The sequence below is a fragment of the Cucurbita pepo genome, chromosome LG09, assembly GCF_002806865.2.
Source record: "Cucurbita pepo subsp. pepo cultivar mu-cu-16 chromosome LG09, ASM280686v2, whole genome shotgun sequence".
NCBI lineage: Eukaryota > Viridiplantae > Streptophyta > Magnoliopsida > Cucurbitales > Cucurbitaceae > Cucurbita > Cucurbita pepo.
The window spans coordinates 6,134,419-6,203,196 of NC_036646.1; the positions used below are offsets into that span (position 1 = coordinate 6,134,419).

General features: G+C 37.2%; 8 protein-coding genes and 5 non-coding genes across 16 annotated transcripts in view; 10 read left to right on the top strand and 3 right to left on the bottom strand.

The window, feature by feature from the left end:
- Positions 1–2,839: 2,839 nt before the first annotated feature.
- Positions 2,840–5,287, top strand: LOC111801593 (probable zinc transporter 10). The gene is made up of 3 exons (XM_023685624.1): positions 2,840–3,497; positions 3,589–3,738; positions 4,903–5,287. The coding sequence occupies exons 1-3, from the start codon at positions 2,925–2,927 to the stop codon at positions 5,206–5,208; spliced, it is 1,029 nt and encodes a 342-aa protein (XP_023541392.1). The 5' UTR covers positions 2,840–2,924; the 3' UTR covers positions 5,209–5,287.
- A 5,142-nt stretch (positions 5,288–10,429) lies between these two features.
- Positions 10,430–13,918, top strand: LOC111801894 (probable E3 ubiquitin-protein ligase ARI10). Its single transcript, XM_023686113.1, has 5 exons — positions 10,430–10,616; positions 10,701–10,751; positions 11,111–11,672; positions 11,768–12,525; positions 13,274–13,918. Exons 3-5 carry the CDS (start codon positions 11,295–11,297, stop codon positions 13,656–13,658), a joined length of 1,521 nt encoding a protein of 506 aa, XP_023541881.1. The 5' UTR covers positions 10,430–10,616; positions 10,701–10,751; positions 11,111–11,294; the 3' UTR covers positions 13,659–13,918.
- Positions 13,919–14,357: 439 nt separating this feature from the next.
- LOC111802702 (O-fucosyltransferase 23-like) lies at positions 14,358–16,712 on the bottom strand. Its single transcript, XM_023687166.1, has one exon. The coding sequence runs from the start codon at positions 15,912–15,914 to the stop codon at positions 14,598–14,600; it is 1,317 nt and encodes a 438-aa protein (XP_023542934.1). The 5' UTR covers positions 15,915–16,712; the 3' UTR covers positions 14,358–14,597.
- Positions 16,713–22,079: 5,367 nt separating this feature from the next.
- Positions 22,080–25,222, top strand: LOC111802377 (ras-related protein RABF2b). Its single transcript, XM_023686717.1, has 7 exons — positions 22,080–22,324; positions 23,103–23,180; positions 23,272–23,439; positions 23,904–23,952; positions 24,085–24,158; positions 24,341–24,434; positions 24,738–25,222. Exons 1-7 carry the CDS (start codon positions 22,286–22,288, stop codon positions 24,833–24,835), a joined length of 600 nt encoding a protein of 199 aa, XP_023542485.1. The 5' UTR covers positions 22,080–22,285; the 3' UTR covers positions 24,836–25,222.
- A 2,649-nt stretch (positions 25,223–27,871) lies between these two features.
- LOC111802750 (transmembrane protein 56) lies at positions 27,872–32,961 on the bottom strand. Of its 2 annotated transcripts, none has more exons than XM_023687232.1 (9): positions 32,558–32,961; positions 30,799–31,022; positions 30,615–30,703; positions 30,384–30,522; positions 29,548–29,622; positions 29,353–29,474; positions 29,205–29,280; positions 28,405–28,464; positions 27,872–28,267 (listed from the first exon to the last, which is right to left on the bottom strand). In XM_023687232.1, the coding sequence occupies exons 2-9, from the start codon at positions 30,934–30,936 to the stop codon at positions 28,139–28,141; spliced, it is 828 nt and encodes a 275-aa protein (XP_023543000.1). In that variant the 5' UTR covers positions 30,937–31,022; positions 32,558–32,961; the 3' UTR covers positions 27,872–28,138. The 2 variants fall into 2 exon arrangements, with proteins under 2 accessions (XP_023543000.1, XP_023543001.1); XM_023687233.1 differs by lacking the exon at positions 32,558–32,961 and adding an exon at positions 32,426–32,526.
- A 958-nt stretch (positions 32,962–33,919) lies between these two features.
- Positions 33,920–33,992, top strand: TRNAR-UCU. Its single transcript has one exon. It is a non-coding gene; the product is annotated as a tRNA-Arg (tRNA).
- A 505-nt stretch (positions 33,993–34,497) lies between these two features.
- TRNAR-UCU lies at positions 34,498–34,570 on the top strand. Its single transcript has one exon. It is a non-coding gene; the product is annotated as a tRNA-Arg (tRNA).
- Positions 34,571–34,866: 296 nt separating this feature from the next.
- On the top strand, positions 34,867–34,939 carry TRNAR-UCU. Its single transcript has one exon. It is a non-coding gene; the product is annotated as a tRNA-Arg (tRNA).
- A 247-nt stretch (positions 34,940–35,186) lies between these two features.
- On the top strand, positions 35,187–35,259 carry TRNAR-UCU. Its single transcript has one exon. It is a non-coding gene; the product is annotated as a tRNA-Arg (tRNA).
- Positions 35,260–41,221: 5,962 nt separating this feature from the next.
- Positions 41,222–41,294, top strand: TRNAR-UCU. The gene has a single exon. It is a non-coding gene; the product is annotated as a tRNA-Arg (tRNA).
- Positions 41,295–43,069: 1,775 nt separating this feature from the next.
- Positions 43,070–46,356, bottom strand: LOC111802636 (regulatory protein NPR3-like). The gene is made up of 4 exons (XM_023687067.1): positions 45,261–46,356; positions 43,888–44,611; positions 43,610–43,795; positions 43,070–43,477 (listed from the first exon to the last, which is right to left on the bottom strand). Exons 1-4 carry the CDS (start codon positions 45,801–45,803, stop codon positions 43,206–43,208), a joined length of 1,725 nt encoding a protein of 574 aa, XP_023542835.1. The 5' UTR covers positions 45,804–46,356; the 3' UTR covers positions 43,070–43,205.
- An 8,602-nt stretch (positions 46,357–54,958) lies between these two features.
- Positions 54,959–58,805, top strand: LOC111802366 (putative E3 ubiquitin-protein ligase LIN). Its single transcript, XM_023686699.1, has 7 exons — positions 54,959–56,093; positions 56,199–56,298; positions 56,400–57,367; positions 57,448–57,595; positions 57,713–57,961; positions 58,057–58,366; positions 58,442–58,805. Exons 1-7 carry the CDS (start codon positions 55,060–55,062, stop codon positions 58,588–58,590), a joined length of 2,958 nt encoding a protein of 985 aa, XP_023542467.1. The 5' UTR covers positions 54,959–55,059; the 3' UTR covers positions 58,591–58,805.
- Positions 58,806–63,622: 4,817 nt separating this feature from the next.
- The window catches only part of LOC111802675 (protein ROOT HAIR DEFECTIVE 3 homolog 2-like), a 13,642-nt gene continuing 8,486 nt past the window's right edge, over positions 63,623–68,778 (top strand). The window contains exons 1-11 of one of the 3 annotated variants that reach the window (XM_023687123.1): positions 63,623–63,809; positions 63,910–64,087; positions 65,223–65,289; positions 65,453–65,555; positions 65,883–65,953; positions 66,819–66,882; positions 66,965–67,030; positions 67,118–67,165; positions 67,646–67,708; positions 67,806–67,862; positions 68,050–68,208. In XM_023687123.1, coding sequence (XP_023542891.1) covers positions 63,937–64,087; positions 65,223–65,289; positions 65,453–65,555; positions 65,883–65,953; positions 66,819–66,882; positions 66,965–67,030; positions 67,118–67,165; positions 67,646–67,708; positions 67,806–67,862; positions 68,050–68,208 — 849 coding nt within the window. In that variant the 5' untranslated portion in view covers positions 63,623–63,809; positions 63,910–63,936. The other 2 variants (XM_023687124.1, XM_023687122.1) reach the window with 2 other exon arrangements.

Here is a 68,778-nt window from a genome sequence, read left to right on the forward strand (position 1 = left end):
TTTTTTTTTTTTTTTTTTTTTTTTTTTTTCTTTTCAATATTTGTAATTTAAAATTGTTTATTTACAAATATTTTATAGGAGTTTGATTGAGTGTTATTTTATTTGTTTTTTAATATTAAAATTTTAAAAATAGAGATTAAATTATCCACAGCCAACGGATATTGTCCTCGATCTCACAATTCACCTCTCTCTAGAGCCCAGCATCCACGCTGGCACTCGAGCCTTTCTCCAATCGATGTGGGACCCTGACCAAATCCACGCCCCTTTAGAACCCAACATCTTTACTAGCACACCGCCTTATGTTTACTCCTTTTGGGGAACAGCCTCCTTGTTGACACATCGTTGGTGTCTGGCTCTGATACCATTTGTAACACCTCAAGCCCACCGCTAGCAAATATTGTCCTCTTTGAGCTTTCCCTTTCAAAGTTTCCCTCAATGATTTTAAAACGCGTGTGCTAGGGAGAGGTTTCTACACCCTTATAAAGAGTATTTCGTTCTCCTCCTCAACCCGATATGAGATCTCACACAACCTTTGAATGCTTAAATCTTCAAAATGTTTGTTTTTGTAATGTCTCAAGCCCGAGATTCAGAACATGATTTTGAAATCTGGATTTGATACCTGATAACATCAGTATTCCCCTTCACACGTGATGACTTCAGCATTCCCCTACATCTTATACAATATAATTACATTACCTACCACTTATATTATGATAATTTAAAGAGTTCATAATATTCAAAATTTCAAGATGAAAAAGAAAATAAAATTGGGCCTAAATTAATTTCATTTTCTAAGAAAGAAAAAGGGGTGAGACTAGATTTGTAAAAAGAAATTAAGAACAAATAATTTGCTAGAAGTCACTTTCTAGCTTGTTAATAGGAGAAAAAATTCTCATATCTTTCCAACTTGACAAATAGATATCAAATCTTTCCAACTTGCATGCCTTGGCCTTTGCCTATGGCTACCCACAAGCTTCCACATGCCCTTGTTCTTCGTACACACCTATCTATGTGCTTCTCCAAATGCAAACCCTAATTTTTTTATTTGCTAATAGAATGGATGCAAAACAAGAACAAAAAAAATATCTAAATGCCCTTAATCATAAATAATTATAGAAAGGGATTGGCGAAGAAAAAAGATAAAAGCACAAGAAAAAGTGTGATGGGATTGAAATTTATTTGAAGTTAGAATAATATTCCTTATAGTGTGAAACTTTAGAAAAAAAAATATATCCATCTTTTATAATTGGTTATCGTGTGATAACTTTGAATTAAAGACGTTGATAATGCGACTTAAGTATTCGAAACGGAGAAGAATTGATATCGAATACTCGAGAATTGAGTTAAAGAAAACGTGCATCCATTGTAAAAAAAATATAGACTCTGTCAAAAATATGATATTTAGTCATGAATTATAATTTATCATATATAATAAATTTGACCATTCATTATAGGCAAATATCTTCATTAAGTTTTGCGGTAGGTATCATATTTGTCATATTATTATAGGTAGATATATTTGTATCTATTTATTATTATTTTCATATCTTTTGTAATTTATTTGATTCTCTAAATGATTATAGATATAGAACTTTCACCATCATCTAGGTGTTATCGTTTTAACAAATATTCTCATGGTATGAGAGCCCTCTCGGTTTAGAAATTCCGATTCTTTATTTTTAATGGCTTCTGAATCCTTTACTCATCTTCTTCTCCACCACCATTACTGGCTTTGACGATTTTCAATGGTATGAGAGACTTCTCGGACGATGCAGGGGCTTTGACGATTGATTACCCTTCGGCTCCACCCTTTTGGCCTCCAAATCACCCTTCGTCATACTCTGTACATACAACCTCGCCTTTTCCAACACAATCGGTTTTCCCTTAACCAACCTAGTCTCTTTCATTTTCTTCTCAATCGCGGCTCTTCATCCTTCACAAAAACCCTAACCTCAAGATCCTCATCAGCGTTCTTATCGGAAATATATAGAATCTCGACAAGCTCGTCGACCTTCTGCAGCGATTTACCTTTGAAATTCGAGCACCGCACCGGCCTCCTCCCCAACCAAGTTGCCGCTGGCCTCCTCGCCAAAATTGGCTCCTTCGCCCACTATGGCGAATTGTACGGCTTCAACACCACTCCAGGGGCATGACTCCCTCTCCGTCCATTGGAACTTCACCACCTGCTATGGCGCCAACTACTTCTCCACCAGCTCCGCCTACTGCTCCGTTGTCTGCCTCCACTCCTGGCAATGGTGGTTCTATGAACAAAACCACTGTCTCTAGATCTATCATTATGGCTCTTCAGCCACTCATGATGGTCTCTTTATTAGTCAATTAAAATATGCTCGAGATTCTTATTGTCCTTATCGATAGCAAACCAATCCACAAGGCGTAGACCTCACTCCATCTCCGCCCCTCTCTTTCTTTCTTGGTCTAAAATAAACCCCAGAGCCTGCATTCTCAAGTATTCGATATTGATTCGAAGAATATTTGTTAAAATCACCACACCTAAATGGGTAAAAGTTTTCTATTTATAATCATTTACAGAATCAAATAAACAGCCCGTCAAAAAAATTTGTTCTTCAATTATATTTCTCTCCATTTTTCAAAAAAAAAAAAAAAAAAAAAAAAAAAAAAAAAAAANAATGAACTAAAACTTTGTTTATAATTCTTTTGTTAATCAATTGAACTTATGAATGGGGCCATTGAGATGTAGTTGAATTAAAAAGAAAGATAGCATATGATAGCAACAAGATTAGAAACGTTTTATTTAAAATACCCTTTGGAGGGTTGATGAGAGAATCTCCTTCTTGGAATTTGCATATAAATAATAACCTCTCTTTCTGCAATTTCCACAACTCAAGGAAATTGAGATATCAACATAGAGAAAAGGGTAAGAAACTCAAACCCAATTCAAGTCAATGGCATCCACTTCACTTTTCAAGTTCTTCTCCATCTCCTTCTTTCTCTTTTCTCTTCTCACAACCCAAGCTGTTTCACAATCTAATGAATGTGAAACAACAACCAATGCATGCACCAATAAAGAAAAGGCGTTACGACTCAAAATCATCGCCATTTTCTCGATCCTCATTGCGAGTGTGATCGGCGTTTGTTTACCTCTCTTCACTCGATCGATCCCGTCGTTGCACCCTGATAGAAACATGTTCATCATCCTCAAAGCCTTCGCGGCTGGCATCATTCTCGCCACTGGTTTCATGCATGTTCTACCTGATTCCTTCGACATGCTTTGGTCGAATTGTTTGAAAGAGAATCCATGGCATAAGTTTCCCTTTTCGGGTTTCGTTGCCATGATGTCGGCGATCCTTACGCTCATGGTCGATTCCATGGCTACGAGTTTGTATACCAAGAAACATACCGAGGTTATGCCTGAGAATTCTCAAGGAGGAGATCAAGAGTTGCCTATAATTATTACTAGTGACAACAAAGAAATTAGTTCTGGTTCTCAACTATTACGTTACCGGGTGATTGCCATGGTGAACATTTTCTTTCCCTTTCATTTCATTTTTCTTTTAATCACGAGGCTGTAGATTTGAATCTTCATCTCCATTCAAAACGTCTTATTAGGTTTTGGAATTGGGAATCGTGGTTCACTCGGTTGTGATTGGTCTATCACTTGGAGCCACAAACGACACATGCACAATCAAGGGCCTAGTGGCTGCTCTTTGTTTCCATCAAATGTTTGAAGGGATGGGTCTTGGTGGCTGCATTCTTCAGGTGATTAGCTACTACTTGTTTAACCCTTGTTTTATAAATTACTAGCTTTTGTGGTCTCAATGTGATCGATTATTGGCCATATCATTTTTCGATAGTTTTTTATGTCGTGTTTCCATGATTATCATTAATGTTCAAAGTCGATGCCCTTGTGAACCATTAGTTGACGAAAACGTCCCTCATAGGGTCATTATCGGGTCATTATCTAAATGATGACTTTTTTTCCATCCATTTATATGGTGATTATATTGACTAAAGGAGACAAATCAAAGCAAAGATCAATTGATCATGACTTATATTCATGATAGTCATTTTAGTTTTAATTTGGTTCACATATTTTTCAAAATTGATTATGAGAGATTGTATTTATATTATTTCCTTCTTATTTTAGTTTTAATTTGGTTCACGTATTTTAAAAAAAAAAAAGATTTTTGTGGCTATTTGTAATGACCTAAGCCTACCACCAGTAGATATGGATTTTTCCGTATCGAGTTTTTCCTCAAAGTTTTTAAAACGTGTCTATTAGATTGAGGTTTCCACACCCTTATAAGAAAAATGTTTTGTTCCTCTCTCCAACCGATGTGAGATCTCACAATCCACCCCTTTGAGGCCAGCATTCTTGCTGGTAGTCGTTCCCCTCTCCAATCGATATGGGATCTCACAATAAACCCTCCTTTGAGGCCCAGAGTCACTGGCACTCGTTCTTCTCTCTAATGGATGTGTGATCACACAATTCACCCCTCTTCATGGCCCAACATCCTCGCTGACACAATGTCGGTGTCTGCCTCTAGTACCATTTCTAACCACTCAAGCCCACCGCTAGAAGATATTATTCTCTTTGGGCTTTCCCTTTCAGATTTCCTTTCAAAGTTTTTAAAACCCGTCTTTTAATGAGAAGTTTTCAAACCCTTAAAATAATGTTTCGTTTCCCTCTCCAATCAAGTGGAATTTCACACTATCCTTCTTAATTTCAATAAAATAAAAGGACAAGCTACATTTATCTCATTATCATACTCCGTTTTTCGAAATACTTTGATTTCTATATTATTTTCAATCCTAAACGACTCGTTATCAACCAACCGAGCCAAACTAACGCAATCCCAAAACCCTAGTAACCCTAAATTTCGACTCTAACTCGATTAGGATGGGAAAAAAAAAACATTGCAGGCAGAATATAAATGGATGAAGAAGGCAATAATGGCATTTTTCTTCTCGGTGACAACCCCATTTGGGATAGCCCTAGGAATAGGGTTGTCAAAGACATACAAAGAAAACAGCCCTAGTGCCTTAATCACTGTGGGGTTACTCAATGCTTCTTCAGCTGGCCTCCTCATCTACATGGCTTTGGTGGATCTTCTTTCAGCTGACTTTATGGGCCCAAAGTTGCAGGGCAGCATCAAACTTCAAGTCAAATCCTATATTGCCGTTCTCTTAGGTGCTGGTGGCATGTCTTTAATGGCGAAGTGGGCTTGACAACATGACTATCTTAGCCAATTACATTTGTCAATCTTTCAATTAATGTATCACTCTATAATTTCAACTCTTTCTGTTCTAAACTGATGATTTTTTTTCTTATGTTTTATTTCTTTTTTGTTGTGTTGTTAGGTTGTAATTAATTAGTACGATCTCTTTAATGATATGGTGTACTCTCTCGATTATAAAGTCACTTTTCGATGCCAAAGATGCTATATTTTTGTAACGCTCCAGGTTCATAATTTGAATCTTGAACATGAGTCATTAAAACAATATGATACGGTGAGATTCCACATCAGTTGGAGAGAAACGAAACTTTTGTTATAAGTTTGTGGAAACTTTTACGTAGCGGACAGGTTTTAAAAACATAGAGCAGAAGCTTTAAAGCGAAAGTTCAAAGAAGATAGTATTTGCTAGCGGTCGGCTTGGTCTATTACCATTCCCAATAAGATATGGTTGGGAGACGAACTAAGGTAGCAACAAGACGGCATGTGACACGTGAAGAAAGGAGAGGTGCATAAATAAAACAATACCACATTTATATAAGAGCTATACAAAGAATAGGATGTTTAAGAAAAGCTTAACCATATTTTTATAACGCTCCATGTTCAAAATTCGAATCTTGAACGTGAGTAACTAAATCAAAATGGTAATGTGAGATTTCACATCGGTTGGAGGGGGGAATGAAACGTATCTTATAAGGGTGTGAAAACCTTTCTCTAACAGACGAGTTTTAAAAATCTTGAGTGGAAGCTCGAAAGAAAAGGTTCAAATAGGATAGTATCTACTGGCGGTGGACTTGGTCTATTACAGGTATCGTTCCCACTAAGATTATGGCTATCTGGGAGACGAACTAAGGTAGCAGCTAGTCGGCATGTGACACGTGAATAATAAGAGGTGCATAAATGAAACAATACCACATTTAGATAAGAACGATCCCGAGAATAATCTTGCTATAGATTAATGCAAATCTCTTCGTTTAATAAAGATTGAATCATATTGCTTGAAAGATGTCATCGAGGACTTCGAGATGAAATCTCTTTGCTTGAAAATATCAACAATCGATACCTTTATTCATGTGCACTCATACAATTTGGACACCTCCTCAAATGTCTTTTTAGACCATTTTATAGACGGACTTGGGTTGGACAAATCTTTTGAACCAACCTAAAATTTCGAGTTAGTAACCCGAGCAACTCGAGTAGAATTCACAACCAGACCTTCTATTTTTTCATGTTTAATTGAGTTGGGTTGTCGGGTTGTTCTTTTGATTTTTCTAATTATTCAAAAAAAATTACTCAGGCACAATATATATTACATTAATAACTAAAATCTTATATCGTTCAAATATCAAACATCCACAAATCATAATGCATCAGTAACATCGATTACAAATGTCAAATATTCTTAATCTTCATAATAATCTTAAACGTAAGATATGGTTGGATTGTAACCTTATTTTCTGACTAGTCGGGTTAACCCAACCTAAAAAATGTCAACCCGCAAATCGACTTAAATTATTCAATCCAATCCAAATCGAAAATATCTTTTTGCTTAAGATATTATCAATGAACTAGACTCAACTTGGGTTTAATTATTAAACCTATCTAAGTCAAAGTAGTTGTTAAGTCTATTTGGTTTGGAATAAAATCTCACCTTTTGATTTTATTCAACAAATTTTCATATTTAATCTTTAATTTGTTTGACTTTCTTTTAATCCTTAAAAACTTTGGTATAAAATGCATTATGTGTTATAATTCTCAATTATTTCTTCTTCTTCATATTTTAATATAATCATTACAAGCAATTTGATCCGCCATGAGTTGTTCGTAATTATAGTTAGTTTAAAAGTCGGTTTTATCCCTATAATTGCATCTTTTGCTTTAATTAGTACCGGTATGATCTAATTATAAATTAAGTCTCTTACGGGTCAATGGGAGAGTGGAGCTACCACGACCTAGTTTTTGAGGTTTTGAATCTCGAATCGTGACGAAAAAAGACAAGACAAAAACAAATAAAACAAAGTAAAATAAGGTAAGTGTAACGAATTGGGAAAAAAAAAAAAAAAAAAAAAAAAAAAAAAAGAAAAGTCAGAAAACGACACTCACTGAAAATCCTGAGATTTAGGTTAAATTAGATTAGGAAATTCGAGTTATTAAGAAAATTGAGTAAATGTTGTATAGGAGATACCTCGGCAACACTTGGAATAAGCTTCGGAGGACGAACTCAAGTAAGTGGCATTACTATCGGCATGATTAGAAGTTTATGTTTGTATGATGACATGTGTCCCATGGTTCTGCACTTGTCATATGTTTGATATTGTGAAATGTTTATGAAACGATATGACTATGATATGTTTGTGATATAATATAACTATGGTATGATATGTTAATGTTATGACACGTGTTATGATACAATGTGGTGATGATATGATATATGTTATGGTGTAACACGTTTGACAATATAATACATGTTGTGACATATTTTATGATATGATACGTGCATGATATAATATGATATGTTGAAGGACATGTTATGTGCATGATGTGACATAATACGATGTATGATATGAATGATACAGTATTCAACCCTGATACATGTCTTAAAGGCTATGTTGTATTTAATTTCGTAGACTATAGGTTATCATAGGGTATTTGTGTTTTATTTTTTCTTGTATCTATTTTAATTTTCCGTTGATTTGTTTTAAAAACCTTTTATTAAACATTTAAGTTCATAACACTGTTTTATGTTTATGTTTCAAATGAGTATTTCCACATAAAATGGTTACGTTATGTATGCGATAGCAACTTTAGGTTAGAAAAATAGGTCGTTACAATTGGTAACAGAGTAAGACACCGGATGGAGTGCCAGCGAGGACGCTGAGCCTCAAAGGGGTGGACACTAGACGGTGTGTCAGCAAGGACGCTAGGCCCAAATGGGGTGCATTGTGAGATCCCACATTGGTTAGAGAGAGAAACGAGTGCCAGTGAGAATGTTGAGCCCAAAAGAAAGATAGATTGTGAGATCCCACATCGGTTGGGGAGGAGAACGAAACATTCTTTATAAAAGTGTGGAAACCTCTCTTTAGCAAACGCGTTTTAAAAACGTTTAGGGAAAGCACGAAATGGAAAGCCCAAAGAAGATGCCAAAAATGTCCTTCAAAAATCTTGAGGATGTAGTTTCTAACCACCTAGGGTAAGAAATACTCGCATGCTAGCACATTCTAGCCCTGACAAACGCGACTTACCTACATAATTATACAGAGACGACACATGGCACATGCAGAGTGGTGAGACATCATCCCGGTCGAATGTGGTCTGTCAGTTTGGACCCTTATAAAGAATGTTTGCACACGTTCCCCTCTAAAATTGATGTTATTCTCACAATCCACCCTCCTTCGGAGCCTAGTGTCCTTGCTGGCACTCGTTTATCTCTTCAATCGATGTGGGACCTCACAATCTACCCTCTTCGGGGTTTAGCGTCCTTGCTAGCACACCGCCTGGTGTCCACCATCCTTCAAGGCTTAGCGTCCTCACTAGCACACCGTCTGGTGCCTGACTCTGATACCATTTGTAACATCTCAACCCCACGGATAGCAAATATTGTCCTCTTTGGGCTTTCCCTTTCGGGCTTCCCCTCAAGGTTTTTAAAACGCGTATGCTAGAAAGAGGTTTCCACACCCTCCTTTAATGCCCAACATCCTCTCTGACACTCGTTCATCTCTCCAATCGATGTGGGATTCACAATCTCATCCTCTTCGAGGCTCAGCATTCTTGCTGGCACACCGCTTGATGTTCACCCCCTTCGGGGATCAACGTTCTCACTAGTATACCACATGGTGTTTGGCTCTTATACCATCTGTAATGGCCCAAGCCTACCGCTAACAAATATTATTCTCTTTGGACTTTCTTTTTCAAATTTTCCTCAACATTTTTAAAACCTACCATTAAACGAGACAAATTTATCCTTCAAAAAAACAAAATTTCAACACAAAAAGATTCAATATTTGGAAATATTTTTTTGTGCAAAAAGAATCTAAAATACACATTCCCAATTTGAAGAAAATAAAATCAGGAAATGTTATGGAAAATACCTTTAAAAAGCCTTAAATTAAAAAATAAATAAATAATCCATGAAAGGAAAAAAACCTTAATGAAAAAAAATTATACAAATAAAAAACCTAAAAAAATTTAAAATATAGAGATTAAAATCAAACGGTATTAAAATGGAAGGAACAAAATTAGGGTTCTATTGGGTTGGGTTGGTGACTCGAACAATCCGAATAGAGTTCATAACCCAACCCGTGAATTGCCGAGTTCTTTTTTTTTAATCGTTTAAAACTAAAATCTCATAAATTTCAAATATCAAACATTTACAAGTCACAAATCATCATTAACATTAGTTACAAACGTTAAATATCCTTAATCTTTTTAAAAGTAAGATAGAGTTAAATTGGGTTGAGTTGAGTTGTAACCATATTTCGAGTTCTCGAGTTCTCGAGTTGACCCAATAAGAAAATGTCAACCTAAAAACCAATCTTAATTTTAGTTTTTCAAAAATTCAACCAAATTAAAATAATAAAAAAAAACTTGACTCAACCTTTATAGTTTAGGTTGAATAGTCTGATCAATTTATTAAATCATACGCTTCTAACCACCAAGATTAACCGAAACATTCGGAGCGAATAATCCAAGATAATTACAACTAAATTATATTAACTTTTAACTTTGAATCATAAGACAAATAATTAGTGATAAAATAATAACAAATACTATATAGTAAATTTCAAAATCTATGAATTAAAAAAACATAACTTAAAAACTTAGGAATCATTAAAATAGATTTTTTTCCATAATGGATTATAGTGGTTGGTTTTTAGATTCCCAAGGACCAAATAAAATATTTTGAAAATACTTTAAAAAAATTAATTAAAAAAAAATATAAAATTTTAAATTATTTTAACAAAATTAAAAAATAACAACAAAACAAGAATCTTTTCTATTTTTTAATTCAATTATTTATTTTGGTAAAAGGCCCTCTTGACCAAATTGCGACAAAATTGTGACCAAATTGTGACCAAATTGTGACCAAATTGTAATGATTTCCCTTTTTTTTAATAGAAATTTGGGGATGAATATAAAATTTTAAAATTTGAAAGATATTGTAAATTGAAGAACAAGCCCTTATCCATAGCAAAATTATAGAACGAGCCCAACTAGGAGGACAATGAATGGCATAAACAGCAAAAGAAACCCATTTTTTCTTTGATCTTAAGGCATCAAATTAGCAAATAGTAACTCAAGATTCTTCCCTTTTCTCTCTTTCTTCCCATTCATCCTTCTCTCTCTGAAAAACCCAATTAATGGATCCGCCTCTTTTCTAGAGAGAGAATTTGGGGCGCTTCTTTGGTGCTTATTCTTGCAGTTTGTCAGATTAGGGTTTTTTTTTTTTTTTTTTTTTTTTTTTTTTTTTTTTTTTTTTTTNTTCCACAGACAAATCTTCCAGGCCCCAGAATTCCCTTCACATGCGGTGAAGTTCTTATGGTATGGAACATTCATTCATTTCTTTGATTTCTTTTTTCTTCCGTTTCTTCTTTCTCCGACCCCCAATCCCGGGGTTTTTGTGAATTTTTGTTTGGTTCTTTTAAATGGGGTTTCGTGGATTAGGTAGTTGATTAATGGGTCGATCTTGATTTGCATAGAAAATACAGGAACTGCTTGTTTTGTTTGCGTTTTCTCCGATTCGGACATGTTCCTCTTTTTCGTATTCGATTTTTGGAATTTCGTGTCCTCTAATGTGGAAATGGAATGATTCTACGATGGGGTATTCTGTCGCTTTTTGATCTAGAATATAGATTTGATAGAAATTTCCGAGTGATTTATATTGTTTTCTGTGATTTTAGGAGCGAATGTTGCTTTAGTTTGCAAATTAGGGAAATCTTGCTCCCGATTGTGTATTTGGAGTTCTTAAACAGCGGATGAGTAATTAAGAACTGCGAAGAACGTTCTTAAATTCATTTGCTGGTGGATCTTCCATTGTTTACTGCCATCTGGGATTTGTGGATCGTTTGAAATTTTTTTAACAAAATGGAGCGTCGTGAGATGTTTGGTCCAGCTGAGGAAGATGATGTTGAAGATTTTCGAAGTTGTTGTGAAGATCATGAGGATGTGGTGGAAGACGGGTCTGAGGAGGAGGATGATCTTGATGAGTTTTCGGTGAAAATGTTCTTTAAAGGCGTTTCGATAGCCGAGATCGGTGATCCGTCTTCTGGTCTTTCTGGTATTGGAGTGTTTATGGAAAGATCAGGGAAAGTCCCTTTTATTCAGGTCCAGAAAAAGCTTGATTTCTATGTTGATGAGCTAGTTGCTGATTATTTAGCTTTGATGGATGGATTGGTTGAGGCCATACAGAATGGCGTCCGCTCTATTCGAGCTTTTACCGACTCCAATACGTTATATAATCAGGTTAGTACTTCCCCTACCTGCGTAACTTTGCTTGAAAGATTGCATAAACTCTTAAATTTATGTGCGTTTTCTGAAGATATATGAATGTTTGACAGATAACAAATGAAGAGGAGCCTGAAATTCCGCTTCTTGTAGCGTTGAAAGAAAGGATTCTAGAGCATGCTAGCACTTGCGAAGCGTTTTCCCTGAACCTTTCGTCGCATTCGGACCTCGAGCAGCCATTTCATCTCGCGAAAGTGGCTATTGGGGTTCTTTCTTGTCCACAAAAGGGAGATACATCAGTTGAGAATTGTTCGATTTGTTGTGAGAACAAACCGACCGCTATGATGGTTGCGTTGAAGTGTTGTCATAAGTTCTGCTCTCATTGTATGAAGAGTTATGTTGATGGAAAATTAGAGACATCTCAAGTTCCTATCAGATGCCCTCAGCTGAGATGCAAATATTACATCACAAGCAATGAGTTTAAATCTTTTCTTCCCTTGACTTCATATGAATCGTTGGAGAATGCCTTAGCCGAAGCGAATATTCACTCGGATAAAATTTACTGTCCTTATCCGAATTGCTCTATTCTGTTAGACCCGAGCGAATGTTTGTCAGCTCGGGCAAGTTCGTCAAGTCAATCGGATAACACTTGTATTGAATGTCCAGTTTGTCAGAGGTTTATTTGTGTTGAATGTTGTGTTCCTTGGCATTCATCAATGAGCTGTGAAGAGTTTCAGGACATCCCATTAGAGGAAAGAGACATTGCTGATATTACCTTACATCGTCTTGCACGAAACAAAAGGTGGCGACGTTGTCAGCAGTGTCGTAGGATGATTGAATTGGCTCAAGGCTGCTACCATATGACATGCTGGTAATGCTACTTCCTCCAAATCTCTCGTTATTTATGTTAACGCGTTGGTTTATGAGATAATTGTCGAAACACCGGAATCATCATGAATATATGTCACAAGTTAAGTGGGATGTTAGATTTTTTGAAGGATCGGCTTGTAGGACTTGATTAGAAAGTTCGAGGCACTTTATATACGTATTTGCACGTCGTATACATGATCTGATATTTGCACGTATGGTCTATACATCTATGGTCAAGCTCATGTGGTTTGATATTTGCACGTCGTAAACGTGATCTGATATTTACACGTATGTATGGTCTATGCATCTATGGCCAGGCACATGTGGTTTGATATTTGCACGTCGTAAACATGATCTGATATTTGCACGTATGGTCTATGCATCTATGGCCAGGCTTATGTGGTTTAATATTTGCACGTCGTAAACATGATCTGATATTTGCACGTATGGTCTATACATCTATGGCCAGGCTCATGTGGTTTGATATTTGCACGTCGTAAATGTGATCTGATATTTGCACGTATAGTCTATACATCTATGGCCGGCACATGTGGTTTGATATTTGCACGTCGTAAACGTGATTTGATATATGCACGGGGTATGGTCTATAATCTATGGCCAGGCTCACGTGGTTTGATATTTGCACGTCGTAAACGTGATCTGCGAATTGCAATGCTTAGTTTTTACTAAACTAGGAGCAGGGTTTTCTTTATGTATATGAATTCAATGCTTATACTGATATGTTACAGGTGCGGGCATGAATTCTGCTATTCTTGTGGTGCTGAGTACCAAGATGGGCAACAGACCTGCCAATGCGCCTTTTGGGACGACGACGATAACTCCGAGGACTTGGTTACCCACTCCATCCAAGAATCCGAGCAGTGGGCATGGGAAACTTTTAATTCCCTCCCGATGATAACGGACGCATACTCAGAGCAAGAGAGATCACAGTTAGCACTAATCCAACGATTCCTGGCTGGGGGATTCAGTCTGAGTGACCACCAACCGTATCAATCGCCACCACGATGTACAGACTCTTACGTCGACACGATGAAGGACCTACACCAACTTCCATGGCTTGAGAGGTTCGTTTCCGTGATAAGTGATAACTACTATGAAGATTATGTACAATGATATCGATTCTTAGACGAAAAATAAAAGGGGGAGGTAAAAGAGTCTCTCACTCTAGTTTACCTCCCTCGATACCTCATTTACACTCCGCCGCACAGCTTGGCGTTTCGATCGTTAGTTACGACGCTGCTCTGTTTGTCTGTTGAATCATATTGAATCATATACTGGAAATTATGAAGTGACCCTCAGAGGTCCTCATTGCATTAGATTAGAATAGAATGAAGGAATCTTATGCAAGAATGTGAGCTTTGTTTGTTTGATTCTTTCCTGTTTCAAACAAAAGAAAAAGGAAAAGGAGAAGACGAGAAGAAATAGTCAACAATTTAATCAAAATGAAAATTATGTGTTCATTCTGTCTTTGTGTCATTCTTCTTCTTGCTTTTGTTCGAGTTTTCGACTCCAAACTTCTTGGTTGGTCGGTCGAGAGTGTATGTTTCGATGAGTTGAGTTATCTTCAAGGTGGAAAAGTTAAACCCGTCCTGCCTAAAATTAAGAACAGACGTAATCTCGACGGTACGTTTAGTTTCTTGGTACTTTGAATTTTTTAACGACTTCACCCTGTTCATGGCCGATCCCCACTCATTTTCAGTAGAGAATCTCCACCCTATTCAGAACGGACCCCTACAAGCCCCGACCCCACGAATTAAATAAACATCTCTACTACAATCACATCTATAAATTGATGAATCACGCCGTAATTACTTTTGCGAGTTCTGGAAAGCTCATGCAATTTATTTGTACAAAATCAGTTCAAATAAATTAACAACTCATAAAAACACAATAAATCAATCAAATCATCTATGATTTCTAATAAATCAATCAAATTCCCCTATGCTCCATCTTTTACCATCCTCTGTTTTTCCTTTTCATGTACAAATGGTACAAGATCGAACGAATCGAAACAAAGTCAACAACTTCAATCTCGAGCTATCAAATAACCGATCATCGACAAGAGGTATCGTTCGAACCATAGCTAATTTTCTTGAGGCTCAAATCAGACATATCAGCTATCCATCTCCGAGCCCCATTTGAATCTCCTAATATGTTATATGCATACGAACGCCATCTTACATCAGTACCACATAGATTCGAAACCCCTGTCTTCGTAAGCTTTTGCGTTCTTTCAAGCACCACGAGACTCGAAAACGTAGAGAAACTGTTTCCTACAAACACATCGGCTCTCAAGCAAACTTCGTAGTCGATTGCTGACTGAACGAGGTATGGATACTTCTTGTAGATTTCATCAATGCCCAATTTCTTCTTTTCTAAAGGTACAAACCCGTCTTTCCAACCTTTCGAAATCGAAGAATCGTTAAGTAAACTATCTGCAACCGCGAGATAAACGACCGTTGGCGTTTTCATTCCGATAATGTTGCCTACTCTATTCACTATCTCCTCCTTGCTACTACAAATTTGGTTCATCTTAGATCTCTTCTCTAACTTCTTACAGTGAATCATCCAGTCGATCTCGATTCTCATGTGGACTGCAACATATGGTACCGGTTGCAACAACATCCGAGCTTTAGCACCAGTAGCACTCAAGTCGAGTTTGCTTCTTACTTCGGATCCTACTTCTCTAATCCTGGAGATCACTTTATCTGCTTCTTTCTCGATCTCGTCGACCAAAACCAAGCACTCGAAAACCTTGGCGTAGTCCTTCACGGGCCAGTGATCATGCCATAAAAATGGATTCTTACCCTCTATTCTAACCACCTCTGCCTGATCAAATGGCTCCTTGCTATACTCCTTCAATTGCTCGAAATCCCTCTCGGCCGTCCACTTCCTTCCGCTTCCTTTCGGTATCTCGATCGGTTTTGTTCGATTACTTACATCCATATAACGTCCCAATCGAACAAATCCATTACAACGAGAATTAAACTCTTCATATCGAAAGATCTTATCGAAGGAAATCGGTTCCAAACGCTCAACTTCTTTATAAAACAGGGAGGCACTAAGACTAGGCATCAAAAGAGTTCGGCTCAACATTCTTGCAGTCAAACAAGCTCTTGCAAATGCTATCTTTTGATTGTTTAAACCCCAAACAATCTGAGGAACCTCCAAAAACTTATCTAAACGAAATGGAGATCGATTTCGGATGAATACTAAGTCATTCTCTTCGATCCGACCGACACTCGAGAACGGAAAGACAATAGCTCTAACAATCAGAAGAACAAGTAGTATAGCAATGCATTTACAGATCCTGGAATTTAGATAACGAAGGCAAAGTACAGAGCGTTTACCATTCGATGAAACATCCATTTAGAATTTCAATTCATAAGTCCCCTGCAAGAAATCAAACAGAGACCATACCCTTTGGCTATTCCAGCACAATCAAATCAATGCTGGAGAAATCATAACAACCCTCAAATCAATTCAAGAAATCGAGAGAAACCCATTTGGAATCATGAAATATGTGATCAAAAGAACCCAGAAAAGAGTAATCAAACAGGGCAAAATCTTCAAATCAGAAGAATCCTTAATCTAAAACCAAGCACCTAGAAGACACCCACAAGAACAAATCATCAAAACGCTTTGACAAAAGTAAGAAACGAGGATCAATCGAGATGCTAAAACGATAATGGGGATTAAACGATTAAAAGGGTATGAGGAATTCCCAGTGGTTCAACAGATTGAGAGCTCAAAAATCAAATCAAACAGAGAAACAGATGCAAAATAGATGTTACCATTGAAGAAACCCAAAACCCAGAATCTAAAAACGAGAATCACAGACGAGAAAATCAAGAATAACAAAAGAACAGAGGAAAACACAACAGAGAGACAAAGGGTGGAAAGGAAAGGGAGATGGGATTCACATGAAATGCAAGAAAAAAAAAAAAAGCGAAATCCAGAGGAACCCACATGAGTTGCTTGATTCAAAAGCGAAAGGAAGCGAAAGAAATCATGGGCGTTGATGGAGGAGGAAAAGGGGAAAAGGGTTATGAGAAAATGGGGCCTGCGTCAGGGAAGGAGATGGCGGCAGAGGGAAGGAATAAAGGGTTCGAAACGAAACAATCTAATCAGGAAAGAGAGTTACAGAGCAGGAAGTACAGATTTGGGGAAGTGGAAGTGTGGAGCCCAAATGGGGCACACTTCTGAGGCCATCGGAATATTTGATATATCCTCCAAAAACCATGTTTTTTTTAAAAAAATTATTTTAGAGCTAATTAATTATTACTTTTTATAATCAGTTGGAGGATAGAAGTCCTTCTAATTTAGGGATGATTATGAGTTTATAAACAAAGAATAGAATACTCTCTCCATTTGGATGAGACCTTTTGGAGAAGCAGCCACCAGAGCTTATGCTCAAAGTGGACAATATCATACTATTGTGGAGAGTCGTGATTCCTAACATAGTATCAGAGCGATGCCCTAAACTTAGTCGTGCCAATAGATGGTATCAGAGTCATGCCCTAAACTTAGTCGTGCCAATAGATTGGTAAATCCTCGAATGTCGAACAAAGGACTCCAAAAGAAAAATGAGTGAAGCCTCCCTAAACTGGATCCCAAAAGAAAAAGGAGTCAAGCCTTCCAATAGATGAATGTCGAACAAAGGACTCCAAAAGAAAAATGAGTGAAGCCTCCCTAAACTGGATCCCAAAAGAAAAAGGAGTCAAGCCTTCCAATAGATGAATGTCGAACAAAGGACTCCAAAAGAAAAATGAGTGAAGCCTCCCTAAACTGGATCCCAAAAGAAAAAGGAGTCAAGCCTTCCAATAGATGAATGTCGAACAAAGGACTCCAAAAGAAAAATGAGTGAAGCCTCCCTAAACTGGATCCCAAAAGAAAAAGGAGTCAAGCCTTCCAATAGATTGGTAAATTCTCGAATGTCGAACAAAAGATTCCAAAAGAAAAAGAAGTCAAACCTTCTCAAAGGCAGTAAAAAATGATTAAGACTCCTAAAGAGTCTAGCCTTGATTAACGGGGGGCGCACTTAGACAATATCTCCAAAGCAAAGTCATGAGAGCCTATACTCAAAATGGACAATATCATATCATTGTGGAGAGTCTTGATTCCTAACATAATCAACTGTATTATATAAAACTTTTTTTACAATAATGTATTGAATTAACGTGATTAATTATTTAATGGTAATAAATTAATCCTCACTAACTTTTTATTTATTAAAAAGCAAACAATAATTTTTTTTATTTATTTATTTAGAGTTGGTATAATATAAATATTATTTCTCTCCAATTAGTTATATTTTAAAAATATTCATGAATTTTTCTTTTTGGAATATGTTCCTATCGGCCTCGGTTTAGTATTATCATCATAAAAAAGTAAACAAAATAAACTTCACGCTTCGTATCATCTTTAGTCTCGTTCTCCCTCCCTCTCTTGTCATCGACGCTACCTTGCTTGTCTTTGCCCTATTCTCGTAACCCAACCACCCTCGGCTACCGACGATGATCACGACAACGACAACACAAGTGGGCCCACCTCGTTTTTTGAAGAATAGAATCCCAAAAAAATAAGGGACAATGTAGTTTATAGGACAGTTTGTGTTGTGTTTGTGTCATTACTACAAAAAAACAGGACAAATTTTTTAGCTCCCTCTCATTTTTTAATAATACAACAAATGCCTGTTGTGGGGCCCGTTCTAGGGCTCGAACCCCACACCCAGGGCTCGCTAATTCATGCCTACCAAACTGCTAAAAGTGTTTTTATTTTGGATTTTTTTTTTCTTTTCTTTTTTTGAATTTTTAAAAATTATTACTTTTTTAATTTTAATTTTCAAAATTTTATGGACAAGAAAACAATTTATTCTCGAGTAGGAGTAAAGATAAAGTTGATAATTGATATGTACGATCGAAAAGAATTACCCTTACCAACTATCCCACGTCCTTCCAAAACAATATTATTTACACGAACAGCCCAAAGATAATATCGATTGTCCATAGAGCTACGAAGTTTGAATTCGTCGTATAAATTCAAATACAATTAGACTCATATCACGGGGCAAATGTTATTGATCCAGATTTCTAAACTTAAGAGGACGAGCGTTTGTCTAGGCTCCTCGTATCATAAATTTATGACTATGCCAAGAAGTGGGTTGGTCAAAGTATTCTTACCTTTCGTGAGCATAGCTGAAACATTATAAGATCGTTACTATAAAACTGATTCAAATAGAAATACTATTTCAAAATTTAATGAACGTGTTTGACGGAATTTAAAACGGAAGCAATATAAATGGATGTGAAATCTTTCCTAAAGAACTTTAGCATTCACAGCAAAAGCTGTCCACCGTGCACATACCCTTTACTTTTACCTGAAGATCATTAACAAAACGATGAATATTTAAAAATCCTCGACGATAACTAACCAAAAAATGTATATACATGCAAATATGTTTTCATGTCTAATGGGACAAGAATTCATATCTTGGCATTGGACAATGATTTCATTTATGGGCCAGTTTGGATTCATAATACTAAGCTACGTACCATCAACACATGCATTTAGACCTATTAGGCGAATTCGTGTACGCTTGAGCGCTCTTATCCAATTGAAACCAGTAGAAAGAAATAGGACGTAAAATAAAGTATAATAGGTTTGCATTTGTATAATACGATCATTTGAGCACAAAAGAACAGATGAAGTCTCGTATCTAAAATCATAGTTTAGTGAGATAATGCACATGATGCTGTCATACGTGACATGTTTTGAATTCCTTATCAAAGATACATACATTTGCATGGTATTTCAATCATACTTTACATACATTTTACATCATGGTGTCTCATAAATTATAAACATAGTCATAACAATCATGCACGGGTGTATATGAAAGCACTTGTACCAAATAAATCATACATAATCATAACAATAGCACGTAAATAAAAGCCATATGATACATAATCATAACAATAGCTCGTATGTATTCCACAGTAAGTTCACGTACATTTAAGCTTGACTCTATATTTCAAAGCGTCCCTTAGCTAATCGTTCATAAGTTCATCTCTAACGGATTCTATTTATCCTAAATTCAACCCAAATAATGATAAATCGACTTTAATTAGGTTTAAAATGTACTAGAATGATCCAAAACAGATAAATCGAGCAAAATTTGGCTTACTTGAGTAGAGGGAAGTATGATATTGTCCACTTTGAGCATAAGCTTTGGTGGCTTTGCTTTGGGCTTCCCCAAAAAGCCTCAAGTCAATGGATATAGTATTTTTTGATTATAAATTCATGATCATTCCCTAAATTAGCCGATGTGAGACTTTCATCCAACAGAGCAGAGGGAAGTTGGTTGGAGTGGCCACGAGCTGGTTGCGTCTGGAAGTGGCTTGGAGGGGTCGTATGGACGCAATGGAGAAGTCGGGGTTGTGCTGGACACTGGACTGCACGCCGAGGTTACTGGGCTATTTGTGGGGCTGGAAGGTTCTCTGGTCGCGCGCAGCGCTAGTGTCTTATGCTTCCTACGCTTATGCACCTGTGGCTGCTAAACGTATTTGAAGCTGAGATCGTGGTCTAAGAGCTGATGTAAATTGTCATAAATTTTGATTAAATAAAAATATTAATTTGGTTATTAATGTTGTAATCGTTACGTCCATGTGACTACACGCCGTGTGGATGTAAGAGAATTTCTTATTTTCGAATAACGTAAATCTTTGTCTCTTTGTTTAAATTCTGTTTGTGGGTGTGTGAGTACGATTAATATATTGCTTCCGCTTTCGCTACAACAATTTGATATCATAATATTTTGGTTGTGACATTCCACTACAACAGGTTATGTTTGACTTGAACTGTCCACTTGGGTGGAGTGGTCAACTTTGTTTGACTTGAACGCATATATTTATTTATTTATTTATTATTATTTTTTTAAAATTAAAATTTAGATTTAAATGCCTATTTTGTCAAATTTTAAGCCGACATCTAAAACTAAATTATATTCACCGACCCACCACGTGTACCTTTGGCGGGCTGATGTTTGACAAATTATACAAATTTAAAAAAAAAAAAAATCAAATATATTAATTAAAAAAAAAAATCATTTTTTCCATGTTTGCCCATTATTCTTTTATAATCATCGACTTTACCTTTAATATATTCTATTATTAAATTTTAAACCTTCTCTCGTTAAGAATGATGCTCTGATACCATGTTAGATGAATACGATTCTCTACAATGGTATGATATTGTCCACTTTGAGCATAAGCTCTCATGACTTTGTTTTAAGCTTCTTCATCAGCTAATTTAGGGAATGATCATGAGTTTATAATTTAGGGAATGAGCCGTTTTGGGGAATCCCAAAGCAAACCTATGAGAGCTTATGCTCAAAGTAGACAATATCATGCCATTGTGGAGAGTCGCGTTCAACGAACATGGTATCAGAGTCATGCCCTAAACTTAGCCATGTTAATAGAATCCTCAAATGTCGAGCAAAGGATTCCAAAAGAAAAAAGGATTCGAGACTCCTCGAAGACATAGTAAACAAATGACGAAGACTCCAAAAGAAAAAGAAGTCGAGCCTCGATTAAGGGGAGGTGTTGGATGAAAGTCCCACATCGGCTAATTTAGGGAATGATCATGGGTTTATAATCAAGAAACTCTCTCTATTAGTATGAGGTATTTTGGGTAAGCCCAAAGCAAAATCACGAGAGCTTATCCACAAAGTGGACAACATCTAACAATATTGATACGACCCACCATGTAATTATTAGAAATGATTTGATCTAAACTCTTCATGAAGAGACATGTGAGCGGAGTGTCCTATACAAGAGTTTGCTTAATCTCTCGTTATAAATCGAGAAAATTCCGTTACAAGTCTGTTAATTAAAAAAATTAATATTTCACATTACGATCATAAATGATTTAATTTTACTCTTGAATGAGTTAGGAAGTCGTGTCCGAAGGGTTTGTTCTTTGATTTGTTGACTCGGACTTTTGGAACTAATTCAATATACACTACAATTTTGAGAACTCGACTAAACAGTAAGCCGGAAAACATAATCTTACTAGATGAATAGTTTTCTTAAGTATTGATTTCGGAACTTGAACAATGAATAATTACATCCACTCATTCTTTTTCGACACCTCTTTTACACACCTTGATCGGGACGTGTGATGAAACTGAATAAGAAATAAATAATAAAAAAAAAAAAACAGATCGAGAGTGAACAATTATAGGAATATTCTTGGATTGAGTAGGGTCGGGTTACGTCATTTTTTAAACCAAACTCAATTATTTGAGTTGTAAATTTTTTTTTAACCGATATATATATATATATATTTTTTTGTTAGGTTAGTTGAAGTTAGTTAGTAAAATATTTAATTATTTATTTTTTAAACATTTTAAAGATTTTAAACTAAATTTCAAAATATATATTTTGAAAAGGGTAAATGCGTCTTTTCACATGATAAATTAAAGGAGAAAGGAAATAAAATATTTATTTAAAATTAATTTTGAATCGCTGTCGTGTGGTATTGAAGTTGTTATTGTTCATCTTTTGCTTGCGGAGGGAAAGAGAGAGAGAGAGAGATAAAGAGGGGTTTTTCGCTTCCAAGAGAGGCGATCTGTCTAATTGTTTGGTTTTTGCTTTCGTCTTTCTTAGATCTTTTCCTCCCGTCAACGCTTGTTCTTCCTCGATTCTCTTCGATTTTTCTCTCGATTGCAGTTTTCGGCCATGGCCACCAGCGGAAACAAGAACATTAATGCCAAATTGGTGAGTCTTTTCTCCTCTTTTTCCTTCTCGAACCTTGATTTCTCTTTTTCTGTCCTGATTTTGATGCTAACTTCGATGTCGATCTCTGTGGTTTTCTTTTTCCCGAATTTGGTTTGATTATCCTAGTACCTTTCGTTGACGATTCGATTAGGTCTTGTTTGGCTTAATCCCTTTTAGTTTCCTCGATTTGTGTGTTAATTCTGATCTGGGGTTTTGTTTTCTTCGCGATGAACTGGAATTCTTTCCGGTTTGATCCTATCAGAATTCTGTGGCTGGCACAAGCCTGTTCTACTCTCTGCTGTATGTCTTGTCGGTTGTATTTTTGAAATCCTTGTTTGCGTATCTATGTACTTTCCAATTTGTAACTTGGTTTCGATCTCGGAGCTAACTCTCTGTAATTTATATAGCAAAAAGTTTAGTAGTATCGTGCTGTATGTCTTGGTTTCAGCAATCAATTTTATAAGACGGTATCCCTTTTTGTTTTTCGAGGTTTTACATTTTCTTCCCCTCTCTGTTCAACTTTGGAAATTAAGTCATAAAATTACTTCGATATATATTGCTGTTACTGCGTGATTACAGTGTTACGGAACCATTTAACTATGCAACTTGATTGTAGTTTATCATTTTCATATTATGCTGCCATTGTTCTTATTATCCAATTTTCCCTCTGAATTTTATTTGTTAAACGAGGAAATGGCTGGTGGACTATGTTTAGTTAAAATGATTTCTTAATAACACATACTAAATTCAGGTGGTTTTACTCTTTTTTTGTGTTCAGGTGCTTCTTGGTGATGTTGGTGCTGGGAAGTCAAGTCTAGTGTTGCGTTTTGTTAAAGGGCAGTTTGTGGAGTTTCAGGTTTGTATTATATGGCTTTGATTATTGAAATTTCCAAAAGGGCTTTTACATCTTGACCATATTTCTTACTTTAAATTGTACAATTATGTAGGAATCGACAATTGGTGCTGCCTTTTTCTCTCAAACATTGGCTGTAAATGACGCAACTGTGAAATTTGAAATCTGGGACACGGCTGGGCAGGAGAGATACCACAGTTTGGCTCCAATGTATTATAGGGGTGCAGCTGCTGCTATTATCGTCTTCGATATTACCAATCAAGTAAGTGGCAGAACTCATCAACTACTTTCTTAAATACATCTTGAATAAATAAGTAATGTTATATGTCATTGAATTAAGTACCAACCATTTTGTTTTTAAAAGTAATTGCTAAAATACTTGGAAACTGCAAGAGAACTGGTTTGGGATTCGTAAAGTTGTTATCAAGGGATTTAGGGTTTAATAAATTGTCACGTATTGGTGCTTGAGAAAGAAAACGGTTATGGGGCTGTATAGGACCTTAAATAGGATGCTATATACATATGTATATATATGTATATGTATTGGTGGCGAGGAGGTAGGAGTAATGACTTTTATGAGTTCTTACCCTTCTGAAAAATGGCATGCTCTAAACATATCAGGTTTCATAGGGTACTATTCATCTCTTATATACTATAATGTAATTGAATTGGAACTTTGTTCATTTTCATTTTTAACTCTATTGAGTATCCTCTCATTGATCGCAGGCTTCATTCGATCGGGCAAAAAAATGGGTTCAAGAACTTCAGGCACAAGGTAGTCTTTGTTGTTGTTACTGTTGCAAAGACATCTTAATTTAACATTTTGTTTACTTTTAATTAGTCAAATTATTGTGAACACTTGCCTATCTGAATTCTTTTACCAATTGGACCATGTCCCTTGCATCAGGCAATCCCAATATGGTCATGGCTTTAGCTGGGAATAAATCAGATTTGTTGGATTCTAGGAAGGTTTCTGCAGAGGCAAGTACCCTGACCCTTATTTCCTTTCTATGGTGTTACTTTGTTGAACTATTTTTTGTTAGTGAACGAACATCAACCCCAGTTGGAACTTTGTGATTGTTCTTTGAAATGTCTATCATGTAGTTTGGACAAAATTGCTAGATTTAGTTCAAGTGTTGCTCATGTGCCTGTGCATTATGCAGGACGCCCAAACATATGCGCAGGAGAATGGCCTGTTCTTCATGGAAACCTCTGCAAAAAGTGCTGCTAATGTCAACGATATCTTCTATGAAATAGGTAAATAACTGACTTGTGAGTTGAATTGAACAACCACCCACCCCCATGTAAAAGCTGAAACCAGGTTAATCTTAGTTGCTTAGGATATTTTTTATCATGGTCTCAATAAAACTCGAGTTTATGGAGCCTGAGTTTTGAAAATTGTTTTTCGACTGCGATGCAAAAAATGAGTTATACATCACATATAGTTGGTCTTTGGGATGAAGTTTCACAAAATTATAGAAGTCTCACCCTCAACCACACACAAAACACACGGTAAAAAGACGAGTTGAAACTATTTTGATTCCTTGTTTTCGGATGCAGCTAAGAGATTACCCCGAGTGCAACCGGTACAGAACGCACCAGGGATGGTTCTGGACAGACCTGCCGAAAGGGTAGCAAGCGCGTCATGTTGCTCGTAGATCTTCGTCCTTTCTCGGTTCTAAGCTGTCAGCAGCATGTCCTTCAGTGGTACGGAGCGTTCGAAAAGAAAAGAAAGGAAAAAGAAGGAAAAAGAAGAAAAAGAAAGTGAGGTTGGCAATGTTGGGTTTATTATGGTGTAAATTGACGGTTGTTTTTAGAAGATATTGGTTTGTTATGCAGCCTCTGGCAGTAAAGTGGCTGACTACTATGTGTTTATATATGACCTTGGGCTTGCTTCTTCTCATGCACAGTTCTGCAAATTAAAAGCACTCCCAAATGAGAGGAGAGGAGAGGTTGTGTGAATGTGAGTACTAGTTTAACTCTCTTGTCTTAATTGCATTATTATTAGTTAAGTTAATAGAAATAACCGAACTATTACTATATTACTCGAACGAGATTTGCCCTTGAATTCTTAGAAACTATCGTCGTACTTAATGGTACATAACTTCGTTGCGTCGTCGGGGTTGGAGTATGCCTTGTAATTGGGGTCAAGGACTATGACTCGTGTAAGTGTATGCTTAACGTCGAAAATGTCTATTAAATTTATGTGAGTTTCATACCATCAATTATGTTTTGTAATAATTTAGGCTGAAAACAAGTTGATTTGGAGATTATGAATGGTCCATAAGCAAGTTGATTTGACTCATTGTTAGGCTGAGTTGGTTTTGGTGGTCTAATGTATGGAAATTCACTTTGAAAGAATCCAAAAATCAAATGGATTCTTTGAAAGGTCGACCGATCTAAAATACTTCAACTAACCCTTCTCGATCTAAAATACTTCAACTAACCCTTCTCAAACAGCTAAGTGATTCTTCTCAAACAGCTAAGTAATTCTTGTCAATAGAGATAGACCTAGACCTTTATGTTTAAGCAGAAACAGACAAGTTTAAGCATATTTATCTAGAGAGAAAAAAAAATAGCATTTACGCATGTAACGATTGTTGAAAAAAGGAAAAAAAAAAAAAAATGCAAACGGTTCAACTTGCTGGTAATCGAGGAAATGACTGAATCTTCTGCCACGACGTAATCCACGCCTCCTCATTTAAATTGCCCATTCACACCCCCACACTCTACACATCCACCCTCCTAAGTACATGAAATATAGAGATTAGCCTCGGGAGGATGGAATGCAATCTAGTGAAGTACTTCCTAAGGATTGAGATGCAACAAGATGAAGATGAGATATTTATTTCTAAGTCCAAGTATACTAAAAAGATCTTAGAGAAATTTGTTGTTGAAGAACTGCGAACCGGTAGACACAACTGTTGAATGTGGTCTCAGATTAGCAAAGGAAAGTGAAGGGAAGCTGGTGAACTCGACTTATTTTAAAAGTCTAATGGATTATCTAAGGTAATTTGACTTACACTCATCCTGACGTGAATTGCAAATGGGCTTTCGAGAAAGTAGGGTTATTCGAGAATTTAAAAAGGGCAAGAAGCCCTTATGGAAAAACCCTAATTGCAAATGATCTTGGCAATCTTGTGGGGGTGTCCCTAATGTGAGGGACATCAAATAACCATCCCTAATCTCCCTCACATAGCTCCATTGCCTTAATGTTATATAAATTTAAGTTTGATGTATAATAAACTCAACTATTTTTTTTTTTTTTTTTAGAGGTTTTTCATGACGGATGACCTAAACAACTCGATTTATAAGGGTTGGAATTATCTTGGTCATCCAACAAACTCCAAATTAGAGGTGTACATTCAAACCGATAACCCGACAATCCGAACCAACCCAGCCCGAATTATAAGAGTTGGGTTGAGTTCATTTTTCTAAACCCGAACTGAATCGGTTCGATTTCAGGTTCGTAGATAAAATTTTTGGATTGACCCGAGCCAAATAAAAATATATAAATTATATATATATATATATATATATATGGGGTGNATATATATATATATATATTTTATATTAATAGGTTTGTCAGTAGCTCGGCCTCTCTAACGATACTCACGCCTAATCTTCTTTTATATTATTTTATTATTTTTAATTTCAGTATTTTTTTATATACTTCTTTTATATTATTTTATTATATTTAATTTCATTATTTTTATTTTTATTATATAAACATCTTTAAACTAATCATTTTGATTGGATAATTTTTTCTTATATTTTTTCTTACTTTAACCGATTCTCATTCATAATTTTTTCTTATATTTTTTTTTTACTTTAATCAATTCTTTAACCAATTCTCAAGAAATGTCGGTATTTAGCTGTCTTTAGTTTTATCCAATTCTCAAGAAATGCTTACTTTAACCAATTCTCAAGAAATGCTTACTTTAACCAATTCTCAAGAAATATCGATATTTAGCTGTCATTCTCAAGAAATATCGGTATTTAACTGTCATTCTCAAGAAATGTTGTTTTTAGTTTTATCAAATCGATTTGTGTTTGTTTGTGAACTTTTAATATATTTTATTTAAGATTCTATCAGAATAATTATAAATTATAAATAAATAAAACTTTAAAAAAAAAAAAAAAAAAAAATTTGACAGTCAACCCAACCAAACCGAACCTGAAAATAGAGGGTCGTCGACAACCCAACCGAACCCAACCCGAAATAGAGGGTTGTCGATAACTCAACCGAACCCAACTCGAAAATAAAGGATTGAGTTGGGTTATGAAAATTTTTGGGTTGGATTGGATTACCAATCCGACCAACCCGAACTTTAGGATTTGGTAAAAAAAAACCCAATCCAACTCAGACTATATACACCCCTATCCTAAATAGAGGTTTACAACCCAACACTACTCTACTTTTAAATTTTTATATTGTTATAAACATTGTTAATATTATGAACTCAACTCGTGAATATAGTGAATTGAATTGAATTGTAAACTCTATTTGAATGATTCAAATTACCAATCCAACTAATTACTAAGGCTCTTTAACCAAGTCGGAAGCAAAACAGAAGGCATCTCACATTTCAAACAAATTACTCGAGAGATTTCGTAAACCATAAGCCATAGACAAGGCGGAAGAGAAGTAAAACAGTGCCCGAGATCAAGAAGGGAGAACCAAGAACCGAACGAAACCGAACCGAGATCGTAAATATATCTGAACACAAAAGAATTGCAGCGGTATCATCACATTTCTTCCATACATTCAGGAAAAAGAGAGACGAGAACTATACAGAAAGAATGAATTGGTACACAAAACTGAGAAGAGGAATAAGACACTAAAAATGTCTCAACGAATTAAAGTCATTTGAACCATTTACAACACACTGCAGAGCATCAAATCCCTTTTCCTCCTCAACCCATTTGCAGATTGATATGAACCACTAAGAACATGTTTCTCATCGCCTTTTCGATATCGTCTTCATTAATCCCTTCACGATCTTCCCGAACCACATTAAGTTCATCATCCCTAGCACGGTCGGCACACCAAATACCAAAATATATCCTATTACATGCATCTTAATTACCTGCATAACACGATTGTCCATATCGTGATCGAGTTAAATGAGAGAACATGTGGCAATAAGATCAATGTTCCCATTTCACAACTTAATGAAGAAAGCCATAAGCACTGAAAAATATGCATAATTGATCTTGAAAATACCTGATCATAGTGCAGGTAAACATGATAGAATGTGTAACCAAACAGCAGAATGCGAGCAACCTGTTATAAACACCCATCACCAAGCATGTAAACAACAATCAAAATACAAGAAAATCCAATCATAAAACAAGATCTGAAGGCGGATACTGCTATGTGAGATCTCATATCGGTTGGAGAGAACAAAACACCCTTTATAAGAGCGTGAAAACCTCTCCCTAGTAGACGCGTTTTAAAAACCTTGAGAGAAAGCTGGAAAGGGAAAGCCCAAAGAGGACAATATTTGATAGTGGCGGACTTGGGCTGTTACAAATGGTATCAGAGCCAAACACAGGGCAATGTGCCAACAAGGAGGATGAGCTTTGAAGGAGGGTGGACACGAGGCGGTGTGCCATCGAGGACGCTGGATCCCGAAAGGGGGTGGATTGGGGGTTTGACATCGATTGAAGAAGAGTATGAGTGCCAGCGAGGACGCTGGGCCCTAAAGGGGGGTGGATTGTGAGATCCCACATCGGTTGGGGCGAAGAACAAAGCACCATTTATAAGAGTGTGAAAACCTCTCCCTAGTAGACACGTTTTAAAAACCTTGAGAAAAAGCCCAAAAGGGAAAACCCAAAGAGGACAATATCTGGAAGTAGTGGACTTGGGCTGTTACATGCTATATGCTGTGGTAGTTCATGTTCAGTTATGTTAAATCCAATTCTTTAGGATCTTTTAGCATGTCGTCGAGCTATAGACAGTCGTGTTTACGCCATTTTATATAAAAAAAAACAGGCAAGATGACCTTCAGACCATGAACTCACCAGCCATGCAAAGAATATTACAAAGCCATTAATCAGATATGCACAGGATCTCTTCATACCAGCAGTGTCAAGATACCTTCACAAAATATGAAAGAATTCAGAGGAAGAACTTATAAAATTAAGAATCAATACCATAACGAAAGCCTACCATCTCATATTAATCTCAGGAGTTGTAATCTCTGAAATGAGAACCATATATGTATAGAGTTGCCCTTCTCCAGAAAAAACAGAATATGCTACTGCTAGCCCGGAAAGAGAGTGGTGGACAACCTATCATCGAAGTTTCGTAATTATGCACGACTCTTGTCAAATTTGAAGTGCTATCAGCAGCGAAGGTACTTACATATTCCATCCCGCCTAAAGACGGATACAGCCAAATGATCAATCCGAGATCTGCCAAAAAGTATCCAACCGAAATCTGGAAAAGGGTATATGATTAGAATTTTAGTTAATGTTTAGTAAAAATTCAAGGAAAACAGAATAGAAGCTCAAATGACTCGAAAAGTCTGCCAAGCGGTGTCATACAGCTCGGAAGGTCTATCGTAGATGTTATCCTCAAATCAGAAACAGAAAATCAGACATTGTGTCTGTCCAAATATGGCCATGTCATGTTGGATTATAGAGGTTCCCTCATTCAACTAAGTATAATACAGATAAGGTTCAACTTTTTGATTAAAACGAACAATGTTGAAGCAAAGATCCAATATCATCCTCGTTTCATTTCCCAACACATCGTGAATCATTGTTTTGCGACGTGTTTGCATTGCCTTGCTAATGCTATATTGAATAGCATGGTTGAGCTGGATCGCAAGGACCGAGTTTTGCTAATGGCGCCTCCTTTCAGGCTGCCTCTATCTTTCTAACATTATTGCAACCCACCCCCATTTCATCCATTGATGAGTTCTAAGCTTTGAAGAACATTTTGGATAACTTAATACACACCTCAATAGATGAAAGCAACTACTAATGGCTAACATAGGGTGGTTAACATTGGGACTTAGTTTTTTTTAACATATGGCCTTTACACAATCCACAAGAAAACGTTGGACCGACAACCTTTTGGCACGTTTCCTCATCGTTGACTGCTTACATGCTGCTTAGAAACTTCAGTTATCTAAAACATCAAACAATTCAAAAGGAAGCTGACATTCATTGAAGATTAGCTAATAGAAAGCTTACCCCCAATATGAACGTAGACAACATCGAACTTTGAAAGGTAAGAAGGCCAGCGTGACGCTGGTCAGAGAAGAGATCTGACCAGAAAACGAAGTACAATGACATAATTGAGATATATATTGCATGAATAGTGGACACACCGCTGCCAATTTTAGTTCGAAATATCAGTAATGGCCACAACAGTCCACTAAATAGATTACGAAGGCAATGAACAATCAAAGATACTAATCTCACCGGTTATTCCACTCGACTCGTTGAATTTTCGTAAGACCCAGATAACTCTTGAAGTAAAAATTGCTAACTAATTGAGTAAGATCATATACCTGCACGAGGAAACACAAAAAATTTTATGTGTCCTAATTGAAGAGAAGCAGCATTTTGTCCTAATATCTAGCATGAGCTAAAAGTTGCTACATACCAATTTACAAGCAAGCATGCCTCCAAGAACAGAGGTGTACGGGATAAAACGGTCCGCTAATAAGTAGTTTTTTACCAATGCATCAGCTTGACTTTGGTAAGATTTAATAGCCATTACAGTCTTCAAAGACATTGCCATTGTTTTGTTTGGCTACATAACAATCGGCAGATTGCTGTATCTTAGACTGATTTAACTATTTGCTCCGTCACTCCATGTTGTTATCCCTTCTTGACCAAATATGAAGCTAGTTAGAAAGAAATATAAAGGATAGTGATATACAAAATCTGTGCATAAGCAATCAATGTTCATAAGCGGCGATTAACCTCACAAAACGAAGGACGACGGCATCGAGAAGAGTACAACAGCATAACATCCAAAATCTAGTTCATTCCTTATTCCATCATAAAATTTTTCTAAGCAATCAATCTGAACTTCACACGAAAGAGAACACGAATCACTTAGCTAAAGTTGTTCCATAGTTTTTCTTTTCCTTTTGGGACCAAACTAAATGCATCCAGTCTAGAATTATCATATAAAATATATGAGACTTAAACTGTGCAATGTAAAAAACATCATTGCAAATTCTGTCGATTCTTTCATTCTTTTTATTGGATAATGTTGATGACCCATGTGATCAACTTTCTAGGCACAAATATCATCGTTGCAAGGTGCACCAGCCGGGAATCGTACCCAGGTCTGTACCGTGGCAGAGTACTATTCTACTATTGATTCTTTCTTTCATTCTGAATATACCTCAAAAGAGCTCTTGAGACATTGAGGATTGTTGGGAGGGAGTCTCACATTGGCTAATTTAGGGAGTGATCATGGGTTTATAAGTAAGGAATGTATCTCCATTGGTATGAGGCCTTTTGGGAGAACCCAAAGCAAAGTTATGAGAGCTTATGCTCAATGTGGACAATATCATACCATTGTGGAGAGTCGTGATTCCTAACATGGTATCAGAGCCATGCCCTTAATTTAGACATGTCAATAGAATTCTCAAATGTCAAACAAAGAAGTTGTGAGCCTCAAAGGTGTAGTCAAAAGTGACTCAAGTGTCGAACAAAGGGTGTACTTTGTTCGAGAACTCCAGAGAAGGAGTCGAGCCTCGATTAAGGGGAGACTGTTTGAGGGCTCCATAGGCCTCGGGGAGGCTCTATAATGTACTTTGTTTGAGAGGAGATTGTTGAGGATTGTTGGGGGAGTCCCACATTAGCTATAGAGAATAATCATGAGTTTATAAGTAAGAAATGTATCTCTATTGGTATGAGGACAATATCACACTATTGTGGAGAGCCGTGATTCCTAACATACCATGCAACCACCCGCCAGAAAGCATTCATGGAAGCATCAAACAAAACAACTTCGTTTCTTCCAAACATATCAATTTTTTTTTCAAAAACCTTATTAATGACATTCAAGCAAGGGAGATTGCCTACAAACTACAAATGAAAATACAAAATGTTAAAGAAGAACTAGAAGAAACAAGGATTGTCTCAAAGAGAAACGACGCTCACTCATTGAATCAACAAACTACAAGAGGACGATTCCACATTTTGAACAAAACCCACAAACGCTACAAAAGCAAATAATCAGATAAGCTCAAAGATCATATGGTGTAACTTACAGCAATCACACAAATTCACAACTCTAAAAGATCCCATCGAAATAAACGATCAAAACACAGATGAGCAACCCAGAAAAACAGAGGAAATCAGTAAAATCAGCGCGAAAAACAAAGAAAAGAAAGAAGCAATACCTCATAAATGAAAACCCCAGATCACGAGGAGATGCAGAGGAAGGGGTTTTTCATTTTTTCAAAGATAACAAAATGGGAACAAACAAAATAAGATATCTGTAAAGGGCGATGCAACAACCGGCCGGTATAAAAGAACCGTGAGGTTGAATCAATGTGAAGCGTTAGGAATCTCCAACCGCAACAATCTAAAATAGGCAATCGCGACAAGATGAAGAGAAATTACAAAGAATAAGAAGGAATTGGTGAAATGGGTAATCGAATTGGAAGTGGGTTTTGCTAATCAGCAATGGATTTGAGTGTCCAGAGATGGGATCGTCGTATTCTAATGGATTCAATTTCATTCTATCCAATCCTCGCACCACTAACCCAAGGAATGTGATATCTTCGCGCCTTAACCGATGATTTTTTCCCTTTATTTTTTAGGAAAATCACTCGGTGTAGGATTCAGGAAATGTTTGAATTATATTGTAATTTTTTTTATCTGTCTTATTCTAACGCATTTCTTCCCAATGGGGGAATTCTTTCTCGTCTAAAATTATAAATTGAGATGATTGGATTTGCACCCATAGAAATCATAAATTTGATACCGGATGAAAGGATATTTATTTTTAGGTAGTGAATGGAGTTCTTCCATTCATTCTATCGTATTTATCACTGATACCGAAAAAAATTTGTACTTTCTTTTGTCCCGGTCCATGGTCTGAACGAGTCACACATACACCCGAGTACATGTTCCTCAATGCTGAGGACATCCCTGAAGGACGGGTGATTTGGTGATATTTCTGATTGGTTGTCTTGTGTTTCTAATAAGTTGTTTAATAGTTGACCTGTTGAATTGTATATAGAATGAGTTGGTTTAGATCAATTCCAACGTGTGAATGTTTGCTGAATCCACACACATAAATGGTGGTGAGAGTTCTCTTATTTATAATCATTTACAGAATACAGAAATATGGTAAATTACAAATAATATGGAAATAGCGATAAAAGAAAAGAATAATAAATGAATACAATATATTTGCCTTTAATAATAGGGCAAATATGGTAACCCGTAATGTAAGGCAAATATATAGATATTTGCCTTATAATGAATGGTCAACTATCCTTGACACAACCGAATGATTACAAATTACTTCTCAAATTTTAAATTTTTGCATGAAATTCCTGCTATTTTTTATTTAATTGCTACATGCTTATAAGAAGTCGCTCAAACAAAGAATTCCTCTAGTTAAGTTATCGAAAAGCAAGTATACCTTGTTGATATATAGTGACCTAACATCACATATCAAGACATATCACACATATGACATGTGCAAGGCCATTAGGTACGTGTCATCATACATAAAGTAATTCTTGACATAAGCGCTCGTGGCCTAATGGATAAGGCGCTTGACTTCTAATCAAGCGATTATGGGTTCGAGTCCCATCGGGCGTGATGATTTTGTATTTTAACCCCGACATTACCTTACATCCATCTTAGCATGCTTTATTTTCATTTACATGCTTATAAGAAGTTGCCCAACTTTAGAATTTCTCTAATTAAGTTATTGAAAAGCAGTTACACCTTGTCAGTATATAGTGATCTAACATCACATATCAAGACATATCAAACATATGACATGTGCAGGGCCACTGGGCACGTTTCATCGTACATAAAACAATTCTAGACCTAAGCGCTAGTGGCTTAATGGGTAAGGCGCTTGACTTCTAATCAAGCGATTGTAGGTTTGAGTCCCATTGGGTGTGATGATTTTGTATTTCAACCCCGACCTTACATCCATCAAGATATTTTAGCATGCTTTATACTCATTTACATGCAAAAGTTATTGAAAGGCACGTACACCTTGTCGGTATATAGTGGTAACATCACATATCACAAATATGACATGTGCAGGGTTATTAGACACGTGTCATCATACATAAAGCAATTCTTGACATAAGCGCTCGTGGCCTAATGGATAAGGCGTTTGACTTCTAATCAAGCGATTGTGGGTTCGAATCCCATCGGGCGTGATGATTTCCGAATTATTGACTATTTATTTATTTTTGTTGTAATCTTTAAAGAAACTAAATCTCGAAAGTTGGAATTTAGATACAAAACTCGATAACCTCAACATTACCTTACATCCATTGAGATATTTTAGCATGCTTATAAGAAGTCGTTCAACTTTAGAATTCCTCTAATTAAGTTATTGAAAAGCACGTACACCTTGTCGGTATATAATGACCTAATATCACATATTAAGACATATCACATGTGCAGGGCTACTCGGCATGTGTCATCATACATAAAGTAATTTTTAGCATAAGCGCTCGTGGCCTAATGGATAAGGCGCTTGACTTCTAATCAAGTGATTGTGGGTTCGAGTCCCATCGGGCGTGATGTTTTTCAAATTATTGACTATTTATTTATTTTTGTTGTAATCTTTAAGAAACTAAATCTCGAAAGTTGGAACTTAGATACAAAAATCGAAAACCCCGACATTACCTTACATCCATTGAGATATTTTAGCAGTACACCTTGTCCGTATATAGTGACCTAACATCACATATTAAGACATATCACACATATGACATGTGCAGGGCTATTGGGCACGTGTCATCATACATAAAGCAATTTTTAACATAAGCGCTCGTGGCCTAATGGATAAGGCGCTTGACTTCTAATCAAGCGATTGTGGGTTCGAGTCCCATCGGGCGTGATTGATACAAGACTTGTAAACCCTATCTATCTTTTTCCAGGTCAATTATGCACCCACTGCTTACGAGAGACCTTGGCCTAGAGTGAAGACCGAGAATTGATATGACGATGAGATGCTCTAAACGTTGCTTAGAGAGACCTTGGCCTAGAGAGTGAAGACCGCGTGGTGTGTGTGACTGAACAAACTTAGATCTTGCACAAGGCCATACTTGTGTGTCTAAGTTGGACAAGACAAAGAACCCGACCGCGTGGCATGTGTGACCGAACAAACTTAGATCTTGCACAAGGCCATACTTGTGTGTCTAAGTTGGACAAGACAAAGAACCCGACCGCGTGGCGTGTGTGACCGAACAAACTTAGATCTTGCACAAGGCCATACTTGGCATGTGTGACTGAACAAACTTAGATCTTGCACAAGACCATACTTGTGTGTCTAAGTTGGACAAGACAAAGAACCCGACCGCGTGGCGTGTGTGACCGAACAAACTTAGATCTTGCACAAGGCCATACTTGGCATGTGTGACTGAACAAACTTAGATCTTGCACAAGACCATACTTGTGTGTCTAAGTTGGACAAGACAAAGAACCCGACCGCGTGGCGTGTGTGACCGAACAAACTTAGATCTTGCACAAGGCCATACTTGGCATGTGTGACCGTTGTGTGTCTAAGTTGGACTTTCATGTTATAAATTTTGGCATCTTGCACAAGGCCATACTTGTGGATTACACTTTAGAGTAATTTAGAGTTATTGTATTTCATTTATAAATTTTAGGTGGATTACCATGGATTACAAGGCCATTAAGTATGAATGTCACCACTCTTGGAATGCCTTTAATAGTTTCAGTTTCATTAAGTATGAACGTTACAACTCTTGAAATGTCTTTAATAGTTTCAGTTTCATTTTGAGGCTATATAAAGCTATGTATGATGTATTTGTGAGTAGACTTGAAAAATATAGTAAAAGGAGCATTTGTGCTTTCTTTAGCCAATGGCTAAGTTTCTTTGCAATTCTATGTAGCTTAGGTTGCATGTAGAATTATTCAAGCTCGACATGATCAATCTTGCTTGTGGAGTGATTCGAATCTCAATCAAGTGTTCTTGCCTTGAGATATTTGATCAACAAGAATCATTCAAGCTCGACATGACCAGAATGGAACTCACAACATTGGTGCAACTATCGCTATCAACGACAACACTACAAGGTACAGATTGAACAAGACACCGAGTTTGAAATAAGTTCTCTCGTTGGTCTAGGCTGTCCTCCTTAATGTGGGTGTTTAGAGCTCGTCGAGTAACCAAAGATATATGTGTAGGGTCCTCTTCACTAAACTCCTCACTCTCGTCAGTTTCCTCATTTATGTCGTCATGTGCCTCGTCATCCGTAACAATTTCGCCCTCCTTGATGGTCATAATTCTTGCATTTGGGCAATCTCTACTATAGTGTCCTACCCCTTGACATCTCCAACACTTTAAATCCCTGTTTTGAACATTAGACTTTTCTACTTTTTCTTTCCCGGTTCTATAACTCTCACCTTTCTCAAATTTAACTTGAAGCTTCTCATTAATCTCTTGATTTCTATGCTTATAATCAATGTACTTACTATCCTTTTTCCATGTAGGAGTAGAATTGGGAAAAGTTTTAGAAGAATACCGTTGAGACCTTCGTTAGATTTGTCTCTCGATCTTAATTGCAATGTGCAACAACTCCTCGATATCATAATAATGCTGTAAATCAGTCTTATCTGCAATCTCTGTGTTTAACCCATTAAGAAACCGCGNTCGGGCGTGATTGATACAAGACTTGTAAACCCTATCTATCTTTTTCCAGGTCAATTATGCACCCACTGCTTACGAGAGACCTTGGCCTAGAGTGAAGACCGAGAATTGATATGACGATGAGATGCTCTAAACGTTGCTTAGAGAGACCTTGGCCTAGAGAGTGAAGACCGCGTGGTGTGTGTGACTGAACAAACTTAGATCTTGCACAAGGCCATACTTGTGTGTCTAAGTTGGACAAGACAAAGAACCCGACCGCGTGGCATGTGTGACCGAACAAACTTAGATCTTGCACAAGGCCATACTTGTGTGTCTAAGTTGGACAAGACAAAGAACCCGACCGCGTGGCGTGTGTGACCGAACAAACTTAGATCTTGCACAAGGCCATACTTGGCATGTGTGACTGAACAAACTTAGATCTTGCACAAGACCATACTTGTGTGTCTAAGTTGGACAAGACAAAGAACCCGACCGCGTGGCGTGTGTGACCGAACAAACTTAGATCTTGCACAAGGCCATACTTGGCATGTGTGACTGTTGTGTGTCTAAGTTGGACTTTCATGTTATAAATTTTGGCATCTTGCACAAGGCCATACTTGTGGATTACACTTTAGAGTAATTTAGAGTTATTGTATTTCATTTATAAATTTTAGGTGGATTACCATGGATTACAAGGCCATTAAGTATGAATGTCACCACTCTTGGAATGCCTTTAATAGTTTCAGTTTCATTAAGTATGAACGTTACAACTCTTGAAATGTCTTTAATAGTTTCAGTTTCATTTTGAGGCTATATAAAGCTATGTATGATGTATTTGTGAGTAGACTTGAAAAATATAGTAAAAGGAGCATTTGTGCTTTCTTTAGCCAATGGCTAAGTTTCTTTGCAATTCTATGTAGCTTAGGTTGCATGTAGAATTATTCAAGCTCGACATGATCAATCTTGCTTGTGGAGTGATTCGAATCTCAATCAAGTGTTCTTGCCTTGAGATATTTGATCAACAAGAATCATTCAAGCTCGACATGACCAGAATGGAACTCACAACATTGGTGCAACTATCGCTATCAACGACAACACTACAAGGTACAGATTGAACAAGACACCGAGTTTGAAATAAGTTCTCTCGTTGGTCTAGGCTGTCCTCCTTAATGTGGGTGTTTAGAGCTCGTCGAGTAACCAAAGATATATGTGTAGGGTCCTCTTCACTAAACTCCTCACTCTCGTCAGTTTCCTCATTTATGTCGTCATGTGCCTCGTCATCCGTAACAATTTCGCCCTCCTTGATGGTCATAATTCTTGCATTTGGGCAATCTCTACTATAGTGTCCTACCCCTTGACATCTCCAACACTTTAAATCCCTGTTTTGAACATTAGACTTTTCTACTTTTTCTTTCCCGGTTCTATAACTCTCACCTTTCTCAAATTTAACTTGAAGCTTCTCATTAATCTCTTGATTTCTATGCTTATAATCAATGTACTTACTATCCTTTTTCCATGTAGGAGTAGAATTGGGAAAAGTTTTAGAAGAATACCGTTGAGACCTTCGTTAGATTTGTCTCTCGATCTTAATTGCAATGTGCAACAACTCCTCGATATCATAATAATGCTGTAAATCAGTCTTATCTGCAATCTCTGTGTTTAACCCATTAAGAAACCGCGCCATGAGAGCTTCCATGTCCTCATCGAGATCAAGTCGATCCATCAATGTATCCATCTCCTTGTAATAATCCTCCACAGATTTGCGTCTTTGTTTCAATGCTTGAAGCTTTTGCGCCATGTCCCGTTGAAAATATTGTGGAACAAAACGCTTCCTCATGGACTCTTTGAACTCGTATCATGAATCAATTGGTACTTCAAGGTTTCTTCTCCTACTGGACATCAATTTATCCCACCAAATTTGAGCATATTGTTTGAATTGAGCAATGCATAACAGTACCTTCTTTTTATCACTAAAATTATGACAGTTGANTAACTCTCACCTTTCTCAAATTTAACTTGAAGCTTCTCATTAATCTCTTGATTTCTATGCTTATAATCAATGTACTTACTATCCTTTTTCCATGTAGGAGTAGAATTGGGAAAAGTTTTAGAAGAATACCGTTGAGACCTTCGTTAGATTTGTCTCTCGATCTTAATTGCAATGTGCAACAACTCCTCGATATCATAATAATGCTGTAAATCAGTCTTATCTGCAATCTCTGTGTTTAACCCATTAAGAAACCGCGCCATGAGAGCCTCCATGTCCTCATCGAGATCAAGTCGATCCATCAATGTATCCATCTCCTTGTAATAATCCTCCACAGATTTGCGTCTTTGTTTCAATGCTTGAAGCTTTTGCGCCATGTCCCGTTGAAAATATTGTGGAACAAAACGCTTCCTCATGGACTCTTTGAACTCGTATCATGAATCAATTGGTACTTCAAGGTTTCTTCTCCTACTGGACATCAATTTATCCCACCAAATTTGAGCATATTGTTTGAATTGAGCAATGCATAACAGTACCTTCTTTTCACTACTAAAATTATGACAGTTGAACACCGACTCCACCGTTTTCTCCCATTCAAGGTACTCCTCTGGATCGGTTTTGCCATAAAACTTGGGAAGTTTTAATTTGATGCTCCCCACGTTACAATCAATTCTATCATCATAAGGAACGCGTTGTTGTAAATTATGATACCTTCTTCCATGGTCTCTCCCTCGCATCAAGCCACGACCAACCGCATATGGATTATCCTCGTGGTGATCAGGATTGTCGTCCTCATATTTATCGGTTGAGGGCGCAGGTAGTGGAATCCTCTGTCAAGCTTAATTTTGAGTTTCTAATCTTCCTATTCGATCGGTCAACTCTTCTATTCCTCGAATTAGTCTTTCTATGGTTCGTTGTTGTGCTTCTCAATCGTGCATCAGTAATGTTAGGATTGTCGTATGGATTTTCCATGCTACAAAAGAAATTTACAAGTGTGTCGACGAGTGCCTAATTGGGCTGGAATTGATATGACGATGACATGCGACGTTGCTTACGAGAGACCTTGGCCTAGAGTGAAGACTGCGTGGTGTGTGTGACCGAACAAACTTGGATCTTGCACAAGTTGTGTTTGGTTGGCAAAGGCAAACCCCGCCTAAGGTTCGATAAAGCCACAAAGGTGGGCAAAAAATGTGAATGAGGCTTGAGTTCGCCCTGACCCGGACGACGACCAGCAAAATGTAATCACAAGACCGGGCATCGATCTGAAACAAAGAGACAGCAAAGAAATAGAGGAGATCCTAGCCGACAGGGTTAGGAAGATAGAAAGACCCGTACGGACGATTCGTGAATTCCTTGTCAAATGGAAGAATCTCCTTATGGAGGAAACCAGCTGGGAACGCACCGAAGATCTAGACTCCGCCGCCACCCACATCGCCAGGTTCGAAAGTAATCGGTTGACAGGAACGTCAACCAATTAGGTGGGGGAGGATGTCACAGCCATGCTCGTCCAAGGCGTGTTGCCCATGGCCGCATGCCTATGACAAGCCCAACCCTTTATGTCTTTTCATATTCTAGTGTTTTACTTTTATATTTATAGGAAGTATGACGTTTCAGAAATATCATGTCTAGGCCTGTCAGACATGAAATGCCTCAAAATGTACTATAGGGACATACGACTAGTTGTCAACTTCTCCCTACCCAATGTTATATATGAGCCGTTGTTATTTCTCTCTTGCTTGATTATATAACGTCTCTTTCAAAAACCTCTCTTTCGAAAATCTCTCTCTGCCCTCGTTTTCTAAAACTTTCTCTTACAATCGAGGCCAGAGGCTCGAGCATATGTCGCTTGGCCGTAAGCGACGCAAGAACGAATTGACTTAGCTCACTTGTCGTTGAAAAGTGAGTGCCACACAATCGCAAATCCGCTGCCATCAAAAGTGCGATTGTGATACTAAGCACGTGTCATCATGCATAAAGAAATTCTTAACATAAGCACTTGTGGCCTAATGGATAAGGCGCTTGACTTCTAATCAAGCGATTGTGGGTTCTCCCATTGGGCGTGATGATTTCCAAATTATTGTCTATGTGTTTATTTTTGTTGTAATCTTTAAGACTAACATTACTAGTGATCTAACATCACATATCAAGACATATCACACATATGACATGTGCAGGGCCACTGGGCACATGTCATCATACATAAAACAATTCTTCACATAAGCGCTCGTGGCCTAATGGACAAGGCGCTTGACTTCTAATCAAGTGATTGTGGGTTCGAGTCCCATCGGGCGTGATAGATACAAAACTCAATAACTTCATCTATCTTTTTCTAGATCAATTATGCATTGGTTGTCCCGATGAACCGAACATTGCTTACGAGAGACCTTGGCCTAGAGTGAAGATCGTGTGGCGCGTGTGTGACCGAACAAACTTGGGGATCTTGCACAAGTTGTGTTTGGTTGGCGAAGGCGAACCCCGCCTAAGGTTCGATAGCGCCACAAAGGTGAGCAAAAAATTCGATAACTCTGTCTATCTTTTTCTAGATCAATTATGCATTGGTTGTCCCGATGAACCGATGAATGTGTCCAATCAAGCCTAGAGTGAAGACCGGGAATTGATATGACGATGAGATGCGACATTGCTTACGAGATACCTCAGCCTAGAGTGAAGACCGGGAATTGATATGACGATGAGATGCGACATTGCTTACGAGATACCTCGGCCTAGAGTGAAGACCAGGAATTGATATGACGATGAGATGCGACATTGCTTACGAGATACCTCGGCCTAGAGTGAAGACCGGGAATTGATATGACGATGAGAGGCGACATTGCTTACGAGATACCTAGGCCTAGAGAAGACCGGAAATTGATATGACGATGAGATGCGACATTGCTTACGAGAGACCTTGGCCTAGAGTGAAGATCGCGTGGCACGTGTGTGACCGAACAAACTTGGATCTTGCACAAGTTGTGTTTGGTTGGCGAAGGCGAACCCCGCCTAAGGTTCGATAGCGCCACAAAGGTGGGCAAAAAATTGTGAACGAGGCTTGAGTTCTCCCTCAAGAATTGTTGTGAGCATGTCAAGATCATGACGTCACATAATTGAAGAAGTATTGTTGTGAGCATATCAAGATCACAACGTTGCACAATTGAAGAAGTACGATCGTGACAGTTGATATCAGAGCCATAATCAATAATTGTTTTGTGGGTGAAAAACTAGACTCCTTGAGGAGGAGTCTTGCCCGTCAATAAAGCACGAACCAAACTCAAGAGAGCATCAAGCTAGATGTGGGCGACACAGTGAACAAAGTTGCAACAAGACCAAAGAAGTGCCAAAGAAGTGTTAGTACAGCGTTTTCCACATGAAGGTGGCTAGTAGTTGAGATGGTTGAAGTGTAGTGCTAACATGGAGCTTAGTTACAAGCTTCAAGACCTTGCTTCTGAAAAGGGTTTGTGGTCATGACGAGAGAAGGTCGTGGTACAAACCCACATTGACATTACAAAGGGATGGAACCATGACGAGAGAATGTCATGATACAGATCTCTGAAAGGCTTAGAGAATATGACGATTTGAGCCATGATGACCACGTTTGGGATGTGCTCCCACTAGCTCAGGTTAGGAATGTTGATGCTAGTTTTTTTTCATGGTTTGTCTAATGAGTCCTGAGCCTAGTCTGAAAAGTGGGCGAAGTTAGGTCCATGGAGGGATAGCCCACAACCATTGGGCAAGTTAGGTCCTGAGCCTAGTTTGGGATGTACTCGACAAACGATGCACGCGGTCATATGACCACTCGCCAAAATGACATCTACTCAAAAAGAATTGAAAAGGCCTCAGAATGTACTATAGGTGGAGACATGATGTCAGCTCTCCACTACCCCTAGGCCATGTGGCGTAAGTGTGTTACCCTATGGCACATACGTGTGTTAATACGTGTGTCAGAACGTGGGCGAACGTCTTGGAAGCAGAACGTGGGCGAACGTCTTGGAAGCAGAACGTGGGCGAACGTCTTGGGCGTCTTCCATTGAAAGGATCTTCAAGGACAGTACGGTTAGTTATGTTACAACATAGAGAGAATCAACCCAAGATTTTGAATGTATAGTTAACTCATTATACAAAGAGAAAAACTTCTAAATATGCATTTCTTTTCCTAAACAAGAACCCTCTAACTTTCACTTTATTGTACATAAAATACATACTACCTTTATCGTCTCCTGACCTTATTTGGGTTGGCACCATCCTTCAATGATGTCGACGATGACGACGACGGAGACAACCCAGATCGCTTGAGGTTAGCAGCCTTGTCTTTGTCAAATGCCTTCTGAACATCATTTTTAAGCTCCCTGAAACGCTTCTGCTTAATCCGTTGCTCCTCGACAGTCCCCTTCGTAAGGTAAACTAGATCAAGAAGGTCAAATTCCAAAAACTTATCCAGTTCTTCCGAGCATTTCGGAAAGTAACGCCTACCCGTTTCCACTGCCACCAAGAAAGTTACTTTACATGAGATATCCGAGCTCTCTTCCGATTAAGAACAGCATTTTTCGAGTAGTAAAACGACTCGGTACAAGATATACGAGAAAGAAATAGGTTGATATGTTTTTCAATAACCTGTTTTCATAAGGGCCTGAATTCTGGAAAGAAATCTTTGGTTCTGAACACTTGGGCTTTCATTTAAGTCGACTTCGCTCGAACCTTTCGGGATAGAAAACCCGGAAAACTCAGACGTCGTGTCGGCATTGGCAATGTCCATAGCTACCCTGGCCTCGGACGGGAAGAGTAATCGAGCAAATGCTACTGCATTAGAACATGACAATATTTATGAATGAGTTCATGATATCAGTTTGGAGATGCAACAAAATTGATCAAAAGAACTCAAAAAACGTTACCTCTGTTTTCCAAGCAAATCAATTTCATGTGGAGATCACCAGCCATCGTCAAGGAAAGAATGGATGAATCTGAACTTGGATTTCTCCACATTTCCCTCTCTAAAATGTCAATACACAAACGGTCTTTGTTTGCTACCTGCACCTGTTCTATCTTAGCATGATAATCCTTTGGCCGTGTTAACCTCCGACAGATATCCGCAGCAGTCCGACCATCTAACGTCAAATCCGTTGCCAACGCTCCCTCGTTAAGGAGCGATATTATCACCGATGGATCCTTACGCATCGCAGCAACATGAAGAACGGTATAGCCACGTGAATTCCGGAGGTTTACATCAGCCATCCTCAGTTTAAGAACCTCAGACAACGTCTTGGGATCACAGTATGCTGCAGCATAATGCAGTGCATCGGCTTCGTCTAGCGTTGCATCTGATTCGGATAAAAGAAGTTTCATGAGTTCAATATCATCTGAATCTAATGCCTGCCATATTTTCTGGATTCTCTTATCACAAGGACGGTTGGAGCAAGGTTTTGCTCGAACCAATTTAATGCTTTCCACAACCTCATAAGGAAGTCCTTTCTCGAGAGAAACATAATCGAGATCAGATCGAGCTATTCGGTCTACACATTGAGTGACAAGATGACTCAATTGGCAATGGAAAGCCACCTCTAAGATTTGGACAACGTTTTCGACTAAAGCCTTCGCAACATAGTTGAGCAAATGTCGCTGCACATATGTAAAGTATTAGATGACAGTAGTTCTTATTCCCAATATTGTTACGATCGTACAACAATGCACACACTCGATCAAGATGAACACAAATAAATAGAAGAGAGAAAATGCAAGGAGTAATATTGACTACAGGATTTGTATTCATGACTTCAGACATGTACACTCATAGAGAACAACACTACTAAAAATGTTTCACTTCCAAATATTGAAAGTACTGTATATATCTCTACGAGCACTAGAGCACGCAAGCGGACGGGGCGGGAAAGAGCGCGTGCAAGAGAACGCGGGCGAGGTGGGGGGGGGGGGGGGNGGCGGGCGAGCGCACGGGAGCATTCTGACACCGCCTCACCGTGCAAATTCCACCACCGCGCCGCCGCAGTCAACTGTCCTCGACCTCCGACCACCACCCCACGCCCCAAGCACTATGTGCTATAATCTTTTACTATATGTATCTCTTTTACTATAAATAGTCATCAGGCTCTTATAATAAATAGTCATCCTACTCCATGTCAACAGATTCCAAATATCTACGGTATATTTGTCATAGACGAAATATCTACTATATATGTCTACCAAATCTTACTATAAATAATATTAGCTCCATATCCCAACAAATATAATTTAAGCATTCAAATGAACTGACCTGAAACAAAGAAACCAGCTCAGGAATTTGAAATATAGACGATGCATACGTCAATTGCACAGCGAAATCGATAGCAGGTCGACAAGCATCATGGTCACACGAACTATCGACACAAGTCGATACATTCGCAGGAGACGGCTGCAGCTTTCCAGTATACAAGTAACTCAAAAATATCAAGAAAGCATCATATCCAACCTTGCCATAAGGCAACAACTCATTCATATGATACTGCGGTTTCCCGTCTTTCATCGATGGCTTTTCGTTTTTTCGAAAAAGATTATTCATAAACCTACTCCTAGCAGCCAAAATACATCGGTGAATACCAATTGGAACACCCTCAACTATGATATCAGCATCAGTATAATCAAATCCATCATCAATCAAAAGCTGTGCTAAATTAGAGCTAAGCTTGTTTAAACTAATCACTTCAAGACTAGGCACTGGCTCAGAAGAGATGGACATGTTATAACTCAGTGAGCCATTAGTATATGAAGATGAAGTGAAGCTCAATGATGATGATGGTTCTAATGAATCAGCCATCATACTAGATGGGAAGAACAAAATACATGTAATCAAACGAAACAGGATGGTAACAGCAATATATAATTTAAAAACAGGGCAATAACATGAACAGAACGAAGACGGCAGAAAATCCCCTTCAAAGAATTGAAATCAAAACGCTATGAATTTAGGGTTTGAAATCGCAGGAACTGAGATTGAAATTCCCAATTGAAATCCGAGCGATTCACCGAAACTTCAAATACCCATTTCGAAAAAGGAATCCATCAAACGAACAGAGACAGAGACAGAGCCGGAATCGGAAAGAATTGGCGAATCGGATGGAAAGAAATGAGAAGCAATCACGGAAGTGGCGGGAAGCAGGGGTTTGTTGTTGGATTTGAGAGAGCAAACACGATGGAGGAAGAACAGAGGGGGACAGAGCAGTAATGGAAATTGAAGAGAGAAAGGGGAAAGGGGCGAAGGCAGAAAGAGAATGATTGTGGACTGTGGATGATATCGTTGCCATGACGAAAGCCATGGCGTCGATTTTCGAAGCTGTGCTGCACTTGCGTTCTCAATGCCGTCACTCCATGACCTAATACCACAAAAAATCCCAATCTCTCTCTCACAGTCAATCATGTTCATGTTGCTCATGGCCGCACGACATATGTTCTAGTTTTGTTAGTTCAAATCGGTTGACAGAGTGGAGAACGATGTTACCAGTATGCAACTATGGACAACACATCCTAGACAAGCAAGATATCTGTCATGTCCCTCTCTCTCCAAGTCTTCATCAGATGACACGCCACGTGTTGTTGTTGATGGCCATTATAGCAGCATCGGGGTACTTCAAAGTAGAACAAATCAGTCATTGTCGCAGCACTGGTGTTGATCACATGCTTCAAAGTGGAGCAAAACAGATTAGTTCGAGTTTCTATGAGTCGACAGGAGAAGCACCGTTCAAAGACGACTCATTAAGCCAGTCATTTTGACCTTCTTTTATGAAAGGAGTGAACCTAACTCGAAGGAAAAAATACTCGAACCGAGACGATTGATGGGAAGCTCTCTGTCTCAAAATTAAATGTCAAATACTAAAAATTAATTATTTATCGTATATTTTAAATTAACCATAAATTCAAGTCGACTAATTATTTCATATTATTAGTTAAATTATTATTTTATTTTTTAAGGAAGAGAATGTAAAATTTGGAAGTGGAAGTAACAATTGAACCGACAGGAATTATACTCCACTGAACAAATTAAAATAATAATAATATAATAAATATTAGGAACCTTCGTGGAGGGGAGGAGCGTGCAGAGCACGTGCAGGTGACAGCGCGTTTAGGAAATTACTTGGAAGCCCTCGTGTCTTTCCCCGCCCAACTGCCGTCTTCTGAAAATGACGTATTTATTCAACTGCTCTTTATAAATTTCAACCATACTTCCTTTTTCTTTTAATTTGTTTTCTTTACAATTTCTTTGAAAAATTTAGTATATTTCCATTAGATTTTTCGATTTAAATTGGATTTCATTTTTTAAAAAATAAAAAATTCGGATGGGTTCTAATTTCTACTTTCACTTTTCTATTCAGAAAAGATACCGGGGAGACCATTGACCCGGGTAGGCTCAACGAGTTCTAGAGCGCGAGGAAATGGGCATCTAAACCAATAGTATCAGTCTTGTTTGTTGGGTTGGGTAATAGCTCGTAGCTCCCCAGGTTTGTTTGGTTTTGGAATATATGAGCGGTACATCTAAAAGGGTGCCCTTTTAACGTGATTTTTTTATTTTATTTTTATTTTTGTGAAGTCAGCCTACTTTTAAAATTATTATGAAAATTAATAATATTTGATCCGATCTAGGTTAGTGGTGACTTGTGAATATTTTATATTTGAGTTTTATGAGATTTTAGTTATTAATGTAGCATATATCGTGGATATGTATACTTTTTTTAAAAATAACTCGACAATTTATGTTGTGAACTCTATTTGGGTCGTTCACATCACCAACTTAACCCATCCAAAATTTTGGGTCTTAAAAAAAAATTTGTTGAATGCACGTAATTTTATTAAATTTGACTAATACTTATCTAATTATCTAAACTCTGATTCCGATCATGTTACTATAAGTAGTAACTTTCAATTCTTTTAAACATCTTTTAGTCATCTTATCCTCGTGTTGGCTTCCATTCTCATGTGGTTTTAGTTCATTCGTGCACCCCTCATTTACTTGGATGTCACATGCCCACCAACTTCCGCCTTGGTTCGTCCCTGTGCCACATCTTTTTTGTAACGATCTATTCTCAGGATTCATAATTCGGATTTGACACCTAATAACTCCGACATTCCCCTACACCCGGGTGACATAGTCAAAATAACCTACTAATCACCTCTTAAGAGTGAAATCTATTTTCTATTAAAAATAAGGTTGTCACTGATATGACCGTTACCTTCAAAAAAAAAATTTCATAAATGGTATTATGGACTTAACATTGAAAACAAATTATTTAAAATGACATTGTCGTGAAGCAAGAAGGTAGAAAATAAAAATAAATTTGACGTGAAAGTAAATAAATTAATATCAACTTTGATCTAAACTAATGGCTATCAAAACATACATGAATAAGACTACCCTAACTCTGGTTTTATGGCCTTGTTCATGACACCGTCATCCACATAGGGGTGTCTTACCTTTATCTGAAAAATAAGAGTAGCACATGGCTTGAGTAGAAATACTCGAGGTCAGAAAACGTAAACACGTGCGATATGGAGGGACCTATCCTTCATAAATATATCATGGTATGGCCTTAGGCTACTTTCCCGTCTGGGCAAGGTTGAATGTGTAGTATTTCCCTAATATGATTCACGCACGCACACATGGACCTATTTGGTGGGCTCGTATATGTACCCCTAGGTCTGGCTCGTAAGGCTAGCACACACCCACACTACCTTACCATGTGAAATGCTATGTCTTACCATGCGAAGCTATGTTATAGATTATATGATGATGCAAGATGAAAGTCATGATGATTACCATGCATACATGACTCATATGTGTAGTATGACATAGATGAAGGAATAACGAAATGATTCTTCTTATATGTTATGATTTTAAACCACGGAAACCTAATGCATTTATGTATGTCATGTGCATAGAGATACTTCCTCGTTAAGCTATGTTAGTACGGACGCGTACCTTTGATATTTATGTTCACCATAATATCATGTAGGCCTTTCCCTCCATGGTGTCCGGCGACACATCAACACGTTTAGTCTAACGAAGCCAACCCAGTGATACACATACGAGTTCGCCTGGTGGGCCCATGTGCACGTGTATGGGGAAGTACCATACATCTAACTCTCTCAGAAAGAGCTCAAAGTCATGGTATATTGTTTTAAAAGATATGTCACACCATACTCAAGCCACATGTTACCTTTCTTTCTAGGTAAAGGTAAAACGTCCTACTCAAATGACGGTGAATGCTGGAATGACCATGCCCCTTTATTATAAGATAATATATATATATATATATATATATATATATTCCTTTTGACCATACAAGTCAAGATGTTTTGTCTTTTGACCTCAAAATATTCCCATCTTTATTATTGGCTGTGGAAATATTTGTTAGTGAATAAGAAGGAATTGTTTTTTTTTATTTTTTATTTTTTTTTAAAGTTTTAATTGAAAATGTAATGAAGTTATACAAAAAAATAAAAATAAAAATAAAAATAATTAAAAGTGTAAGACATTATACAAAAAAAATTACTTTATTTTTTAAAATTAAATATCTAAATATTTATGTCGTGTATATTTAAATATTATTATATATTTTGTAAATAAAAATTAATAAAATAATTATTTTATGTATGTTTGGAAAAGCAAAAATATTTTTAAACAGTTAGAATTTTATTAATTATAATTTTTTTATAAAAAAAAAAAAATATATTTAGACGCATTTTTTAAAATTAGAAATAACTAAATAAGTAATTTAATTCAAATTTTTGAATATGGGAAGCTGTCCATATTCATTGAATAGTTGACTTCTTGACTTTGCTTCCATTGGTCCATTGGTCTATTCATTCAATAATACTGTCTTTTATTTATTCCCATAAATTAATTCATATATTTTTTTTTAATAAATATAGTATTTTCATGTTAAATTATACGCCCGCTATCTAATATACAGTCGTTACTACTAACACATATTAATTTTACGAAAAAAATTATTTTATATTTTAAAAATAATTAAAAGTAGTTTTGCATAAAATTATATACACACCCAAAACCGACTCGATTTAAGTAGGATCACTGAAGTTTCCAACTCATGCACATCACGATCAGTCTGGAAAGAGAAATAATTTGGTGAGTAATTGATTTACTCGGTGAGTAGTTAGCTTGTTATTGACGCGTTTTATATATTATCTTTCTAATTTTAAGTACTATTTGCAACGAGATAATGTTAGGTTTTTGGCTTGGATCAGGTCCTCAGTCCAACTGTTACCTTGGCTCCTAGTCTCATCTACTATGGTCTCCCTATCGATATTAAAGTGTTCAAGATAGCTTTAAGCTTTAATTGTTGGTTTTGTTTATGCTTACTACAAATTTTGGACTCGTATGTAAGACTCGCTCTCAGTCAAATACGACCTCACCTACTAAACTCTCTGACGGCCTAAAATAGCACAAACCCGACAATAGCATCGGTCAAGGGTTGTGCGGGGTTTACTAAACTAAAATTACTCATACACCGCTCATGTCATAACCAGCTCATAAACACCGTTAAAATTTCAAGGGTATTTTTGAAACAAAATAGAAATGGATTCGATCTCCAACTAAAAGGGTATTATTGTAAATTTTTAAAAGCAAGTTTGGGCCTAGACTTCTACTCGGAACAATTGGGCCATTAATCAATAGCCTAGCCTCTATGGTAAAATATTACTATTAAATTATTATTTCTATTTTAATTTTATTTTCGTGTTTTGAATATTCTTTAAAATAATTATTTAAGAAATATCTTAAATACATTTTATTTAGAAATAATTTCTTTTTAAAAAATGTTATACTTAAAATATTTCATACAAATAATTTTTTTTTTTTTTTTTTTTTTTTTTTTTCAAGATATACTTGTAATATCTCTCGAGACTTCAAATAAGATCAATTCTTTCAACTTTTCTATCGGTTAATTTTCACGCGTCAAAATAACGTGTTCATATTGTATAAGTTGAAAAACGAACACGGACACGCACATGCACACACCGACTTAAAATGAGAAGAAATCAAGCCAAGAAAGAACGAGACAAAGGGAGACAAGGAAAGATGAAGCAAGAGAGACAAAAAGATAAGAAAACGAGAGAACTCCATAAGTAGAAAAAGAAAGAGTAATGGTGTTCGAGAATTGAATTTGGTTGGGTTCGAGAAATTTTTTGGAACCTTAATTTTTTTCAATTAAAATTATATTTATTAAATAATGAACTCAATTTAAGCCGGACCTATTCCTAACAATTCTCAATACCATAGAGCCTCCCCTGAGACCTATGTAGCCCTCGAACAACCTCTCATTAATCGAGGCTCGACTCCTTCTCTAGAGTTCTCAAACAAAATACACCATTTATTCGACACTTGAAAGTCATAAACTACCTTTAGCTAGGAGCCTCTTTTCCTTCTACCTAGCTCCCCGAAAACAACGTTCAATTTGGCATGTGTTAAGCATATAGCTAGCGTTTCTTCTGAGCCAGATCAAACTCAGATTTTGAATATGATTGGGCCCTGTTGTGGTATAACCTGGTGAACCTCTGATCGACCTTCCAGGGCCCTTACTAAAGAGTATAGGCTTGAATAATCGGTTCGAAAGGACATTTGAGTGTTAGACGAATACGACTCTCTATAATGGTATGATATTGTCCACTCTGAGCGTAAGCTCTCATGGGTTTGAGCCGGGCTTCCCCAAAAAGCTTCATACCAATAGAGAGAGTATTCTTTGATTATAAACCGACGATCATTCCCTAAATTAGCAAATGTGAGACTTTCATCATCTAACATGAGGATTCTATTGACACGACTAAGTTAAGGGCATGACTCTCATACCATGTTAGGAATCACGAATCTCCATAATAGTATGATATTGTCCACTTTGAGCATAAGCTCTTGTGATTTTGCTTTTAACTCCCCGACCCGTCTCACACACCGGTAGAAAGAAAAAACAAATCACTCACTACACTCCATGGTGTTTCTCTCTCCACCATTAATTTTTTGTTTTTATTTCTTTATCTCTCTTATTTGTGATGAAAGATTCCATTTTCCAAGGTGGGCATGAAAAGTTACCAACTTTAGAGGCAACCAGCCCTAAAATTATGAGATGTTGGGGGATATGTACCGTAAGTTACAGTGTATCTTAGATCAGTTACCGTAGATCTTGGAGAATCATAGACCTATAAATAGGTCAAAGTCAATAGTATGTAGGATCTATGGCCCACGTTTTCCTTGTTTGAGGTTGCAGTATAGGGTACTATACCCTATAACCTAATGTTTGGACAATTTTGGTTGTACCTTTTTGCAAATATGCCTTTCTTATAAGATACCTTTGTTTAATTGGGCAGGACCATAATTGATGTGGCTCGTTATTCATTTTCTTTACCACGGTTTGGTGCCGACGGTTGTCAAAATCTCGCACCGACTCATTATTAAGGGAAAAGTCGATCTATATACGAAGTTCTTCCAATACGTTCGTCATTCAATCACATGATCTTAAGAAAATTCATAAGAGGTTACTCAATATAGAATTGGTCCAAATAAAACACGTATAATCCCGAAGTTCCTATGCTTGAGCTACCGAAAAGAAAGGTACACCTTACTCGATCTTTCTTAGCCATCCTATTCTTAAGATTGCTCTCATTCAGATGTAGTCTCGATTCATTCGTGTACCCCTCCTTTATTCGGGTGTCAAATGCCCACCAACTTCTACTTTGATTCGTCACTGAACCACATCTTATTAGGAGAGGTACTGCATTGATACCATTTGTAAGGACCCATGTCCAAAATTAGAATACGAATTTCGAATCTCAATTCAGTAGGGGAATGTCGAGGTTATCAGGTGTCGAATTCAGATTCCAAATCCTTATTCGAATCTTGGGTTTGGGTCGTTACCGTTCTTTTATTTTTGTTTTTAACGTTAGGGACCAATAGATATAAATATTAAAGTTCAACGACATATTAAACGTTTTTTTTTTTATCGATGGTTGGTATTTAAAGACTAATTTATTGCTATTTTTAAAAAATATTTTATCGATTGTGTATCATATAATAAAAATATTAAATGTTCGTTTATAAATAAATATATATATATATATTTAATGGGAAAAAATCTATTTAAATTAATATTAAATCATTAAGGATAAGATCGAAAATATTGGATATTAATTTGAATTAAATAAAAAAAAAGGGAATATTCCTTAAAAATTTGAATTAAATATAAAAATAAGACAAATATTGGATAAATTGTGAGCTATGACAACCAATCATGAGGCTAATTCAGGCCACGTGAACACGCATCACGATCAGTTCACGTGATCTCTAACTTATAAAAATCCTACGTGGAAATATAATTTAAATTCATTTGTGTTTAAAATTATTTTAAATCATTTTATCTTCAAATTTGTTATACACTTAAATATTTATAACGTAAATCATAACAATGGAAATAGGACTTAAAAAAAAAAAAAAAAAAAAAATTGTGGCTTTATTCTCGAACCTTCTGAGCTGAGCGGACTCTATTACGTGTACATAACACCCTTGCTTTTACTTAAAAAATTGTTAATAATAATAGAATGAACTAAAAAAAAAATACTCAGAAAGTGACTCTACTGTTACGGTCAAAAAATGTAAACATATATAACTATGACTTCGTGTTTTATAGGATCTGAAATTGTCGATGGTCTTAACTTCAAATGTCAATTCAAGGTGAGTTTCGATGTATAGTACTTTTCTACGTACGACCCATGCATATGCGCATAGACCCACTAAATGAAATACCCCGTTTTCGTAAACACTAGACCTGTATATAGAAATAGAACCCAAATTCATTCTTATAGGTATGCGTTTGTACTGACATCTAACGATAAGTTTATGGTCAATGTACATATGACATGCATGAGGTTTTGCATGAAAAATCATGGTTTCGATGCATACAATACTTCCATTTTATCATGACATACATTCTCTACGAAGATGACGTATATAATCAATGCATTTCTAACATATTTCAATTCATGGTGCCTCGAGAGTTATCCAGATGATCATAAGATTTATATGCATGAAAATACAATACATCACATAAACACACATACATAGACATACCATTATCATATAACACGTAATAAACAACCACAAAATACGTGTTAATCATACAACACAACAATTTCAATAGTGATTTTACTTTCACTTCCAGCTCAATTTGGTGTTGCTAAGCTTGCTTTAATTGAACCTCTTTAAATTCTGTTTCATGCAGAAATTGAGCCTAGAGACAATCCATTTGTGAAACGAACGTAACTATTCTAAAATCAATTCAAAAAAGTGCCAAGTTGTCCAAAACCGTAGCGATATTCACCTCTTTTGGTCTTAATGGTAGAATAAAACAAATATCACTAAACCGAACCGTTTAAACCGACCTAATAATTGCAAGAAACAATATCACGATCAAATTAATCAAAATCGATAAAAAAAAAATAAATATACATTTTATACTTCTAAAATTACAAGAACCAAATTGCAAACACGACCCAGATTAAAATTAACCGCAATAAAAATTTTAAAATTACAAGAACCAAATTGCAAACAAGAACCAAATTGACCGAGATTAAAATTAACGGCAATAAAAATTTTAAAATTACAAGAACCAAATTGCAAACACGACCCAGATTAAAATAAAATTCATATAAAATAAAAAATTTAGTTTTTTTTTTAATTAAAAAAATATTTGTCGAACTAAAAAAAGAAATATATATATATTTTTTTCATTAAATTTTCTTGTCATTCTCCAAACAAAAAGGCTATTTATTTTTCTGACGAACTTTTTATTTATTTAAAAACTTTCCAAATCCAATAGTGGGCCCAGATACACTTGTCATTAACGGTCATCAAACGGAACCGGCCGGTCCGGTTCAATAATTCGCACCATTTAATACGTCAAAAAAACAAACGAACAATCCGGCCGGTCCAAATGGATTGGCTAAACGATTTCCTTCTCTTCTTCTACTCCTTCATTCACCCATAACCTTTGTTCTTTTCTGCTCCAATCTCCACAACAATGGCGTCTCTACAAGAATTGCTCACTCGAGAAGGCTTCGAGGGGGAAAATTTCTCCAATAATCGAAAGCCCTCGAGGCCCAATGGAGGAGGAGGAGGAAGAAGAAGAAGAAGAAGAACAGTTTCAGATGGCTCTGTTACTCTGCCCATTTACATATGCCATGATATGAAAATCATCGATTCTTCAAAGAAGAAGCTCGATAAAGCTCTTGTGCGAAATGGGTCTTCGGTATATTCATCGAAACGAGTGGGTTCGGTTTCCGAGACCTCGCTCTGTAAATCAATGGAGGGTTCTAAAGTGGAGGAGCCCGCCATTGATGGAATTGCTATTAGAGCTGTGGTTTCGGTTCTTAGTGGGTATGTGGGTCGGTACTTAAAGGATGAGAGTTTTAGGGAAATGGTGAGAAAAAAGTGTAAATCGTGTGGGATTTGCGGCAATTTGGAGATGGGTATGAAGAGTGTTGATAGATTAGTTGAAGAACGTTATGGAAATGAAAAGGAATTGAGAGTTAAAGCTTCGAGGAACTCCATTGGGCTTCTGAATATGGTGATTTCCGCAACAAAAACGATGAAAAATGGTACTCGTTCTCATCTCTCTGCTTGTGCTCTGCTTTATTTAGCGATTGTTTATAAGATAGAGAAGAACGAGAAGGTTTCTGCTAAGCATGTTCTTCAATTGTTCTGTGATTATCCATTTTTTGCTCGAACCCATTTGCTTCCTGAGCTTTGGGAGCATTTTTTTCTCCCCCATCTTCTCCATTTGAAGGTTTGGTACAATCAGGAGCTTGAATTTGTGTCCAATTTGGATTATGAACATAAGAACAGGACAATCAAGGCCTTGAGTAAGGTCTATAATGAGTATATGGATATGGGAACTGCTCAATTTGCAGTGTATTATATACAATGGCTCAAAGATGGAGCTAAAGCTCCTCCTGTTCCTGTGGTGTCTTTACCTTCAAAATCCATCCATGGAATGTCGAGAAGGTCGTCGGATTCGTACTTCTCGCAGTCGTCGTCGTCGTCGAATAAGAACCTGTAAGTTCATCAAGGTTATGTTTCTTTGCATTATTTGAAGTTATAGATCCATTTGAATAATGATTTGATGCGTTTTGTTTTATGTTGCTATGGTGATGAAAATAGATATCATGCTGTTTTTGGTCCAAGTCTTGACCAGCAATTGGCTGAGTTGAGGACTGCAGCTAAGGCAAGGAGTTCAAACGAAAAAAGTGTTCCTGTTCATGTCTGTAACTCTATCTCCATCTTCAAAACGAAAGCATTTTGTTGATTTCGTTAAGAAACTCGTCTGAACTATCTTTGTTGGCTTCGATATTGTTTATGCAGGACGAACCTAGCAACGGTATATCGTCGTCCATCCTCCGTTACAAAACTCATAACACAGACTCATGGCGTGAGACCGTGAAGTCTGACTATTTTAGCTTCTTCACATGTCAGAACATAACAAAAGAACACTCGGAAAGTAGTAATATAGTTGCGAAAACCGCTATTCGAGCGGAAGGACGAAACCATAATCTTTCTAGTGTTGTGAGCAGGGCCATAGCCACAATCTGCTCATCGGATATTCTAAATGACTGCGAGATAGCTGTTCGTGTCGTAACAAAAGCTTGGTTGGATGCTCACGGTGACGCTGCCATTGAGGCTGCGTTGTCGAAGCCACCGGTTGTTGAGGGAATGCTAGAGGTTCTGTTAGCTTCCAATGATGATGAGATTTTAGAATTAGTGATATCAGTTTTAGCTGAACTTGCTGCAAAGAATGAGATTATTAGACAGATTATATTGAGTTCTGATCCACAGCTACAAGTGTTTCTTAAACTCTTGAAAAGTAGTAGTTTATTTCTTAAAGCATCAATTGTTCTTTACTTATCAAAGCCACAAGCAAAACAAATGGTTTCTGTTGAATGGTTACCTCTAGTTCTTAGAGTATTAGAGTTCGGAGGTCAATTACAAACGTTATTCTCGGTTCGGTGCACGCCACATGAAGCAGCTTTTTACCTTTTAGATCAACTTCTTAAAGGGTTTGATGAAGATAGAAACTTAGAGAATTGTAGACACTTGATTGCTCTTGGTGGATTAAGTTTGCTGCTAAGAAGGTTGGAGGAAGGTGAGATTGAAGAACGAAAGAATTCCGTTTCGATAATTATGTGTTGTATTCGAGCTGATGGGAGCTGTCGAAACTACCTGGCCGAGAATATGAACAAAGCTTCACTTCTTGAGCTTATTGTTCATGAAAGCAACACAAACTCTGATAGGTGTGGTCTGGCTTTGCTTGTAGATCTACTCTGTCTTAGTCGGTATGGAACGTTTTTTTGTTCTTCTTGCTTTTTTGTTGCATTATAGTAGCTTACTCGTTAACCGAGCTTCTCGAATACAGAAGAACAAGGATTACTAGACTCTTGGATGGACTTAAAGATGGATGGAATGGCTTGAGCATCATGAACGTTTTGTCGATCTACCTTCAACGAGCTCGGCCCGAGGAGCAGCCTTTAGTTGCAACAATACTATTGCAGCTTGATTTCATGGTAACTTGGTCTCTTTGACAAGCAAATAGAACACTTGTGACTGACTTTTCATCAGTGATTGCTTTTAAATACTTTGAAATTGAATGGTTCCCACATGAAGTTGCAGTCACATTGCAGGAAGACCCTCTCAACTGCACCATATTCCGGGAAGAGGCCATCGTGACTATTATAACGTCCTTGAACGCTCAAATATCTCGTGACAAATCACAGGCGAATTTGGCGAGAGCTCTCTTGATTTTGGGAGGTCGGTTTTCGTGTACCGGAGAACCAACTATAGAAAACTGGCTGTTACAACAAGCAGGTTTCAAAGAGACCTCTGGTGATTCATTCCACAGCAAGCACATGTACGACGATTTTGTGCAGTCGGTAAGCTTTGTCTCGAAATCTCTTAGATTCTTACTCGAAAACGATTCGCTTAATGGTTTTATAATTTTGCATCACTTAAAAATTCAAATGGTTAGTATGAAGAGGAAGAGGAAGTGGTGAATTGGCAGCTGAAAGCAGCTACTGTGTTTTTCAACCATGGACATAAGAGTTTACTGTCTGCGCTTTCGACGTCGATGACGAGTTGTATCCCGAGTCTAGCAAAAGCATGTCTCGTCATGGTTTCATGGATGAGCAAATACCTGTTTGTTGTTACTGACGACAAGCTATGTTTGATGGCACCCTCGATTCTAGTACCGCCATTGATAAAATACTTGAATTATGACAAAGATGTCGAGGACCGAGTACTCGCATCGTATTCTTTGCTTAATCTGAGCAAGTATACAGGTAAGAGTTCTTGCACTAAACATTTTCAGTCAAGTATAACACCAAACATCCTCATTGTTCTTTTGTTTTGTATAGAATGTAAGCATATCTTTCGATTGTTCGATGAAGAAGCTCTCGACCATCTTCGAAACCTTTCTTTAGTGACATGGACAGCTGAAGAACTCATTTCGATCGTCGAAAGTGGATCGACACATCAGTATACTGAAACAAGCTCAAGAACATGATTCAGGTTTCTTCTTTTTTCCTGGTTGAATCCATTTCCTGCTCATCATGATTCAGGTTTCTGTGTTTGTTTGATTGTTATGTTTCAAGGTTTTACGTGTAATTTGCTGTTAAATTTGTGAGCTCTAGACGTTTTGTACATAGGAAAGTGTAAAGAAAAAGGCATTGTTAATGTGTTGTTTTGGAGTAAGGCAAGCATTAGGTGATGTTGCTTTCAGAATTTGGTGGGAAGTTTCTATCAGTGTCTTCTGATAAATGGGTGAGGATGCATTATGAGGGAGAGGCAAGTGTAAGTGGGGACGATGTCTTGGTGGATGCTCACGTGTGAGATTCTACGTCGGTTGGAGGAGGAACGAAACATTCTTTATAAGGGTGTGGAAACCTCTCCCTATCAGATGTGTTTTATAACTGTGAGACTGACGACGATACGTAATGTGCCTAAGTGGACAATATCTGATAGTGGTGGGTTTGGACTGTTACAAATGGTGTTAGAACTAGACACCGAGTGGTGTGCTAGCGAGGACGTTGGGCCCACAAGGGGGTGGATTGTGAGATCCCATGTTGGTTGGAGAGGGGAATGAAACATTCCTTATAAGGGTGTGGAAAGCTCTCCCTATTAGACACGTTTTAAAACCGTGAGGCTGATGACGATATGTAACATGCCAAAGCGGAAAATATCTGCTAGCGGTAGGCTTAGGTTGTTATAAATGATATCAAAACTAGACATCGAGTGGTGTGCTAACGAGAATGTTGGGTCCCCAAGGGGGGTGGATTGTGAGATCCCCACATCGATTGAAGAGGGGAACGAACCATTCCTTATAAGGGTGTATAAATCTCTGCCTATCAGACGTGTTTTAAAACTGTGAGGCTAACGACGATCATAACGGGCCAAACAGACAATATTTGCTAGCAGTGGATTTGAACGACTGCACTCCGGTGTTTTTTTTTCTCTTGCCTATTGAAGCTTATGGCCCCCAAGTCTTCGCATCTTGGGTAGTGGCAGAGCTTGGCATGCCACGTTAGAGCGGTGTTTTGGCTTAATGTGGCCTACAAGGGGAGAAGAAATTGTATACTACTGTGGTACAAAGATTTTGTGTAACGACCCATGTCTAGGATTTGGAATCCAGATATGACACCTAATAGTTCCGACATTCCCTTGTCTCCTGCGATATGGTCACTTGACCTCGTGCCGAGGCCGAGGGATTGGATTAAGCTCAAATCGTTCTCTTCTTCTTTGCCTCATGACCTGATCCTCGTATCTGGAGTTTGTTCTCTTGGTCTATTGCCCTTTGCAATACCCTCCAAAAACATCTTTTCGAGAGATAGTTTCATCATAACACATCAACAAAAGTTAGATTTGTTTCTTTTTTTAATTAAATCCTGTTCGTAAGGATCACTTTTTCAAAAAAAGAAAAAGAAAGTTGAGCTAACTTTTCATTCCAGGTACGTTACACGACAAAATCTTTATGATTACAAGTCTTAATTATAACAAAAGGAAAGAATGAAATGTAACGACCAACACGAAAAGACACCTAAACATATATGTTTTATGTCGAATCATTTCGAATAAACGTTTTGGATTTGCAATGAAAAGTGTAGAAGAAATAATAAGGTAAGTTGGCATTGCATTATTTATTTCATGTTGAGAAGATGAGGCCATGTTGAAGTGTATGATTATAAAGACAATTGAAAGCTATTAGCTTTGCCAACCAAAACAAAACAAACCAAAACCCACCACACTTTGTCCTATGCAACCAACTGAACTAAACCAACCCGGTTCGGTCAAAAATTACTTTCGGTTCCTAAACTTAACCGGAAGTAACAATTTAGTCCATGAACTCTGGTCTGTAACGGTCTGTAAAGGGTTTTGAAAGTTTCGTTAATGCCCTTGAACTTTTATAAAAACTTCAAAAATACCCTTAAATTCTTTTAAAAAATTCAAAATTTTATTTACGTTTAGTATCACGTTTCAAAAATACCCATAAAATTTCAAGAGTAACCTAAAAAGTTTGGATATAATCTATAAGGTGTCAACTTACGTTTTTCGTTTATATATTGATAGTAAGAAATTCTTTAAACATTTTTTTTTATAAAGATAAAAGGTGTTAATTCTATTTTTTTTTTAATTTAATGGGTATGTTTTAAACATGGAACTAACTGTATGGATATTTTTTAATTTTTTAATTTTTTTTTTGAAGGGTATTTGTAACACCCGAGGTTGGATGAGAAATTTAAAACTTGGTTTTTCTTTTAAAAAGTCAAACTTCCGGGATTTTATTGAGTCTTAGAGGGCCACATTTCAAGATGAGATAGAAGAGAAAAATGCTTCCAAAAATTCCTGTAACTTGAAAAAAATATAAACGAAAATCGTGAAAATTTTAGAAAATCAGTCAACGTCAACCTCAAGGGGGTAAATTAGTCATTTTGTAAGGACCGGGCTGATTCAATGATTCTAAATAGATGGGTAAATTTTTCGCAAAGTAAGGCAAATCAAATTTAAAACAAAAGATACATTATATTTATATTATAACATAAAATGTTTCAACACAAAAAGGGTTGAAGATGATGGGTGAAGTTTGTCTATGGCACCGACTCCAAAATCTGCTCCCGACTTCGACCAGCTCCTTCTTACCTGAAAAAAAAAAAAAAAAAAAAAAAAAAAAAAANAATGAGTACAAAGACTCAATAAGCAACCTACTTGTAGGTTCTTAATCATGTCCTTGATATGTTAGGGTACCACACAGTTTTTTTTCTTGTTCTTGTTCTTGTCGTAAGTACTTAGGCCCTCTAGTTTCTTATTCTTGACTTGTGGGTTCTTATATGTTCTGGTTAAAATATCATCATTAGCCCAATAGGGTTAAGTCTAACCATTGTATGAGTAACTATATTTATGTTAAAGAAATGAATAAGGGATTTTAGGAATAAATTTAGGAAAATGATTTAGGAATTTTAGAAAAAATAGTTACTATCTAATATAAATACCCCTCCACCCTACCTAGTTTATCCTTCCAAGAAATCGCAAGTAGTAGTTTCTAAGAGTGTTTAGTTCATCATCCCAAGAAATCCCAAGCAATACCCCTCCACCCTACTTAGTTCATCGTCTCAAGAAATCCCAAGCAATATAAAGTAGTAGTTTCTACTAAGTGTTTTGTAAATCTCTTCTCAATTGGTCCTAATAAAGTGTGTAGTGTTTCCCACCGAGAGTTGTGTTCAACGATTCTATCTCAAGGACCTTGGTCCTTGGATTCTGAAACCTTGATTATTCTCCAAGGGGCTTAGTACTAGGGTTCTTGTCCTTAGAAATTGGATCTTAATCCATGTTCTAGTCCTTGATTTTTCTCTTGTTCTTGGTTCTCTCTAGGTTCTTGTTCTGTTTCTTAATTCGTTCTCCAAAACACCACCCTTAGGATTTACGGTACTAGTCATAAACCTACCAACCTGTGTCCAAGGTTTCATGCGTTCCCAGTAACACAGTCTTAACACCTACACTCAAGGCTTCATGCGTTCCAAGCAGTAGTCTAAGTCATAAGCATGATGTACCGTAGGGGGTCTTAGGAGATTCTTGATTCTTAGCTAAGGTAACTTACTATCTTCTTGTTCCATCTTTGATGTTGTTGGGATGAAGGAGAGAGATTTGATTTGCCTAATTGGAGTGGAGCACAGGAGTCTTACCGTGGAGATGGTTTACTCTGAACTTGAGAAGTAGGTTTGGGAGTGTAACTTTCTTTGCTGAGAAGCAGGTTGTTGCTGCTGGGTTGTCACAGCTTGGACATTGTTCCCCCCTACGTCCCCTTTTGTAGCCTTGAAGTTGCTGAGGAACAGTGGCCCTAGATTCCTCCCCATGATAGACCATAAAGGTCACGTGATCAATACATGCATGAACATGGCATAGATCATAAAAGTTACGTGATTGGTGCATGCATGAACATGACATAGACCATAAAGGTTACTTAATTGGTGCATGCATGAACATGACATCCTGCATATCCTTGGGTACCCATAACATGGTGCAGGGCATCTCATCTAGGTGAGGGAAACATGAGGCCAAACATGACATCCTGCAATGGAAACATGGTGCAGGGCATCCCACCTAGAAGATGAAACATGACCTCTGAAAGCACCACGGGGTGGGAGGTTATGGGTCACAATTGGACATGCTTAGAGTATTACCTAGCATTCTTGAGTTTCTGAGTCTGAGGATCATGGTCCCTTATTTTTTAGTGGTACCTAGCATTCTTCTTTCCTTGGTAGCTGTAGAACTTGTTTGGTATTGTTCTTGGTTCTCAATCTTATAAGTTCCTAAGGTTCATAATTCGTTGAGGCATAAGTTGTCACATGCATTCCTAATCATATGAACCCATCATAATAACTAGCATGAGTTATTCTAGAAAGTCATAGATTGATAATCACGATTCTTTGAGTTTTTCTTTCATATATCTTTAATTCATACTTGGTTTAGGGTTCATAAGAAAATCTAAGCGATTCATATAAGTATTTCTTAAAAAAAAGTCTAAGATGGCAACTTACCTCATCGTCGATGTTCAGGACTTCCGTTCTTGAGCTTCTGGTATCCGAATTACTTCAAAATTTCTTCCAAAGACTCCATTTTTGGTTGACTTACTAAACCAGCCACGTCATCGTCTTCTTCCTCTAGACAGGAAGAAGACGCACGTTTTCATTGTGCCCTTGTCTGAAACTCGAGCTCCATAGCTCCGATCATGTTTATTTTTGTGAGATTTGGCAGGGTTAGATGCATGGATAGGAACAAAGAATATAATTTTTGACCCTGTTCAACTAGCCGAAATAAAAGTATGCGTACTTGAAACTTAATAAATAGATATCTGATTAAAAAAACTAAATAAGTTAGTATCTTAAATATATATTTATTTTAACTTCAAACTTAATAACTCATTTACCACGTAACTTAAATAACGTAAAATTATGATATTTAAAAACGGTGACCAAATGAGATTATACGAAAAACTCTTCTACAAAAAAAGAAAAATATTAATATTATTTGAATTTCTTTTATTCAACGACAAAAGGCGGTTTCTTCTGAAAGATACAGAGGCGGTGGCGGTTGCTGACAGCGGCGGTCTCCGATCGACACGTACGTATACCAAAACCCAAAGCTTCCGCCATATTGCAACTCTGCCACAAAGCCTTTAGGGAATAAACCTTCAGCTTCTTCACAAGGCAAAGGCTCTTCCGTTCGCTCCAAGTAAGCTTCTGTTCGTACTTTGTTCTGTGCCCCAAGTTATTCCCTATTTGGACCTGAATTTCGACCTCTATTGTGGTTTTCATTTCATTTGTTGCTCTAGCCAGTTCTATCGCCACCGGATTCGACAATGAGAAGAGATGATTGTTACACGACGCAGCTGATTGATAACAATGGCGAGTTCAACGCCTCTGGCCTGCAGGATTTTGTCAGGAAGATTAAGTTGGCTGATTGTGGCCTTTCTTATGCGGTGGTCGCTATCATGGGGCCTCAGAGTAGTGGTATGTGCCTTGTTGAAATCATTTTGTGTTCTTGATTGTGCTGGTTCGCCTCCATTTATACCTATCTAGTCTGTCGTTGCATTTTGATCAATTTTCGACTATCTGAATTCATTTGTGTATGGGACTGAGGTTGTTGTAGTTCAACATTCAGTTGCTTGATTTGGTGTTTTTAATTAATCGTTGAACATGGATTGCCTCTACATTGCTTTGCCAGCCAGTTTGCTTGTAAATGTTCGGTCCTTGTCGTAATTGGTTTCTAATAGTGCACTCTGATGTAACCAGGTTGGGGATTGTTGAGAGAAGTCCCAGATTAGCTAATTAAGGGGAAGATCATGAGTTTATAAGTAAGGAATACTATCTTCATTGGTATGAGGCCTTTTGGGGAAACCAAAAGTAAAGCCACGAGAGTTTATGCTCAAAGTGGACAATATTATACCATCGTGGAGGGTTGTGATTCCTAATCTGGTATCAGAGCATGTCCTTAACTTAGTCATGTCAATAAAATCCTCAAATGTCAAACAAAGACGTTGTGAGTCTCGAAGGTGTAGTCAAAAGTGACTCAAGTGTCGAACAAAGGGTGTACTTTGTTGGAAGGCTCTAGAGAAGGAGTCGAGACTCGATTAAGGAGAGGATGTTCGAGGGCTCCATAGGTCTTAGGAGAAGCTCTATGATGTATTTTGTCCGAGGGGAGGATTGTTGAGAATTGTTGGGAGAGGAGTCCCAGATTGGCTAATTAAGGGGAAGATCATGGGGTTTATAAGTAAAGAATACATTTCCATTGGTATGAGGCCTTTTGGGAAAACCAAAAGCAAAACCATGAGAGATTATGCTCAAAGTGGACAATATCATACCATTGTGGAGGTCCGTGATTCCTAACAACCCACTATCTTGAGAGGAAGATGACTTAAAGTCATAATGTTGTACGTGGTATTACGTCGTTTGTCGCTTTTTGTCTTTAGGCCTCGGAGTAAGATAATGTTGTTGTTTAGTTGATTAGGAATGCCCAAGAGTTCTCTCTCTCCATTGCATTTTCTTGGGAGCAAGAGGCCATAGATTACAGATCTTGAAACCTTATATGCTTTTTATTTTATTTTATGCTAATACTCTGTTCTCCTTTTCCCTCTTGTATGGTCAGGGAAGAGCACGTTACTGAATCATCTTTTCCACACAAATTTTAGGGAGATGGATGCATACAAGGGAAGGTTCTTCCCCTTACCCTGTGCTTTTTCTTCGGACATCCACAGAAATATATAGTTGGGGTTATGCTGGCATATAAAATTTATACTGCTTCCTAATTCACAGTATATAATTACGCTCATTTGAATTTCTTACCATAAGGATAAGCTAATAAATTATATAATTTAGGGTTCAAACTACCAAGGGCGTTTGGGTTGCTAAGTGTGTTGGCATTGAGCCCTGCACAATTGCCATGGACTTGGAGGGCACTGATGGAAGAGAAAGGGGAGAGGTAAAAAATTTGGTTTTGGGATTTCTAAGGTTAGGAGATTATGGTGTATATTCATCTATGCAGAATATATATAATTAAATATTGATATAAATAATTCAGTTTTAAGAATCTATTAGTTTGTACATTAGATATTTTCCTTCCAGTTTCATTCGGGATTTTTAAGGTTTTGTTTGGTCGTGGGTTTTTACATGCATTCCAGTTAATTGGTTAATCTGAGAGAACGAGTGAACATTTGTGCAAGTGTTATTATTGGTAACATTTTATTCAATTCAATTGTTGCCAAATGCTATAATATTTTTGTATACTCCAAATTCTTTCTACTTTCAGGATGATACTACTTTTGAGAAACAAAGTGCGCTATTTGCTTTGGCGATCTCTGATGTTGTTTTGATAAATATGTAAGTTTCGGAGTTAAGCGGTTGTTTGCATCCTTTGAATTTTTATTAATGTTGTTGCTATCATAATCATGGCTATTATTATGATTATCATAAATGAATCTTATTGATGAACCAAAGAACGAGACAACACAGGAAGAAAGGAAAACAACTACAAGAATGAAATCCATACTTTTTGTGAAGTAGAAAGTGGATATGTTTTCTATTGGACAAGCCATAACTACCAAGTTGGATTCAAGGGATGAAAATTAGCTCTCTATTAGAAGATTCCAGCCAGTTGATGGTTTTATGAGCCTTTGTAGGAGAAAATAGGATTCTAATACTTTTTCATCAATAAAAAGTTACAGGGTTCTTCAATAGCTCACTTTTGGAAGATACCTTAACAGAAAATTAGGCAGAAATTTTAAGGATGAAAATTTAGCTCTCTATTAAACGATTTCATCCAGTTGATGATTCATGAGCAGTTGTAGGAGAAAACGGTATTCTAACATTATTTTTTCAACAATGGCAAATTACAGGATTACTTCAATAGCTAGCCGAGAGTCGCAAGTGGGTCATGTTATAACATGTATATTAGTCGCGTATTATTGCAAGTATCAGGGTTATGATTAGGCATCCACTAGTAATGTCTTTTACTATAATATGACTCTACACTACAGTAGCCTGTCCATGTTTTTAATGAGTCTTGGTGAATGTACTACATAAAATTTTCACATATTTGAAGAGGCTTGTAACCTGCAAGTTTCTGGTGAGTGCAGTTCGACAGTTTTTTATTTAAAAAATCCTACTTGGTAGCTTACTGATTACATGGAGTACAAAGGTTTCTGTTATTTGAAGTGTGATTGGAATTCTTGTAAATCATGTACAGATGGTGCCATGATATTGGTCGAGAGCATGCTGCAAACAGGCCTCTTCTGAAGACAGTCTTTGAGGTAATATCTCTGCGTGTTTATTTTCTTGTGGTCAGCCTTCTGTAAATAACATTTTCTTGTTTTTGTTTCACTACTAATTTAGGTAATGGTACGATTATTCAGCCCTCGTAAAACAACTCTACTGTTTGTTATACGTGACAAGACTAAGGTTGGTTGTTGACTTACCAAGGCAAATGTGAAGCTCACAGTTCAGTCTTGTTGAATGTGTTTTCTGATCTCTTGGATATCCATGCAGACCCCACTTCCGCATTTGGAGTCTATTCTGAAGGAAGATATTAAGAAGGTATTCCTTTCTTGGGTTCTCTGATTGCCCTGCAAAAACTCCTAACATTCTTTCAGGAGAACTAAAATGAACATGCAGAAGATTAGTCCTTACCATTTTTCTTCACTGTTCCAAAATGTTGGTAGAGATTCTATGATGCTGATGACATACGAGCATCGTTAAGTAAGGTAGTTATTTTGCTGGAAATGATCAGGAGAGGGCCTTACAATACAGAATTTCCAAGTCCGGTAATTGGTTGTCTTTACCAGCTAGGGCAAGAAAAGTTATTTGTTTAGACTCAATATTACAACCAAAGGGATCTGTTCAGATTGAATAGTTTAACTTTCAAGGCTGAGCATTGTAAACTTATTTGAAATCTCGATTCAGAACGTGGTGGAGGTGGATTTAGTTGGATAGTGGTGTCTCCTTCCACTAAAACTATTTAAGGGCCTTCACTTCGGGTGTCTTCTTCTGAATGATTATTTCCCCTTCTTGGTGCAGATATGGAATGCTGTTCATAAACCAGATTCCCTTAAGGATACTCCCCTCAGCGAATTTTTTAATGTAAGTTTGTTAGCATGGATGGCATTATATATCTCTATTTCAACGTCTATTAATAGGCATCAGCATGTATGTCTAATTGAAATATTTTGGCTTGAAGGTGGAAATCTTTGCTTTGTCAAGCTATGAAGAGAAAGAGAAGAAGTTTAAAGAAGAGGTAATCTTGCAATGGCTGGTTTACTAATTTAAGGATTTTACCATCATTAGTTTGTTTTGTAATTAGGGATAGCAAGCGGGTATTTTGCATTGCATTGCAATGTATAAGGATTCCCTTCCCTATTTGTTATTTTTTTCTTCCTTTACTGTGAAATTCAATTGCTCATCTTGTATGATCTTTTATGTAGGTTGCTCAATTGAGGCAACGGTTTTTCCGTTCTATTTCTCCGGGAGGAATTGCAGGTGATCGACGAGGTGTTATCCCTGCTTCAGGATTCTCTTTCAGTGCGCAGCAAATATGGAAAACCATAAAGGAAAACAAGGACCTGAATCTCCCTGCCCACAAGGTTTTATTTTTACATTTTCTTTCTCTAGACGAAATAACTTCTATTTGTAGGGTTTACAACTGATATATAAAGAAACGGAAGAAACAATGTTTTAACCTTTTATGGAAAAGAAAGGATTTGAAGATGTTCTACACTCCATAAAGTTAAAAAAAGAAAATAAAAGAAAGAAAAAAGTAACCCTTTGTAATAGGTATCCCGAGAAGTATCTATGAACTGCAAAGTATCCCACTCCAAGTATACTACAAAGATAAATATTTACCATAGGGACTTTTTGTACCCCTCTCCTTTCATGTTTCTAATTGTGTTAGCCGAGTCCATCATTGAGTTGATCTCAATACTCCAAATTGTGTAGCCTCTGAAAACGGTTCCTCTCGTAAATTTCAACAGAGAAAAAGTATGCTAGTTTGAAGTAAGGTGCTGGTGCTTCCAAGCATGTCCACACAAGTCAATGAAATAAGGTGAAGATAATCAGCGTCTTTCATCATGTGTTTCATGACCCACTTACGAGTTTGTGAATAAACATGGAATTTTGATGGGCAGCAACCAACCTTTGCTTAATTCTTCGGGGGG

Bases quoted from the DNA above. Each gene is read 5' to 3' on its own strand.
- LOC111801593 (XM_023685624.1), top strand. From the start codon at position 2,925: ATGGCATCCACTTCACTTTTCAAGTTCTTCTCCATCTCCTTCTTTCTC. The intron at 3,498-3,588 runs GTGAACATTTTC...ACGTCTTATTAG, and splicing joins GTTACCGGGTGATTGCCATG to GTTTTGGAATTGGGAATCGT. The intron at 3,739-4,902 runs GTGATTAGCTAC...AAAACATTGCAG, and splicing joins TTGGTGGCTGCATTCTTCAG to GCAGAATATAAATGGATGAA.
- LOC111801894 (XM_023686113.1), top strand. From the start codon at position 11,295: ATGGAGCGTCGTGAGATGTTTGGTCCAGCTGAGGAAGATGATGTTGAA. The intron at 11,673-11,767 runs GTTAGTACTTCC...AATGTTTGACAG, and splicing joins CCAATACGTTATATAATCAG to ATAACAAATGAAGAGGAGCC. The intron at 12,526-13,273 runs GTAATGCTACTT...GATATGTTACAG, and splicing joins TGCTACCATATGACATGCTG to GTGCGGGCATGAATTCTGCT.
- LOC111802702 (XM_023687166.1), bottom strand. From the start codon at position 15,914: ATGGATGTTTCATCGAATGGTAAACGCTCTGTACTTTGCCTTCGTTAT.
- LOC111802377 (XM_023686717.1), top strand. From the start codon at position 22,286: ATGGCCACCAGCGGAAACAAGAACATTAATGCCAAATTG. The intron at 22,325-23,102 runs GTGAGTCTTTTC...TTTTGTGTTCAG, and splicing joins AGAACATTAATGCCAAATTG to GTGCTTCTTGGTGATGTTGG. The intron at 24,159-24,340 runs GCAAGTACCCTG...TGCATTATGCAG, and splicing joins CTAGGAAGGTTTCTGCAGAG to GACGCCCAAACATATGCGCA.
- LOC111802750 (XM_023687232.1), bottom strand. From the start codon at position 30,936: ATGGCAATGTCTTTGAAGACTGTAATGGCTATTAAATCTTACCAAAGT. The intron at 29,475-29,547 runs GTAAGTACCTTC...CTTCGATGATAG, and splicing joins CTTTAGGCGGGATGGAATAT to GTTGTCCACCACTCTCTTTC. The intron at 29,281-29,352 runs GTAGGCTTTCGT...TATTTTGTGAAG, and splicing joins CCTGAGATTAATATGAGATG to GTATCTTGACACTGCTGGTA.
- LOC111802636 (XM_023687067.1), bottom strand. From the start codon at position 45,803: ATGATGGCTGATTCATTAGAACCATCATCATCATTGAGCTTCACTTCA. The intron at 43,796-43,887 runs GTAACGTTTTTT...GTTCTAATGCAG, and splicing joins GATTTGCTTGGAAAACAGAG to TAGCATTTGCTCGATTACTC. The intron at 43,478-43,609 runs GTTATTGAAAAA...TCTTGGTGGCAG, and splicing joins TCAGGCCCTTATGAAAACAG to TGGAAACGGGTAGGCGTTAC.
- LOC111802366 (XM_023686699.1), top strand. From the start codon at position 55,060: ATGGCGTCTCTACAAGAATTGCTCACTCGAGAAGGCTTCGAGGGGGAA. The intron at 56,094-56,198 runs GTAAGTTCATCA...TGATGAAAATAG, and splicing joins TCGTCGTCGAATAAGAACCT to ATATCATGCTGTTTTTGGTC. The intron at 57,962-58,056 runs GTAAGCTTTGTC...TCAAATGGTTAG, and splicing joins ACGACGATTTTGTGCAGTCG to TATGAAGAGGAAGAGGAAGT.